This window comes from Oncorhynchus mykiss, chromosome 9 (assembly GCF_013265735.2).
Source record: "Oncorhynchus mykiss isolate Arlee chromosome 9, USDA_OmykA_1.1, whole genome shotgun sequence".
NCBI lineage: Eukaryota > Metazoa > Chordata > Actinopteri > Salmoniformes > Salmonidae > Oncorhynchus > Oncorhynchus mykiss.
Window position 1 is genome coordinate 16,439,165 of NC_048573.1, and position 72,089 is coordinate 16,511,253.

The 72,089-nt window shown below is 44.5% G+C and overlaps 3 protein-coding genes across 5 annotated transcripts in view; 2 read left to right on the forward strand and 1 right to left on the reverse strand.

The window, feature by feature from the left end:
* Positions 1–984, reverse strand: part of LOC110531619 (negative elongation factor A) — a 13,061-nt gene extending 12,077 nt beyond the window's left edge. Inside the window, exon 1 of one of the 3 annotated variants that reach the window (XM_036987447.1) lies at positions 742–951. In XM_036987447.1, coding sequence (XP_036843342.1) covers positions 742–951 — 210 coding nt within the window. Of the gene's footprint in view, positions 1–424; positions 691–741 lie in introns of those variants that run through there. The other 2 variants (XM_021614919.2, XM_036987446.1) reach the window with 2 other exon arrangements.
* Positions 985–1,487: 503 nt separating this feature from the next.
* On the forward strand, positions 1,488–4,850 carry LOC110533002 (neuropeptide-like protein C4orf48 homolog). Its single transcript, XM_021617139.2, has 3 exons — positions 1,488–2,734; positions 3,067–3,155; positions 4,629–4,850. The coding sequence occupies exons 1-3, from the start codon at positions 2,536–2,538 to the stop codon at positions 4,698–4,700; spliced, it is 360 nt and encodes a 119-aa protein (XP_021472814.1). The 5' UTR covers positions 1,488–2,535; the 3' UTR covers positions 4,701–4,850.
* A 10,890-nt stretch (positions 4,851–15,740) lies between these two features.
* On the forward strand, positions 15,741–34,236 carry LOC110531620 (N-acetyltransferase 8-like). The gene is made up of 3 exons (XM_021614920.2): positions 15,741–16,194; positions 17,507–17,671; positions 33,544–34,236. Exons 1-3 carry the CDS (start codon positions 15,879–15,881, stop codon positions 33,909–33,911), a joined length of 849 nt encoding a protein of 282 aa, XP_021470595.1. The 5' UTR covers positions 15,741–15,878; the 3' UTR covers positions 33,912–34,236.
* The last annotated feature ends 37,853 nt before the right edge of the window (positions 34,237–72,089 follow it).

Sequence of the window (72,089 nt, forward strand, 5' to 3'; positions counted from 1 at the left end):
TAATCTTACCTCATTTGCACACACTGTATATAGACGTTTCTATTGTGTTATTGACTGTAGGTGTATTTATTCCATGTGTATCTCTGTGTTTGTGTCGCACTGCTTTGCTTTATCATGGCCAGGTCGCAGTTGTTCTCACCTGGCCTACCTGGTTAAACAAAAGGTGAACTAAAATATATAAAAAAAAAAAAAGCGAAACTGACAAAACTCTGACAAGTTCAGCATTTCAATGATTATCAGACAAATCAGATTACAAATACGACTACACTACAAACAGGTCCAATGCTACATTTTAGGTTAGCTAACTAAAGTGGTGTTTATGAAAAGAAGGCATGTGCATTAGGTAAACAAAACAGAAAACATACGACTGGACAAAATTAGCCTATCCGCGATAGTTAGCTACCTCCGGTATGTAGACACTTACCTACACAGCTGACGTTAGCAGCTATCTAGCTAACCAAGGAAGCGATCGATGCGGACTGCTGGCTATCGGTGGTTTAACTTGAGTAGAGAACACTGTAATGAATGATGTTGACTGTCTGCATCGCCATATCTGCGGCTAACGAGCTAAGTATACATTTGAAACAGCTTGTAAGCATGGTGTCCATTGACGTTACAACTATACTTCCCGCTCAGGAAACATCAGCTAGAAACTCGGTCAAGGCTGCCTGTTGCATAATCCCATCTAAACTAGCTACCTAGTGCTCAATCAGTCATGTCAACTCGCGTAACGTTACCCACCTCGTCAACAGTCCGCCTGGGAAGATGCAGCATCCCTAGCAATAGTTTTAGCTTAACTGGAGGCGACAAACTCGAAAAACACAACCGTATATTGTCGATAACTGAAACGGTGAGGAGTGAAGCAATACTAGAAGGCGCCCAAAGCTCGTCTGTTGATCCTAGTTTATTATGGAGCCACAGACCGGTGTCGCTGTCCTTCATCGACGCCATCTTGGAAAAAGAAGTGTATTGAGTTCGGGCATTTTAACAGGCTACCTAAGAAAACAGAACTGTTAGGACCCACCCACATGTTCATATCGGGGAGAGCAAAATATACTCACCTCTCTCTTACCTGTCCTCAAAAAATATTATTTTACAGGGCCTTTTGAAATAATTACTTTACAGAACACTTGAGTTGTACAACAGCATTGCATTTATTTACCATTCATTTCGCGTGTTAGAGTTATGCAACTAAATAATTTCTTTAAATCGACAGGCCTGTAGGAATATTATTGTACAACAATTACTGTATCTCAAATCAAATGTTATTTGTCACATACACATGCTTAGCAGATGTTAATGCGAAGTGTAGCGAAATGCTTGTGCTTCTAGTTCCGACCATGCAGTAATAACCAACGAGTAATCTAACCTAACAATTTCACAACTACCTTATACACACAAGTGTAAAGGTATGAAAAATATGTACATAAAGATATATGAATGAGCGATGGCCGAACGACATATGCAAGATGCAGTAGATGGTATCGAGTACAGTATATGCATATGAGATGAGTAATGTAGGGTATGTAAACATTATATTAAGTGGCATTGTTTAAAGTGGCTAGTGATCCATTTTTTTTTACATCTTTAAGGTTATGCAACTAAAGATGCTAAAATTAGTGCTGTGATTAAATTAGCCTATAAGACATGTGACCAACATAGCGAACCAGAGAGGCCAACATTTCATTTGCAATGAATAAAACAATTTAGCATCATTTTACGTGTTTTTGGGAGGGACAATCCGTTCAGAGGGTTTTATACGCATGCGCTTTCTGTCCATCGAATTCATATTCAACACAATCGTCTCTTCATTATCACACACAGTGAGTAGGCCTAGATTTGAATGCTTCTGTAACCGATGTGAAATGGCTAGCTATTTAGCGGGGTGCGCGCTAATAGCGTTTCAATCGGTGACGTCACTCTCTCTGAGCCCTTGAGGTAGTTGTTCCCTTTGCTCTGCAAAGCCGCGGCTTTTGTGAAGCTATGGGTGACGATGCTTCGTGGGAGGCAGTTGTTGATGTGTGCAGAGGGTCCCTGGTTCGATATATAAACATATATATATAAATGTGTGTATGTAGGCCTATATAATGGTGTGAAATAAACAGTATATGTTATATAGGATGAAATAGACAATATGTACAGTAAGTTATATAGGATGAGTCTTGAATAAAATTAAGTATGTATATGCATATGAAGTGGGTAAAACAGTAGGCCTATGTAAACATGTATTTTTTTATTTATAAATTGAACTTTTATTTAACTAGGCAAGTCAGTTAAGAACAAATTATTATTAACAATGACAGTCTACACCGGCCAAACCCGGACGACGTTTGGCCAATTGTGCGCCGCCCTATGGGACTCCCAATCACCGCCGGTTGTGATACAGCCTGGATTCAAACCAGGGTGTTTGTCGTGATGCCCATAGTACTGAGATGCGGTGCCTTAGACCGCTGCGCCACTTGGGACCCCTAGTGAGTCTTTTGCTGAGCAAACATAGCCTACAGTCGTTTTCATCTAGCCTACCAATTTCGTAATATGATAGCTGCCTATCCTAAAGTTTCAAAGGCTGAAATTCGCTCTCTCCGTTTGCCAGGTCTTCCTCTGGACATGATGCACCGCAGTATGGCATCGAGCGGCTATTTGAAAGCGGTGATGCTGCTCTTAGCCGTGCAGCTGCTGTCTTTTAGGCCAGGTTTTGGCGAGCAGGAGACGGGGAAGGCAATACCCGCAGAAAGTAAGTGGTGTTTTATTTAATAGGTTTTATTGTATTTGTTCTTTTTGCAAATACACACAATGAGCGTTTGTTACTGTTGTGTGGATGACTATTGTGCATAGATAGAAAAAAATGTAAGATTTATTAGATCTACACAAAATCAAATCTGATTGCCTAATCGATAGTTTACCAATTGAGAACAGCCATTGATTGATGAAGTGTAGCAGCATATAAGGTATTACTTGTAAATCTAAAAGTCTTCAGATATTGATTTTGTTTTCACAAATGCAGTAGCCTATATATAATTAATCATACTGAACACTATTATTGTATTTTGTCTCATTGTCTTGCAGGACGTCCCTGTGTGGACTGCCATGCATTTGAATTCATGCAGAGGGCACTGCAAGACCTCAAGAAGACTGCTTTCAAGCTCGATGCCCAGGTAACAGTTCCTATCCCTCTCTGTTTCAGTTACACCTTATGTTACATTGTAATTATTCTTGTAAGTACAGTGTAAAGACTATTGCATATACTCAGTGCTTGAAGTGGGCTGGAGCTGTCCACCTCCAATTTGTCTATAGATTGAGAACTGGCACCTGATATAGAATAGGCTATTGGCTTTATTATGTTATGAGTACCACCATCTAAACGAAGACTTCCAGCTCCCAAAATGAGTACCAGTACCTATTTCATTCCACTTCAACCACTGATCAGTGGCGTGTCCAGTACATCTTCAATGGAGTGGCCAAGGTGGGGCACAGACCCAGTTTAGCGGGGCCATAACATATAAATTTGAGTCTTTTAGCAGATGCTCTTATCCAGAGTGAGTTACAGGAGGAACTAGGGTTAAGTGCCTTGCTCAATGGCACATCGGCAGATTTTTAACCTAGTCATTAAGAACCTTAATCGATGGAAGGTGGATTTTGATCTATAATTATGATGGTGCAATGCATTAAATGCTTCAGCTTAGGTTTGAGATATTTCCCTGTTCAAGTAAATCATAAATTAATTTCAAAATCTTGTTAGAGTGTTTGCATTCAAGCTCAGTATTTTTTTTTACCCATACAACAGTAAGTTCACTTAATGTGCCATCCAGAGTGTGAATTATACCGTGATATTCATGGGGTCTCTATTTTTTAACAGGATATTTTTTTTTAAATAGAAGGTTAAGTAGGTTACCTGCGTACGCTTGTCTACTCTGAAATAAGTCCAGCATCCGAAAGAGTGGATTGTGCACCTGCCATTTGAATGGAAAGGGATATCTTTGACAAACACCATAAGTGTAATGACATTCAGCCTACAAAGGGGCGTGGAAACATGGATGCCAACAGAACCCAGTCAACATAAAAATAAATTAAATGATTTCTCATTCTTGTCTAGCCGTGTTTCATAAGTTTCCTTCAATTTGCAAGAGGCCGAATCTTTCATCAGAGAAAGCGTCAAACAGCGCCCCTCTGTCTTAGTATCTGTAGTACACACATCTGATGGTGTCTGGCCAAAAATAATATGACATGTCATACTCTTTTTGGCCAGACACCATCAGATATGTACATGGGTTAAACATACTGTTTCACTTGCTCGGATGCTTTCTCCAGTGAGATTTCTAAGTCTTGCTGTCGTCGTCCGTCTTGGTCAAAAGTTCCTCTGTACAGTTTCTCTATAAGTTGCCTGCCGTTGTGCCCTTGAGCAAGGCACTTAACCCCTTACAATTGCTCCAGAGGCGCTGCACTGCGGCTGACCCATTGCTTCCAACCCCGCGGGTGTGTGTGTCTCGGGGGGGGGGAGTTGGATTGTGAGCGTAAAGACACATTTCCGTTCTCTATAAGTTAATGGACAAAGTAATGTGTTAGTCTTGTTTAGAAGGTTTACTCAGACTGGTGCTCACTAACATGGCATTGCCTCTATTTCTTCCTAGACTGAGACCCTGGCGTTGAGGGCAGTGAGGCGAGCCTTGTGTGGATGCACGCCCACTAATACCCTGCACTGAGTTAAGTAGTGATGTGCCCTCACCATGGCAACCGACTCCACACCCACTATTACTGGACACCTTCTTTAAACTGCCTGGACTAGACAGATGTCTCTGAGCCTTCTTCTATGGAATATTGTAAAAAAAAAAAATTAAATAATTTGTACAACATGCACTTTATTTTCTTTGCTAACATATCAGATATTATATTGCAGTGGTTTAATTGTAATTTGAATATAATATTTTATTTGATGAGTTCAGAAAACCAGCAATGCGTTACTATGTCATGTTTGGCAAAGCAAACTACACCTCATGTCCCTCTTGGTCATATGTGAGGTTTTGAAACACAAATCTAGATAATTTTAGGTAGTTCTGTAAGTACATTCAATGAACAGATATCTTTATAAAATGTGTGGCAAAATATCAGTGATCTTCAAGATAATTCACATATACACCTGGCAGCGGTCTTGAATTCAAAAGAGCTGGTAATTCATAATAACACCCGTATCATTTTAAGAAAGTGTCTTGGAAAGTGTTTTTATAGTCATGGGAACACCAGGCTTCAGAATAAGTGTTCTTTTTAGTTCTCTGTGGTACCATACATCCTTTGCTGCATGAATATAAGGTATATGAGACCTACACTCATCTCCATCAGTTATAACAAATGTCATTTGATCACACTTTTATTGCTGAGAATTTTCCTGCAGATGAGCTTTGTGATTTGCATCCATTCACTGAAAACCCACAGTTATATAGATTTTGTTTTATTTAACTAGGCAAGTCAGTTACGAACAAATTCTTATTTACAATGACGGCCTACCCCGGACGACACTGGGCTAATTGTGCGCCGCCCTATGGGCCTCCCAATCACAGCCAGATGTGATGCAGCCTGGATTCAAACCAGGGACTAAAGTGACACCACTTGCACTGAGATGCAGTGCCTTAGACCGCTGCGCCACTCGGGAGCCCGACAGTATTGCACTTTCCATGAAGCCTACTTTTGGACAGCTAATAGCCTAACCACCGATAATGCAACCTTATGGACTAAACATTCAAATCCTGTTTTGCGGAATTTTTTTGCTTTGACAGTACAGGTCAAATTAGGATCCTACCACCATTTGAACATGCAGCACAGCACATCTCCTTCGCATAGAGTTGATCAGGCTGTTGATTGCAACCTGTAGAATGTTGTCCCACTCCTCTTTAATAGTTGTGCGAAGTTGCTGGATATTGGCGAGAACTGGAACATACTGTTGTGCACGTCGATCCAGAGCATCCCAAACATACTCAACGGGTGACATGTCTGGTGAGAAAACAGGCCATTGAAGAACATTTTCAGCTTCCAGGAATTGTGTACAGATCCTTGCAACATGAGGCTGTGCATTATCATGCTGAAATATGAGATGTTGGCGGTGGATGAATGGCACTACAATGGGCCTCAGGATCTTGTCACAGTATATCTGTGCATTGAAATGACCATTGAAAATTGCAATTGTGTTTATTGTCCGCAGCTTATGCCTGCTCATACCATAACCCCACCATGGGACGTTCTGTTCACAATGTTGACATCAGCAAAGCACTCGCCCACACGACGTCATACACGTGGTCTGCGGTTGTGAGGCCGGTTGGACACACTGCCAAATTGCTAAAACGTTGTTCGAAACGGATTATGGTAGAGAAATGGACATTCAATTCTCTGGCAAAAAATTTGGTGGGCATTCCTGCAGTCAGCATGCCAATTGCGCGCTCCCTCAAAACTTGAGACATCTGTGGCATTGTGTTGTGTGACAAAACTGCACATTTTAGAGTGGCCTTTTATTGTCTTCAGCACAAGGTGCACCTGTGTAATGATCATGCTGTTTAATCAGCTTCTCAATATGCCACACCTGTCAGGTGGATGGATTATCTAGGCAAAATAGAAATACTCACTAACAGGGATGTAAACAAATTTGTGCACAAAATTGGAGAGAAATAAGCCTTTTGTGCGTATGGAACATTTCTGGGATCTTTTTTTTCAGCGCATGAAATATGGTATGAAGGCAATTTGTAATCCAATTCCAAACTTACCTTGAGGCCACAGGTATGTGATGACGTACTCAGACACATTTCCAAAGCAACCAAGGAACAGGGAATCCAAAGCTCCGATAGTGTAAAAACATACATTTATTTTCCAAACTAAAGGTCATTTCATTGGCAATATTCCATCAACGAACAAAGTCGAAGCGATCAGTTTTCAACTCCAAACAAAAGGTATAGACTAGTAGCAGCTTTCTTAGTATCGTAGTGCAAAAAAACTGTAAGGTAGCTCCATACCTGAGGCCTTGTAGACCCCTACTGCAAAAAAACCCAAATAGGTAAAGGGAAGGGGAACATGGGGAAAAAAGGGGTGTGCCCAGGAAATGCTCCATAATGCTTTTAAATACCCATGTTAATCATAATAGAAAACCAAAAACTCCAACTATACTCCATAATTCATAACGCTATATTTATAGTTGTATAAATGGACTAAAACAATATATTTAACACAAGTAAAGAAAATGGGGATTTGGCTCCAACACATGGGACCACGGCTGGTCCGCTCATTAGGTAGGCAAATTGACAAGGGCAGCATTTTCTGAGCTAAACTGATCAAGACACACCTCAAACAACAACACATAAAACCTCACATAATTCTGCCCAAAAACAATGTCTCTCAACCAGTGACATATGGGCTCTCTAGGTGAGGGCTGATGTCGTTAAGCATTGCCCACTTTGTCAAAGGCAGGGGGGGAAAATATTTAGCTTGTCCATTCCCAGCGCCTCTCCAGGGTGCTGTTGGAGAGATGCATCTCTCCAGTGCCACACCAACTTTCAGTAAAAAAATGTATCTAACATAAATCATGTAGCAGATAGAGAATATGCCAGAAAGAGTATGTGGCCCTTTCTGTAGCCTACAGGCTGGAGATCAAATGTATGAAGATGTAGGATAATTTTACATCATGTAATTTTCTCCGATCAAATAGGCTAATAACCTAAATGGCACTCAATCAATTAAAAATGAGCTGTCATGTTAACAACATATCCTAATAACAGGACAGGTCAAAGTCAAATGGACAATATGGAATGAACAATCACAACTGTTCTCCAGGAGTTTCACCCGATTGTCATCATCAGTGGTTTGAAGTTTATATCCATAAATTTGACCGGCTGATCATAGCGAAAAATAAAATACTTCTACATGTCCCACTGTGTAAACACATTACAAATAGGCTCGTGATAAATCCAGATAAAGTTAAGTAACTCTGATATTCAAAGATGAAATCGCCAAATTGATTAGTCACAGGAATCAGGACTAATAAAACCAACACAACGGCCTGTTTTATAAATGGTGGGCCTACCACATGGAGGGGCATTCATAAAATTCGATGGCGGGTGACATGGTAGGCCACACCCCAGTAAGCACGAGCCGACGTCTTTAAGACGTTTTTTTTGGTCCTGTCCGGACATCGTTTTTTGGTGTTTTACAAATGGTTTGCCACATAGATGGGCATTCATAAAATTCTATTTCGGTCATGACTGTAGGCTACACCCCTGTAAGCATGGACTGACTCCGAAGCCTTTTGGACGTCTTTTGGGAGCTTACACCTGCTTACACCTGTCAAATTCTCTCAGATCTCCACAAGTGCATAGGGCTTAGGGATCGATTTGGGATTGGGCCACAGTTCCCATTCATGCATTAGAGGCTCAGTATTTCATTGTCTGACAGACAACCCCAGCAGCAGAAGAACATTTGATAATCAACCCATTTGTGTGTGTATGTGTGTGTAATGTATACCAGTGTGGGTGTGTTAGGGAGTTTTGCTTGTTATAGATACTGCACAAGCCTGCCCATCAGCGCTAGTGGCAGAGACGCAATTATTATCCTGCGTCCTAAATGGCACCCTACTCCCTATGTGGTGCACTACGTTTGACCATAGGCTCTGTTCAAAAGTAGTGCACTATATAGGAAATAGGGGGTCGTTTGGGACATATCCTGTGTGTAATAGGACCGATTTCTCCCCTGCAGAGAATAGGTGCTGTTCGTCACACTTTATCAACTACTATCAGGCTAAACAAGGCCACACTCTCTTGGTGTGTGGTGTGTGTTTATGTGTGGTGTGTGTGGGACAGTGACTTGTAATTTCTGTCTGATGCAATGTCCTTGGTCTACTGATATTTTTATACATAACTAGATTCAGGGGCGCAACCTTGGTTTCAGAAGTTTAAAAATCCAGTCGGCTAAACACTCAAAACAGCCTACCCAGCCACTCTGTCCAAAAGCACACTGTTGCCTCGTTTTGTGTCACATTCCAATGATAAAACTGGGGGGGGGGGGGGGGGCAAAAATACAATTTCAGAATGTTGGGGGGGGGGGGGGGGGGGGGGGCATGTTCCCACCGGCCGCAGTGAAAGTTGCTCCCCTGACTAGATTCTAAAAAGAGAATCATGGTTATTAAGTGATCATGATCGACATTATTATTACATAGAATTAAGAGGCAGCATTTTATTTAAAACTCTGTAACCATGCCTCTCCTCATAGGGTGTCTGAATAGACTACTCAGCTTGGAATGAGACCCCAGGCAATCTATCTAATCTAATCTATCAAACGCCAATCAAAAACAATGACTGTCTCAGATCACACAGCAGCAGTTGAGGAGACACTGACTGCTTCAATTCTTCTTTTTATAAGAAACATGAATTTGTTGAAAATTCCAAATTGTTTGCGTAGCCAATTTACACACAGCTCTGACACGCACACTTATCCCACCAGTCCCCAAATCCAGAACAAATTCAAGAAAGCATACAGTGTTATATATAGCCAGTATTGCATGGAACTCCCTTCCATCTTATATTGCTTAAATGAACACAACGCCTCTCCCCTATTTGACCTAGATAGTTTGTGTGTATGTATTGATATGTAGGCTACATATGCCATTTTTAAATTGATGTAGTTCATTCCATGTGCTGTTCTTGTCTATTAATGTTCTGTATTATGTCATGTTATGTCATGAACCCCAGGAAGAGTAGCTGCTGCTTTCACAATTCTCTATTTGTGGACATATTGATTGTTCTGGTCTGGAGCTGCTTCTGTCAGTTATATTTCTAGAATGCAGCAGTAGCCAGCCTGGTCCCAGATCTGTTTGTCCTGTCTTGCCAACTAGGCAAGACTTGGCAAGACAGCACAAAGAGAATGAAGACCAGGCTAGAAGTAGCCTGAGTCTCGCCCCAATTACCGCATACTCTCACACGCTCCTTCATTTATTTATAATGTGGATTACAGCACAGACCCAGGTTCAATTCCAGGCTGTATCACAACTGGCCGTGATTGGGTGTCCCATAGGGCGTCACACAATTGGTCCAGCGTCGTCCGGGTTAGAGTTTGGCCGGGGTAGGCCGTCATTGTAAATAAAAAATGTGTTCTTAACTGACTTGCCTTGTTAAATAAAGGTTAAATAAAATAAATACAAATAAATGTAGACAGAGACTGCCTGCCATACCCCTTCCATCCACATGGAGGAGCCCAAACTCAGCGCAGGGCAGGACATTTGGTACTGCTATGTCGCATTGATGCAGCATCTTCCCTATAGGCTTAAAATCAAGAGTTATCTCTGCAGAGCAAGCATGTTTATGAATTAAATAGATCTAGCAACAGTTTGAACAAAGATCAAACTGTCTGTTATATACTCTGCTGGCATTTCGACCCTGGGCTACCTACGTCTCAAATGGTACCGTATCAAAAGTAGTGCACTATGTAGGGAATAGGGAACCATCACCTCCATCCACCCGGGTCTAAGACGCCATCCTCATGTCGCAACTCTGACTAAACTGAACACACCCAGTCAGGCCACATTCACCCCTCTGTTCTCTCTCTCTCTCTCTCTCTCTCTCTCTCTCTCTCTCCAAGCACATTGAACTTTGAACTCTTTCGTCACCTTAATAAGTGTTTGGTTTCCTGGAAGTGTTTTATAGAGGGTATTATATTATTTTTTAGCGGGGCTTATAGGAAATGACAGACAGACACCTTGGACTTGCAGAGAGGTATCACTGGCTCATGGTACTCGTGTTGCAGCAGTAATAGGATATTCAATACTTTTTAGGTCTTAGGACCTCTGGAGAGCCATAGAGGAAGCCAATCATTGGTGGTAAGAATTTAGTGGGGTTTGGCTTACATTATGGCACATGGCGTGTTTGTGTCAGAGAAGGCGAGAAAAGCAGACACTCAGTAATCTTATGATGACTTAATGGAGGAATCACATCCTCTCAGATGGGCTGAGAATCAAGCTGATTTTCTGCTGAATCACCCAAATAGATCCTGGCGGCGAAGGCAGCCTCTCAAGATTCTCTTGTCTTTCATCAAAATCCCCCTTTCATCTGTTCCTGTGAAACCCCACTAAATCCTTACTACCGTTTGAAGTGTTGTAGTTCCCTGGCATACAGTTGAGTTGAAGACCTCACACACAAACACACACACATAATCACACACACACACACACACGCACACGCACACGCGCACACCAAGTGTTTAACCTTGCAGAAGTCTGCCAACCTTACACTTACATGAGTGTCCACTTTAAAAACTTAGCCCCAATACTACCCACAATCCATCAATACCTAAAATAGTCCACACCACCCACAGTCCGCTACCACCCACAGTCCCAACCACCCACAGTCCATGGACGAGCAGGCCTCTCTCTGCAAAGAGGTTCAGGCCTTTATGGCACACCTTTTCCTCTTCAATCGCTACATTGTTTACAAATAACAGACTAAAACAAGCTTCTATTTTGGGTTATGATGATGTACGACAGTTGAACTAACCTCATGAAGCATTTTACAAGTTATATTTTTCTAGAATCAATGGGTATACAGTATATCATATTATATTAAATGTCACAAAATGGATGTACCAAGAGCAGATTGCCCCTTTCATCAGTACATTAACACTCCAGCCCCTGCTCTCTACTCTACAACACTGGAATGCACCATTTTAGCAGGAGAATGATCCTCCTCCCAACGGTTCTCCTCTGGAGCGGGAAACCCCCCAATGTCTAGGAACAGAAATGTCTTAAAATGACAGGCGATGGGAGGAATTCAGAACAGTCTTTACTCTCTCCACACACACACACACACACACAACGTCTGAAACGGTGCCACAGCTAGTGTTAAAACAAATTCCAACAGGACTTGGTTAGCGGTGACACCGGGAGGGACAATGACAGCCAGTCAACAACGCACTGTATTTCTGTCCTAGATCTCCCATGCAGGCTGAATATTCCTGAATAGGCCAGTCTGCCATCCGGGCACCTAAGACCCATAGAGACGGTGTGGCCGGATCTATTTTTACCCACCATGCCCTGCAAATGGAGCCAAAATGGCCGCCCAGTGGGCATACCTCCAGCAAGTAAGTAGGAGGCTGCAGTGCTGCTGCCTACCAGGGCTGCCACCATTAATAAATGATATGCATGATAATGCATTAAATATGCATATATATTTTTGCAGGGCTTCTATGAATTACTCATTAGAGGCAGATCTATGAATAAAGCCCTGGCCAACCCTGATGAAATATTCACTGGATGAAGATACACAAGGGTGGAGGGTGGAGGGTGAAGAGAGAGAGAGAGAGAGAAATAGAAGGTGTGAGAAAATCACATGCTTTGGATTCTGAAAGAAGAGGAGAATAAGTTATTCAGGGTAGTTAGGGGTTGTGGTGTCACAGCGCCTGGAGTGGTGGAGGCGGAGTCAAATGCAGAGAGCAGAGGATACTGGGGAAACTGGACTTTATTAGGTTTCCAAAACGAAGAAGTTACAGGTCTGTGAGAGCCAGAAATGTTGCTTGTTTGTAGGTGACCAAATACTTATTTTCCACCATAATTTGCAAATAAATTCATTAAAAATCCTACAATGTGATTTTCTGGATTTTTTTTCTCATTTTGTCTGTCATAGTTGAAGTGTACCTATGATGAAAATTACAGGCCTCTCTCATCTTTTTAGGTAGGAGAACTTGCACAATTGGTGGCTGACTAAATATTTTTTTTGCCCCACTGTATATATCCCTCCCTCATTATATCTCTCCCCCTCTATATACAGTATATCTCTATCTCTCTCCCTCACTCTCTCTATCTCTCTCTCTCTCTTTCTCTCTCTTCCCAGGGATCTGTGTGTTTGCATGCAGTCTGTGGGTAACTGCTGACACCTGGTAAACACAGGGATGAATCCCAAATCATACCATTTTCTTATATAGAAGTAGTGCACTATGTAGGGAATAGGGTGCAATTTGAAACACAGCCCCAGCCAGCCCCAGACAACCCTGAATCTCATTCTAAAGAGCTGGGTCTTCGCTTTTCAAGTATACCTCCACCCTCTCTCTCTTTCTCTTTCTCTCACTCTTTATCTCTCATCCTCTCTCATTTGCTTCTGTTTTTCTTGGGTCAAAGGACAGAGCAGTGTTTTCTCCTCCTCCCCTCTTGCACCATCTCTCCGTCTCTCCTTCACTCTGCCAGTCTTATCTTAACCTTATCTTTCCCATCACTAAGTCCCCCTCTCCCCCTTTCAGCCCTTCTGTCCCCATCTCCCCTGTACTTTATCAAGCTATATCTCACTCCCTCTCATCCCGTTTAGAGCCTGTAGCACACACACACACACACTGCCCTCAGAGCGGTGGGTGTCTCTGGCAGAATGGTTCACAGGGGGACAGGGGAAGTGGGCACTGATGGTGTGTGTGTGTGTGTGTGTGTGTGTGTGTGTGTGTGTGTGTGTGTGTGTGTGTGTGTGTGTGTGTGTGTGTGTGTGTGTGTGTGTGTGTATGCTACAGGTTCTGACTGGGTCAGACTGGGACGAGAGGGAGAGTGTGTGTTTCTGTGTGTGTCAGACGAGGAGGGTACACAGTGTGGTAACAGAACAGTGGAAACCAGGGAAACCGGGGACAAGGACCAGAACTATCCTGCAGCCAGCCTGGTTATAAATAGACCGTGTGTAGCCTAAAACTAGGAAACATTGGCACCGCACACACACACACCCACACACACACATACACACAAAGTCAGGTTGAAGATAATCAGAGCAAGTGGGCTACAGCCAGTCGTTCTGTCCCAGTAAAGACTTACATCTCTTTAACTAGTTATTAAGAGTCATGGTGCTCAGGAGCAAACGGCTCTTATTGGTTCCCTAACCCTTGCTTGTTTGCCTTACATAACTCCAATCCTTCATTCGATTTCTATGGTTTGCTGATGTGTAAAGTGTTGTCCACTGCAGCTTCTATAAAATCACACTGACTGTGACCGAGGTCCCCTTGAATCACCCTCTGCTATTGTATATCACCTTGAATATAACAACACATGTATGGTTCTATGTATAGGACCCTAATAAACAACTATAGACTATAGAGTCGATGCTGGTGTAAGATCAATCCGCACATGCTCAGGACACCTTCTGATCCGTCTCCCGGCAGAGGGAGCTTCGGTTCAGTCCACCCGCAGGTGCTGCTGCTGTCTTGCTGTGTGAATTGACTGCGTCTTGTGCGCGAGAAACCTGCGATGTCTAGGCTATTACAACCTATAGTCTACTGCAAGGGCTACTCTGCCCCGTGCGCATGTTTTGAGGTCTGCGGCTCTACGCGTCGACGACCACACACATTTGGGAATGTTTAGGTGTTTGGACAGACCTATAGACTGCATGGGATTTATGTGTTCTTGGGGAGTGGAGTGGGTGGGTGTGTTATCAACAGTAGGGCGGGGGAGGTGGTGATGATTGTAGTCTAAACCAATGATTTATATATATATATACACTAGCCTAGTTCTGTTCAATGCGATAGGCTAGTAACATCTTATACCGAACTAATTTAGAGCTATACAAATGCATTTTCTTCGCTAGGTTGATAATGCTAGCGTAAAAATTCATAAAAACGTCAGAAAATTAAGATAATGCTTTAAATTCGTGTTTACATTTAGGCTGCGCGCTATGGAACGAAGCCAATGCAAATGTATAATGATTTGGTAGAGCATTTGGCCTATGAAAGCATCCGCTTAGTGAAACTTTCTCCACTGATTATAATATTGCTTACAGGCGTAACAAACCATAGGCATAATCGAGGACAGATGAGACGTCACGGAATTGAATTGGGTGTAGTAGTAGCGGGACCATTGTAACGGCATTGGTTTATTATAGGCGGTGTCGACCCTTTAGTGTCAACAAAACATCACCCCATAAATGTATATTGTTGTGATTGATATAACCAGTATGGCCACATTTAAATAGAACACTGAATTAATGTAAACAGTCAATTGTAGCATGTGTGAATAAATTAATGACAGTGAATTTAAATTACCTCATACTGTGCCAAATAGTCTACACAGCCAGTCCTACGACTTAGGCTAAGGAATGTTCAATGATGACACACCGAAACGCCGTCGTAAGGAAAGTGTCGGGGGAAAGGACGAGTGAGGCGAGAATAAAACCGGGGTGGAATCACTGCAGTGCAGCAGAACTGTCAGTCATGAGACCGGAGATCGAAAGAGGCACAACGCCGGGAGGAGCGAAGCTCTGCGCCGCATCCACCCAACCAGCCATAGGCTACACAGTCAGTCAGTTCTCCAAACATTCCCTTACAAAGTCCCACCATCACCAAGTGTCCTTTATATTTTGAATATGTTCGCGTTCGTATGAACGCGTCTTATCCATTCTGGCAAGTGTAATTTCAGTCATCACTGCATAGAGGGTCTGGCGCAGCTCCCGCAGCAGGTACACCGGTGCAGGCCGGGTTGTTTGGGGTGAGCTTCAAAGGGCCCCATTAGCCTACCTGTTCCGAAATACCCTTACGCAAGTCCACCCTCCCTGTCCCCCTCAAACACACATGTGTGGAATTTCGCCGGCACACCAGGAGCAATGTTGAGGTTTAAAAAAATAATTAAACCGGGTGCCTCACTCTTGTCTCGATACGCCTATCAGAATCGAACGGAGAAGCGCCTGAGCCAATGTACGCTCTGTGCGGGCCAGCCCCTGAATCTGAATGCATCCGCTAGGGCGCATTATAAATAGGCTAAGTGCTGGCCGGCAACCCTTGGTCGTGCAGAAACGCTCAGGGTTGCAACAGAAACACCCGCCGCCTTTTTTCTTTGCATATTTATAAACGCATCGTATCCCATTTCTATTCTTACCAAGGTTCGAGTTATTTTTGAGGCCAGTTGCATGCATTGTTCGTCTCCAAAAATGGTTTGCGAGACAAAAATTGTTGCGGATGAGCACGATGCCATACAAGGGACAAAAAAAGATTCTATTATCCTTTCCTCCTCGCAAATGTGGACTTCTTCCACACCGGCACCGAATCCTCTCGAGGAAAATTATGTGAGGAAAGATACGGTTTTGATCCGGGAGTTTGAGCGCACGGACCATGTGGAAGTGCGCCGCATCTTTTATGAGGGGATAATGGAGAGAATACCCAACACCGCGTTCAGAGGCATATTACAGCAAAGTCAAACCCAATTCGTATATGCTCTTCTGACACGTAAGTGACACGATTCACCCTATACTAACGATTTACTGGAGTGAAATTCGTTTAAAGTTGCCATTACTCATTGAAAAACGCTTTTCATTTTACCCATGTATATTATGTATTTGAAAAATGATTATTGTAAAATACATTCTTAATGAATAACCCAACCATACTAACACATGAAAACCAATCATTGCAAAATGTTTTTAATTTTTTTTATTGTGAGTTGAAATGCAGTTGAAGGAAAGCTATAATCTGTTGGGAGCATCAATGTGTGTGTTAATGGATAACTCGATGCCCTCTTTTCCTCGATTCCGGCATGTAGCTCACGTACCTTACAGCACCGCATCAAACCGCACACAAAGGCATGGCTAAAACGCATGGTGCATGTAGTATGTAGTCGGTGCCCTGTTGGATGTGCGTGTAGGGCGCTACGATGCAGGTTGGGTTGGACGCATGAATGAATGAATAGAACTTGAGGATTGGCCCACAGTGTGCGCGTGCGTGCACCAATCGCACCCCCCCACCAGTTCCCATCATACACACATTTTACTGTACGTGCACACAACGCGCAGCACCACCAGCCGTGTGCGCATGCTGGCATTGTTTATAATTCGAGTGCAGATGTTAATTTCAAAATGTTCATCACGTACGTATGTACACCTCATTCCTTTATCTGTACCGTGGTAAGTACCATACAGATTAAACAGTAAAAACCAACAAAACATACCATACTTCACTGTCGAAATGTTGTATGAAAATTGGTGTGGGTTATCATGTGGATATGACGCTATTATTTGGAACCATGCCGCTACAAAGTAAGGGCACACTGTTGACAGTAAGCACGCCATATCGTGGCGCAATGGAGTAAAATAGTGTTGCATCATGCCAGGCTAGACGAAAACATAATAACATGCAATGGTGCTGCACAGCCTGTCTGTGTGGTGGGTTCCACTCTGGCGCCACCGTGCTGCCCAATCAGAGAAATAGGCTACTCCAAAAAGCACCGACTGCAGTAAATGGACCAGAGTGAGATTATTTTAAAAGGCTATTGGATGTGTAGGATATCTAGGCTATGTGTATACACTTAAATTTGCACCCAGTAAAATAAATACATGTTCAACATAGGATGCCATGTGATGTTTTTCAATGACGTACTCCTTATTACGTGTGTGATATTAGGGACTGATCTTATTTTGAAGCAGCAACATATACTTATTTTTGGAATGTCACTGTTTGGTTATGTGTGTGACTTCCGCCAAAATCCAACATTTGATTCTTTTTTCTGACAGGTATCGTTTATTTTTCTTCCTTATCTCCATAGTGATGTGCTTTGTTGTGACCAAATCCCTCGCGCTGACCTGCTGCGCGCCGTTCCTTCTCATGGGCGCGCGCTACTTCTACAGCCACAAAGTCATCCACAGCTATCTGGCCTGCGCGCTCCACACTGACATGGCAGACATCGAGGAGTATTACATGAAACCTACAGGTAAGAGGGGATAGGGGGCAATTGGACACAACACACAAACTATATCCTGAATATAATGTGAAAATGAAATAGGCCTAATCTGTTGTGTTTGTCAGTATATAAATGTTCATCCGCAGACCCATGGGCCCTGGCCAAAAGTAGTGCACTATGTAGGGAATAGGGTGCCATTTGGGACACAGTTATGCGTTCAAAGACCGAGGCAGTCTCCCTGCTTATTAAGTATGCAGGGCGACTCGCTCCACTGTGTTACTGTGGGAGGGTTCAGAGCAAGCCACACTACTGGGCCTATTGATTGCAAGGAGGAAACTGCTGATAGACTTTCTGCAGCAGTCGGCCAAGCCTCATTGGAGTCATTTCCTCAACTACATCAGTCCCTAATTAGGACAATCCATAAATCTCCTATGATGCAAAACACTTCGATTCTAAGAAGTGAGCTATGACACACTTCCTCCTTGTTCCGTTCCAAAACTTTAGGCTATAATCAAATCGCTTTCTCTCTCTGTCTCTGTCTCTCTCTCTCGGTCTCTCTCACATGCTGACACATACACACACAAACCGCACCCACACACTTTTATCCACCTCTACCCTACATCTTGGGGTCAATTGCCAGTTATTTGTGAATCTCCTAACAGGCAGGTGTTTGATAAGCATTTGATTTTCCGCCTCTTGCTGACATTGTCTGCTAGCCTCCGTTATCCGGTACACACACACACACACACACACACACACACACACACACACACACACACACACACACACACACACACACACACACACACACTTATCTCCTCTTCAGTAGGTGTATACAGTGCCTTCAGAAAGTATTCAGACCCCTTGACTTTTACATATTTTGTTATGTTACAGCCTTATTCTAAAATTTATTTTTAAAATCCTCAGCAATCTACACACAATACCCCATAATGACAAAGCGAAAACAGGTTTTTAGAAATAAAAAAACAGAAATACCTTACAGAAGTATTCAGACCCTTTGCTATGCAAATTGAGGGCAGGTGCATCCTGTTTCCATTACCTGTGGTAAATTCAATTGATTGGAGATGATTTGGAAAGACACACACCTGTCTATATAAGGTCCCATGGTTGACAGTGCATGTCAGAGCAAAAACCAAGCCATGAAGTTGAAGGAATTGTTCGTAGGGCTCAGAGACAGGATTGTGTCTAGGCACAGATCTGGGGAAGGGTACCAAAACATTTCTGCAGCATTGAAGGTCACCAAGAACACAGTGGCCTTCCCACATTCTTAAATGGAAGAAGTTTGGAACCACCAAGACTCTTCCTGGAGGAAACCTGGCACAATCCCTACTGTGAAGCATGGTGGTGGCAGCATCATGCTGTGGGGATGTTTTTCAGCGTCAGGATCGAGGAAAAGATGAACTGAGCAAAGTACAAAGAGATCCTTGATGAAAACCTGCTCCAGAACGCTCAGGACCTCAGAATGGGGGGGGGGGGGGTTCACCTTCCAACAGGACAACGATCCTAAACAAACAGCCAAGACAACGCAGGAGTGGCTTCGGGACAAGTCTCTGAATGTTCTTGAGTGGGCCAGCCAGAGCCCAGACCTGAACCCAATCGATACTTATGTAAATGTGATATTTCAGTTTTTCAGTGTTAATACATTTGTAAACATTTCTAAAAACCTGTTTTTGCTTTGTCATTAAGGGGTATTGTGTGTAGATTGATGAGGATGAAAAAATAAAAGGATGAAAAAATATATATACATTTTTAAAATAAGGCCGTTACCAAACAATGTGGAAAAAGTAAAGGGTTCTGAATATTTCCCGAAGGCACTGTATATGTGTTAGGGCTGGGAATTGCCAGGGTCCTCCCGATACGATATTATCGCAGTACTTCGGTGCCGATACGATATTATCGCAGTACTTCGGTGCCGATACGATATGTATTGTAATTGTCAGGATTCTCATGATTCTATATGTATTGTAATTGTCAGGATTCTCATGATTCTATATGTATTGTAATTGTCAGGATTCTCATGATTCTATATGTATTGTAATTGTCAGGATTCTCATGATTCTATATGTATTGTAATTGTCAGGATTCTCATGATTCTATATGTATTGTAATTGTCAGGATTCTCATGATTCTATATGTATTGTAATTGTCAGGATTCTCATGATTCTATATGTATTGTAATTGTCAGGATTCTCATGATTCTATATGTATTGTAATTGTCAGGATTCTCATGATTCTATATGTATTGTAATTGTCAGGATTCTCATGATTCTATATGTATTGTAATTGTCAGGATTCTCATGATTCTATATGTATTGTAATTGTCAGGATTCTCATGATTCTATATGTATTGCGATTCGATACTGAGATTTTATTGCGATTCAATGATCCAAACACATTGCTCACCATTTGTCTGCTGCAGAAGGACAAAGACAGAGCCACGAGAACCAGTTTTGATCAGTCATTTGGCTGCCTGTTTAAAAAGAAGATGGAGAACAAGGTATGAAGGAAGAATACTATCGGTACAGCCAACTATCCCAAAATTAATATTGCGATATTGTCAAAACGATACGATATATCGTCAGAAATAATATCCCGACATGTACCTGTATCTAAACCCCCCCCCCCCCCATTACTATAATGTGTGTTAAGCATTTACTCGTCCCACTGTCACAAAAAGCCATCTGTTATCTCAGCCCTCTGCTCAGCGTGTGTGTGCATGAGACATACCAGGAACAATAGGGGCATGGGGGTGGGTGTTTAACTAGGGATTCTTAACATCAAAGAGCAGGACATTAATTCTACCAGCTTGAGTTTTCCCTGACATCCCTGTGGTACGGTCAACCAATCAATAAAGGCTGTGTCATTAATCAACCAATCACTAAAGGCTGTGTCATTAATCAACCAATCGATAAAGGCTGTTTCACTAATCGACCAAATGATAAAGGCTGTTTCATTAATCAACCAATCGATAAACGCTGTTTCATTGATCAACAAATCAATCCCATCCACTTTCACTGCCCTGTACAAATACACCACTGTTCTGTAGTCTATACCAGGTAGGGTCTGGCTGTATCCAGATTTTCATACCTTCATAATGTTCCTGTACCATAGCAGGGTATATGGTATTAATGTCAGTGCAAACAGGGGCCGCTTTTTCTTTCCCAACATAAATGTTTGTTGGGTTCCCAACCAATGTTCCCTCACATTTTTGGGGGCACTGAGAAAATTGTAGGTATTTTGAGCGGAATCTTGAACATTTTGAGAACTTCCTGCGTGCGTTTACGGTGAACACTGAGGCTGTACCCTTATGGTTTTAGACAGTAGTCAATAGACTATTGTGGCTATCTGAGCATAATGTAGGCCCACCAACAAAACCAATGGAGCAAATCCTATAACATTTTCCCATGGAAATAGCTTTTGATTTCTATCATATAGCCTACAGTATCCTATATATGGTGTTCAATGCAGGCCTACATTGCTTGAGACATATAATAATAATAATTACCATACAGAGAATTAGACATTGTAGGCTACCCCTCTGTCTATTAGCATATCTGTATATTCAAGCCTGTCTCAAAATACAAAATACAACACTGCCCCTTTAATTAAGACAGGAGATTTTTTTTACCTGACTGTCTTTTTAAAGACAGCTTGAAATGTAGCCTCCACATTTTGTCATCTTGTAGGAAGCAGTAACTCCCCATTGCTGACCTATACTTATCTATAACTGGGCTAATAACTCGCTAACTGGAAAATAATATCAGCAAATGTGCACACGCACAAGCTCTGTTCTGAACTGATCTTATACAAGACATGGCGAGGGGCGTGATTCGGCACAAGGCAAAACCAAGCTCCTTTACCACGTTCCTCACTTCAACATTATGAAGCTTGGGCCCAATTCCTAATGGCACCCTATTCCCTATATAGTGCATTACTTTTGACCAGGGCTCATTGTGCTCTGGTCAAAAGTAGTACACGATGTAGGGAATAGGGTGCCATTTGGGACTCACTCAACTTTGCTCTCTATAGTGAAGGTATCTAGTCTGCTCCACACAGTACTTAGGTAGATGGGCCAAGGTGACTCAACAGTTACAGCCACCTGATTCCTGGGCCCCAGGGCAGTGATAAAAGTGGCCAGATGGGTTGTTGTCCTCATATCTCAGTCTGGGTCAGAGCCTGTCCCATACCGGGTCCTGCCTAGACAGCGCAGTCTACTTCCACATCCCAAATGACACACTAGTCCCTATATAGTGCACTACTTTTGACCAGAGCCCTATGGGCTACTATGTAGGGAATAGAGTGCCATTTGGGACGCTGTCTACTTGTCTGTTAGCCCCTATTCACTTCCCTGCTAATGACAGTGATCTCATTCTGTTCTGGGGAGTTAGTGGGTGCAGACACTTCACTACTGTCACTCATAGTACCTGCTGCTTATTATAGCGCTGCTGAGAGAGATACAGAGACAGTGACAGAGGCAGTCGGAGAGACGGAGGCAGACTGTGTCAGGCAGAGAGAGAGTGTGTGTCAGACAGAGGCAGAGTGTGTCAGACAGAGGCAGAGTGTGTCAGACAGAGAGGCAGAGTGTGTCAGACAGAGAGGCAGAGTGTGTCAGACAGAGAGGCAGAGTGTGTCAGACAGAGAGAGAGAGAGAGAGAGAGAAGGCAAGGTAGAAAATGGAAGCATTTGATTGGGATACGGGGGAAGGTTTGCTCCAAGTAGGGGTCTCCCTTGGGAACTCTCTCTAGCTCGTCAGCTGAGGGAGCTCGCTATACACACAGTAGATAAACGTTCCTTCCATCCTTCCGCTCCCTCTCTTTATTGTTGAGGATGTAACAGTAGGTGTGGAGAACTGGGTTAGGCATCACCTGGAGAGACAGAGTAAGAAAGACAGTGAGAGTGAGAGTGAGAGTGAGAGTGAGAGTGAGAGTGAGAGTGAGAGTGAGAGTGAGAGAGAGAGAGAGAGAGATTCATTCCAGCTCTAGTACATTCTTGATTGTCCATTCGAGAGGGGTATCAATTTAACTAGATGTCACTGAGTTTAATCTCTACTCACTTCATAGCACATTTCAGTAAGTGTCTTATTCATTGTACAATGACACAACCCAAAAATATGTGACTGCAAAAGCGCTACTCCAAAACATGTTTTTAATCGATACTGGTAAAGAACAATGGACCCAACAAGAGGCAAAATGAGATGTTAAAAACATTATTGTTTCTAAACACTTTACTCCCAGGTGACCAATAATATGATCCGATCTTGGGTAACCAATCATGTGGTCTGATCTTTATGAGTGGGTGAGACACAGAAAAAGCACATCTTCCTCTGCTTTACAACATCTTAGACGTTAACAGAGGGTTTTGGTTAGTGATTTAAAGAAGAGGGGGGGAAGGGATTTTTTACGAAACCTCCAACCCTTTCACACACACACACACACACACACACACACACACACACACACACACACACACACACACACACACACACACACACACACACACACACACACAGTGTGAGTGATGAGCCACCCAGGGCAGTAAAACTAATGTGAAAAGACCAGTGCTGCAGCCTCCTTAGTGATTAATGCTCCTACACCGTCTCAGGCGCTAATGGAGCTGTAATGGAGACAGAGGGCAGGGTGTGTGTGTGTGTGTAACATACCAGGGGTAGTGTGTGTAGTGAATGACAGGGCACAGGTTAGTGTGTATGACAGATATGCTTGAGCTTGTAGGCCTTCTTGAGATGGGTGGGGCATGTTAACTATTCATGTTTAAATAATGATTTGCCATATGTTGTGTGAGAAGTGTGCATATGAGTGTATGTGCATAGATGTGCGTGTGTAAGCATGTGTGTGTGCTCCTGGTCTTATCTGTTAGGGTGACATGGGGACAAAACAATGATGTGTATTGTATAGCTGTCCGGAAGACAGGGAGGAGGGGGGTCCCCATCCTATACCCAGAGACACCCTACTAAACTCATTCCCTGGTCTACTGCGGGACAAACCAACACCTTGACCGTTAGACCAAGAGGAAATTTGCTTCTACCTCATCACGTGACCATGAGCAACTATGACCGACCCATGTCTGCTACACACACACACAGGCACGCTTAACCCTAACAAAGGGATGATCTGTATCAAGTATGAACACACACTAAAGCAGACATAAGCTGTTAATGAGCTTTTGTTTAATCTTACACACACACACACACACAGCAAGGGTGTGCGCTGTCTAGACTAAATGCTTATCAACGAAATTACCCTTATAGGTTTCATCTGAATGGATAGACAATAATCTTGTTAAGCACAATAAAAAGGGTTAGGGACGGGGGGACGGGGGGACGGGGGGGTCATATCATCACACCATATTCTCCTACCAATGCACGCCCACGACAGGAAGCATAATATTTTCCTATACCAGTTAGAATAAAAAAATCTGTCACATTAAAATCCTGAGTTAAAAATCTTTCCAAATGAAATAGTGTTTAAAGCTCTTGTAATAGCTCTCTCCTCCTTCCATTCCTCCGTACTGTCCTGGTAGAGTCCTCTCCACTTCCTTCAACCACGGGCTAGGATACCCCCACACCCTACTGTCTACTCCCATCCCCATCTACCAGGGTCCTATGATCCCCCTCTCTAGTCAAGCTAGCTCTTAGTTCTCCATGTCTGACTCTTAACCAGCATATCCCTTCTTCTCAGAGCCAATGTTTCTCAAAGGAGGAGGAGGAGAATAAGGAGGGGGGAGAAGGAGGAGAATAGGGTGGGGAGGAGGAGAATAGGGAGGGTAAAGGAGGAGAATAAGGAGGGGTGAAGGAGGTGGAGGAGAATAGGGAGGGGAGAGAAGAGAAGGAGGAGAATAAGTAGGGGGGAGAAGGAGGAGAATAGGGAGGGAAGGTAGGAGAATAGGGAGGGAAGGAAGAGAATAGGGAGGGGGAGAAGGAGGGGAGAAGGAGGAGAATAAGGAGGGGAGAAGGAGGTGGAGGAGAATAGGGAGGGGAGAGAAGAGAAGGAGGAGAATAAGTAGGGGGGAGAAGGAGGAGAATAGGGAGAGAAGGTAGGAGAATAGGGAGGGAAGGAGGAGAATAGGGAGGGGGAGAAGGAGGAGAATAGGGAGGGGGAGAAGGAGGAGAATAGGGAGGGGGGAGAAGGAGGAGAATAGGGAGGGGAGGAGGAGGAGAATAGGGAGGGGAGGAGGAGGAGAATAGGGAGGGGAGGAGGAGGAGGAGAATAGGGAGGGTAAAGAAGGAGGAGGAGGAGAATAGGGAGGGTAAAGAAGGAGGAGAATGAGGGGAGAAGGAGGAAAATAGGGAGGGAAGGTAGGAGAATAGGGAGGGAAGGAGGAGAATAGGGAGGGGAGAAGGAGGGGAGAAAAGGGAGAATAAGGAGGGGAGAGGAGGGGAGAGGAGGAGAATAAGGAGGGGAGAGAAGGAGGAGATTAGAGAGGAGGAGGAGAATAGGGGAGGAGGAGAAGGAGAATAGGGAGGGGAGGAAGAGGAGAATAGGGAGGGGAGGAGAATAGGGAGGGGAGAAGGAGGAGAATATGGACGAGAAGGAGGAGGAGAATAGGGATGGGAGGAGGAGGAGAATAGAGAGGGGAGGAGGAGGAGAATAGGGGGGGAGGAGGAGGAGGAGAATAGGGGGGAGGAGGAGGAGAATAGGGGGGGAGGAGGAGGAGAATAGGGGGGGGGGAGGAGAATAGGGAGGGGGAGGATAATAGGGAGGAGGAGGAGAATAGGGAGAAGGAGGAGATTAGGGAGGAGGGAGAAGGAGGAGAATAGGGAGGGGAGGAGGAGGAGAATATGGAGGGGAGGAGGAGGAACCCCTGCCAGCTAGAATGCTAGACTCCACCACCTGTCTCACACAGGTGAGCCGATGGGTACTCTCTCTTCTCCTCCACCCCCCCCCCCCTCTCTGTCTTCTCTCCTTCTTTCTCTGATCCTATCCTATCAAATCAAATCAAATTGTATTCGTCACATGCTTTGTAAACAACATGTGTAGACTAATATGCTTACGGGCCCTTCCCAACAATGCAGAGAGAGGAAAAAAGATAGTAATAGTAACATGAGGAAAAATACACAATGTGTAACGAAAATGTGTCTATATGCACAGGAGACCAGTTCCGAGTCAATGTGCAGAGGTACAAGGTAGATACAGTGCCTTGCGAAAGTATTCGGCCCCCTTGAACTTTGCGACCTTTTGCCACATTTCAGGCTTCAAACATAAAGATATAAAACTGTATTTTTTTGTGAAGAATCAACAACAAGTGGGACACAATCATGAAGTGGAACGACATTTATTGGATATTTAAAACTTTTTTAACAAATCAAAAACTGAAAAATTGGGCGTGCAAAATTATTCAGCCCCTTTACTTTCAGTGCAGCAAACTCTCTCCAGAAGTTCAGTGAGGTTATCTGAATGATCCAATGTTGACCTAAATGACTAATGATGATAAATACAATCCACCTGTGTGTAATCAAGTCTCCGTATAAATGCACCTGCACTGTGATAGTCTCAGAGGTCCGTTAAAAGCGCAGAGAGCATCATGAAGAACAAGGAACACACCAGGCAGGTCCGAGATACTGTTGTGAAGAAGTTTAAAGCCGGATTTGGATACAAAAAGATTTCCCAAGCTTTAAACATCCCAAGGAGCACTGTGCAAGCGATAATATTGAAATGGAAGGCGTATCAGACCACTGCAAATCTACCAAGACCTGGCCGTCCCTCTAAACTTTCAGCTCATACAAGGGGAAGACTGATCAGAGATGCAGCCAAGATGCCCATGATCACTCTGGATGAACTGCAGAGATCTACAGCTGAGGTGGGAGACTCTGTCCATAGGACAACAATCAGTCGTATATTGCACAAATCTGGCCTTTATGGAAGAGTGGCAAGAAGAAAGCCATTTCTTAAAGATATCCATAAAAAGTGTCGTTTAAAGTTTGCCACAAGCCACCTGGGAGACACACCAAACATGTGGAAGAAGGTGCTCTGGTCAGATGAAACCAAAATTGAACTTTTTGGCAACAATGCAAAACGTTATGTTTGGCGTAAAAGCAACACAGCTGAACACACCATCCCCACTGTCAAACATGGTGGTGGCAGCATCATGGTTTGGGCCTGCTTTTCTTCAGCAGGGACAGGGAAGATGGTTAAAATTGATGGGAAGATGGATGGAGCCAAATACAGGACCGTTCTGGAAGAAAACCTGATGGAGTCTGCAAAAGACCTGAGACTGGGACGGAGATTTGTCTTCCAACAAGACAATGATCCAAAACATAAAGCAACATCTACAATGGAATGGTTCAAAAATAAACATATCCAGGTGTTATCAATGGCCAAGTCAAAGTCCAGACCTGAATCCAATCGAGAATCTGTGGAAAGAACTGAAAACTGCTGTTCACAAATGCTCTCCATCCAACCTCACTGAGCTCGAGCTGTTTTGCAAGGAGGAATGGGAAAAAATGTCAGTCTCTCGATGTGCAAAACTGATAGAGACATACCCCAAGCGACTTACAGCTGTAATCGCAGCAAAAGGTGGCGCTACAAAGTATTAACTTAAGGGGGCTGAATAATTTTGCACGCCCAATTTTTCAGTTTTTGATTTGTTAAAAAAGTTTGAAATATCCAATAAATGTCGTTCCACTTCATGATTGTTTCCCACTTGTTGTTGATTCTTCACAAAAAAATACAGTTTTATATCTTTATGTTTGAAGCCTGAAATGTTGCAAAAGATTGCAAAGTTCAAGGGGGCCGAATACTTTCGCAAGGCACTGTATGTACATATAGGTAGGGATAAAGTGACTAAACAACAGGATAGATAATAAACAGTAGCAGCAATGTACTGTATGTGATGAGTCAAAAGAGTTTGTGCAAAAAGGGTCAACGCAAATAGTTAAATAGTTAACCAATAGCTAACCTGACAAATTATTTTGCCATCTTATGGCTCGGGGGTAGAAGCTGTTCAGGGTCCTGTTGGTTCCAGACTTCCTGCATCAGTACCGCTTGCTGTGCGATAGCAGAGAGAACAGTCTATGACTTGGGTGGCTGAAGTCTTTGACCAATTTTAGGCCCTACATCTGACACTTCCTGGTTTGGAGTTCCTGGATGGCAAGGATGGTCTGTACGCACTACCCTCTGTAGCGCCTTGCGGTCAGATGCCAAGCAGTTGCCATACCAAGCGGTGATGCAGCCAGTCAAGATGCTCTCAATGGTGCAGCTGTAAATCTTTTTGAGGATCTGAGGGGCCCATGCCAAATCTTTTCAGCCTCCTGAGGGGGAAGAAGCGTTGTTGAGTCTTCTTCCTGACTGTGTTGGTGTGTGTGGACCACAATAGTTTCTTAGTGATGTGGACACTGAGGAACTCAACCCGCTCCACTACAGCCCCGTCGATGTGGAGGGGGGCATGCTCGGGCCCTTCCTTTCCTGTAGTCCACGATCAGCTCTTCTGTCTTGCTGACGTTGGGGGTTGATGTCCTGGTACCACACTACCAGGTCACGGACATCCTCCTTATAGGCTGTCTCATCGTCGTGTCGCCAGCAAACTTAAGGATGGTGTTGGAGTCGTGCACGGCCACACAGTCGTGGGTGAACAGGGAGTAGAGGAGGGGACTAAGCACGCACCCCCGAGGGGCCCCCGTGTTGTAGGTCAGTGTGGCAGATGCCTACCCTCGCCACCTGGAGGTGGTGCCTCAGGAAGTCCAGGATCCAGTTGCAGAGGGAGTTCGGTCCCAGAGTCCTGAGCTCTATGGTGTTGAACGCTGAGCTGCAGTCAATGAACAGCATTCTCACTTAGGTGTTCCTCTTGTCCAGGTGGGCGAGGGCAGTGTGGAGAGCAGTGTGGAGAGCAGTGTGGAGTGCAATAGAGATTGCGTCATCTGTGGATCTGTTGGGGCGCTATGCGAATTGGAGTGGGTTGATTGTGTTGATGTGAGCCATGACCAGCCTTTCAAAGCATTTCATGGCTACAGCTGTGCGTGCTACGGGGCGATAGTCATTTAGACAGGTTACCTTGGCATTCTTGGGCGCAGGGACTATGGTGGTCTGCTTGAAACATGTAGGTATTACACACGGGGTCAAGAAGAGTTTGAAAAGGTCAGTTGCCTTTTTCTTTCATCCTATCTGCAGTTAGCAACCCCCGTACAGAGATAATTACAGCTAAGTGGTATTGAGCTTCTCTAAATCTGTTCAATTGAATCGGAATGAAGTCAAATAAACGGGATGGTGCTTCTTGAACCTTGGAACCAGCAGCTTAGGAATGAATACTGTGGGATCCCTCTGAGCTTTTACCAGAGACCAAGACTGCGTCTCTAATGGAACCCTATGGGTCCTGGTCAAAAGTAGTGCACTATATAAGGAATAGGGTGTGATTTGGGATGCATGACATTAATCGCTAGTATATACATGGGACATCTTAAAGATGCACTCCAGGATCTTAAAGCACAACAAACTGTATTCGTAACATATCGTACAAGCTGGATGACGTAGAACACAATTTAATGGCTTCGTACACAAAAAACGGGGACCACTTTTGGCTCATGAGAACCACTTTCAAAACTACTGGCTGAAATTATACAATGGTTTGAGAGTGCATCTTTAATAGAATCATCTTGAATATGTATAATCTATTAATATGTAATATTCTATTCACATTTGAACTATTATTAATCTATTAATAAAATGTTTGATCTGTAGTTACAGCAACACTAAAGTGGCGTGTATCTCACACATCACAAACGGCCTGGACTGGCGTGCCTGGTTGTCCCGTCCTGTCTGTTGGCACACTCTCTGTTCTGACAGATGGTGGGGAGGGCTTCAGCTTCCTCCTACCTCTTCCTTCCTACCTGTACCTTCCTATCTCCCGCCTTTCTCTTAGTATCTCCCCTCCTACTTTCCCCCTTCCTCTTAGTACCCCCCTCCTCTCCGGCACCTCCTACCTCCCACTTCTTCTGAGTACCCCATTTAAATAATAATAATAATTAAAATTGGTTGTCCCATCCTGTCCTGAATAGGGTTGCACAATACCGAGAATAAGGGAATAAGCAGCAATCCTCAAAAAAGGATTTCTCGAAACCAGGAAAGTTCACGGAATGATGTAACCCTGACTGTTGGCACAGGCTCTGCTCTGACAGATGGTGGGGTGGCTACCTCTCCCCTCCCACCTCTACCTTTCCCCTGCTACCGCCCTTCTCCTACCTACCCCCTCATACCTCTCCCTCCTCCTGCCACCTTCCTCCTACCGCCCCTTCCTCTTAGTACCGCCCCCTTCCTCTTTGTATCCCTCCTACCGCCCCCATCCTCTTAGTATCCCCCCCTACCGCCCCTTCCTCTTTGTATCCCCCCTCATACCGCCCCTTTCCTCTTAGTATCCCCCCTCATACCGCCCCCTTCCTCTTAGTATCCCCCCTCCTACCACCCCTTCCTCTTAGTATCCCCCCTCCTACCGCCCCCATCCTCTTAGTATCCCCCCCTACCGCCCCTTCCTCTTTGTATCCCCCTCATACCGCCCCTTCCTCTTTGTATCCCCCCTCATACCGCCCCTTTCCTCTTAGTATCCCCCCTCCTACCGCCCCATCCTCTTAGTATCCCCCCTCCTACCGCCCCCATCCTCTTAGTATCCCCCCGTACCGCCCCTTCCTCTTTGTATCCCCCCTCATACCGCCCCTTCCTCTTTGTATCCCCCCTCATACCGCCCCCTTCCTCTTAGTATCCCCCCTCCTACCACCCCTTCCTCTTAGTATCCCCCCTCCTACCGCCCCCATCCTCTTAGTATCCCCCCCTACCGCCCCTTCCTCTTTGTATCCCCCCTCATACCGCCCCTTCCTCTTTGTATCCCCCCTCATACCGCCCCTTTCCTCTTAGTATCCCCCCTCCTACCGCCCCTTCCTCTTTGTATCCCCCCTACCGCCCCTTCCTCTTAGTATCCCCCCTCCTACCGCCCCCATCCTCTTAGTATCCCCCCCTACCGCTCCTTCCTCTTTGTATCCCCCCTCATACCGCCCCTTCCTCTTAGTATCCCCCCTCCTACCGCCCCCTTCCTCTTAGTATCCCCCCTCCTACCGCCCCTTCCTCTTTGTATCCCCCCTCATACCGCCCCTTCCTCTTAGTATCTCCCCTCCTACCGCCCCCTTCCTCATAGTATCCCCCCTCATACCGCCCCCTTCCTCTTTGTATCCCCCCTCATACCGCCCCCTTCCTCTTTGTATCCCCCCTCATACCGCCCCTTCCTCTTAGTATCTCCCCTCCTACCGCCCCCTTCCTCATAGTATCCCCCCTCCTACCGCCCCCTTCCTCTTAGTATCCCCCCCTACCGCCCCTTCCTCTTTGTATCCCCACTCCTACCGCCCCCTTCCTCTTAGTATCCCCCCTCCTACCGCCCCCTTCCTCTTAGTATCTCCCCTCCTACCGCCCCCTTCCTCTTAGTATCCCCCCTCCTACCGCCCCCTTCCTCTTAGTATCCCCCCTCCTACCGCCCCCTTCCTCATAGTATCCCCCCTCATACCGCCCCTTCCTCTTAGTATCCCCCCTCCTACCACCCCCTTCCTCTTAGTATCCTCCCTCATACCTTTCCCTCCCCCTGCCACCTTCCTCCTACCGCCCCTTCCTCTTAGTATCCCCCCTACCGCCCCCTTCCTCTTAGTATCCCCCCTATCGCCCCTTTCCTCTTAGTATCCCCCCTCCTACCTCCCCTTCCTCTTAGTATCTCCCCTCCTACTGCCCCCTTCCTCATAGTATCCCCCCTCCTACCGCCCCCTTCCTCTTAGTATCCCCCCTCCTACCGCCCCCTTCCTCTTAGTATCCCCCTTCCTACCGCCCCCTTCCTCTTAGTATCCCCCCTCCTACCGCCCCCTTCCTCTTAGTATCCCCCCCTACCGCCCCTTCCTCTTAGTATCCCCCCTCATACCGCCCCTTCCTCTTAGTATCCCCCCTCCTACCTCCCCTTCCTCTTAGTATCCCCCCTCCTACCGCCCCCTTCCTCTTAGTATCCCCCCCTACCGCCCCTTCCTCTTTGTATCCCCCCCTACCGCCCCTTCCTCTTAGTATCCCCCCTACCGCCCCCTTCCTCTTAGTATCCCCCCTCCTACTACCCCCTTCCTCTTAGTATCCCCCCTACCAGCCCCTTCCTCTTAGTATCCCCCCTCCTACTACCCCCTTCCTCTTAGTATCCCCCCTCCTACCAGCCCCTTCCTCTTAGTATCCCCCCTCCTACTACCCCCTTCCTCTTAGTATCCCCCCTCCTACCAGCCCCTTCCTCTTAGTATCCCCCCCTACCGCCCCTTCCTCTTAGTATCCCCCCTCCTACTACCCCCTTCCTCTTAGTATCCCCCCTCCTACCAGCCCCTTCCTCTTAGTATCCCCCCTCCTACCTCACTTCTCCTACCTACCCCCTCATACCTCTCCCTCCCCCTGCCACCTTCCTCCTACCGCCCCTTCCTCTTAGTATCCCCCCTCATACTGCCCCCTTCCTCTTAGTATCCCCCCTCCTACCGCCCCCTTCCTCTTATTATCCCCCCTCCTACCGCCCCCTTCCTCTTAGTACCCCCCCTTCTACCGCCCCCTTCCTCTTAGTATCCCCCCTCCTACCACCCCTTCCTCTTAGTATCCCCCCTCCTTCCACCCCCTTCCTCTTAGTTTCCCTCCTCCGACCACCCCTTCCTCTTAGTATCCCCCCTCCTACTGCCCCCTTCCTCTTAGTATCCCCCTCCTACTGCCCCTGCCTCTTAGTTTCCCCCCTCCTACCTCCCTTCTCCTAACTACCCCCTCATACCTCTCCCTCCCCCTTCCTCCTTACCGCCCCTTCCTCTTAGTATCCCCCCTCCTACCGCCCCCTTCCTCTTAGTATCCCCCCTCCTACAGCCCCCTTACTCTTAGTATCCCCAACTGAAGACCGGGGTTGGGGTCAATTCCACTGCATTTCCAGTCATTTCTGAAAGTAAACCAAAAACCAAAAGAGAATTGGAATTTCAGTATACTTCCTGAATTGACTTGAACTGAAATGGAATTGACCCTAACCCTAAAAACGCTGACACATTACACCGTAATTTGAATGAACCTGACCCTTCCAAAGTGGAGCAGCTATTCCGAAGCTAGCTAACATTGTCCCGCATTGTGACTAGAGACAGGGAGAGTCAACACTGGAGAGCCTCCAAGTTGGACCAAGTCCTAGAATCCAAAAAGTAATTGTCTGATTCACTCTGAACTCTGCACACACAATGATGACCAAGGTCAAAGGTCAAATGGGAAAATATCCCAGCCAACTATTCACTGCTTGCAGATCTAGCTGCCTTCTAATACCCTCCCCAGCTGTGGGAAGCTACCCTCTCCGTGATGCTACATGTCATGCCGTGTCTGGACAGGCACACTTGTTACCGTGGCGACCGGCTGTAATACATCTGACAGTTGTTTTATTCAATCATTAATCCACTGAATCCCACAGGGGCCTTAAATCCCTCATAACATTGTCCAATCAGTGTATTAGCATAAATTCAGCACTTGCTCTGTGACGTGTGTGTGACGTGTGTGTGTGTGTGTGTGTTGTATCTAATATAAATAGGCTATCACACATTTTGGAGGGGTTTGCAAATCAGATAAACTAAGGATGAGAATATAGTAAGCCAGTCATCCACACTACACACACAACCTCAACCACAGAAAACCTGTCCAGCATTCTCTGTACATCTCCAACGTGGTACTGTATTGATCCCTAGATACTGTAGATACTGTATAGCTACAACACAGACACAGTACAGAGTACTGTACTACTCTCACATTACCAGACAGACAGACAGACAGACAGACAGACAGACAGACAGACAGAGTACAGTACAGTACTGACTGTACTGTACTTGGCTATCTGGTTCTCTCTAACTTGGCTCTCTGGTTCTCCAGGCTCATGTTTCTGGGTGGCAGTGCTGGAAGGTCAGGTGGTCGGCATCGTGGCGGCGCAGGGCCGGGAGGATGACAACACGGTGGAACTACGCCGCATGTCGGTGGACTCGCGCTTCCGCGGCAAGGGCATTGCCAAGTTGCTGGGGCGTCGTGTGCTAGAGTTCGCCATGCATAACAACTACGCCGCCGTCGTCCTGGGAACCACCGCCGTCAAGATGGCTGCCCACAAGCTGTATGAGTCGCTGGGCTTCCGGCGGACCGGCGGTAGCGAGGATTACATGCTGCCCGGAATGAGCCGCTCGCCGCAAGAGAGGCTCTTCTTCCAGATCCGTTACCAACGCTACCGTCTGCAGCTCCGTGAGGAGTGAGGGATGAGAGAGAGGGAGAGAGGGATGGAGAGAGAAAGGGGGAGAGAGCAACGACACCACCTCCTCGAGGCAGAGCCCCTCGCCCAACGAGCCTCGACCAAGTCCTTCTCCTCTGACAACTTTATTTATTTTATATTATTAGAGTTTCTTCTTCTTACTACTACTGTTTCTATTCATTCATCTAAAGTCACTAACTTTTTATTGGTTTTAGTTTATTTTTTATTTATTTTTTAAATTTTGAATTTAGTGCCCCCCCCCCGAGTACATTTATTGATTTTTTTTTTACCCTGTCCTGTTGTAAAAAATAAAAAAAATCCCTAACATATATCACCATCCCATGCCTTTTCAAATGACATCATCAACTGAGTGTTCCCTTTGCTTTTGATACCATGTGATTGTTCCTTACCGTATTCATTACCTCTACCAGCCCCTCCAACATCTACCCCCTCCTGCTCAATACGTGGCATTTCTATCTCAAACGCACCCTGTCTCTCATTAGCCCACTGAAGCCCTCTCCATTGTCACAACAACGTGTGTACCCAAAAAGACCTAGACAAAAAGACTAAGTAGGTTGGCATTTGTCCAGCCACTTCAGCACAGCCCATAAACCAGCATCCCTGTGGAGAGACAAGATGAACAAATCAAATCAAATGTTATTGGTTGCTTACACATATTTGATGGATGTTAACACAGGTGCAGAGAAATGCTTGTGTTTCTAGTTGCAACAGTGCAGTAATATCTAACAATACAAAACAATACACACAAATCCCCCCAAATGAAAATAAAGGAATTAAGAAATATCAGGATGAGTAATGTCTGGAATATAAATATATATATATATATATATATATATATATATATGTATATGTATATATATATATATATATATATATATATATATATATATATATATATATATATGTATATGTATATATATATATATATATATATATATATATGTATATGTGTATAGCAGTAGTTATATAGGATGACGAGAATATAGGAGATACATATGAAGGGGGTATGTATATAGGGCAGCAGTCTATAAGGTGCAGGGTAGAGTACCAGCTGGTAGCCGGCTAGTAATAATGACTAAAGTTCAGGGCAGGGTACTGGGCAGAAGCCGGCTACTGGTGACTATTTAACAGTCTGATGGCCTGGAGATAGAAGCTGTTCCTCAGTCTCTCCTTATCCCAGTTTCGATGCACCTGTACTGTCTCCGCCTTCTAGATGGTAGCAGGGTGAACAGGTCGTGGCTCTGGTGGCAGGACATGTACTGTGCAGTCGGGTGGCAGGACATGTACTGAGCAGTCGGGTGGCAGGACATGTACTGTGCAGTCGGGTGGCAGGACATGTACTGAGCAGTCGGGTGGCAGGACATGTACTGTGGAATCGGGTGGCAGGACATGTACTGTGCAGTCGGGTGGCAGGACATGTACTGAGCAGTCGGGTGGCAGGACATGTACTGTGCAGTCGGGTGGCAGGACATGTACTGTGGAATCGGGTGGCAGGACATGTACTGTGCAGTCGGGTGGCAGGACATGTACTGTGGAATTGGGTGGCAGGACATGTACTGTGCAGTCGGGTGGCAGGACATGTACTGTGCAGTCGGGTGGCAGGACATGTACTGTGCAGTCAGGTGGCAGGACATGTACTGTGGAATCGGGTGGCAGGACATGTACTGTGGAATCGGGTGGCAGGACATGTACTGTGGAATCGGGTGGCAGGACATGTACTGTGCAGGCAGGTGGCAGGACATGTACTGTGGAATCGGGTGGCAGGACATGTACTGTGGAATCGGGTGGCAGGAAACAAGCACACACAGGCTGCATCTCCTATTCCCTATATATTGTACTACTTTTGACCACACAGTGCAGTTTCCTATCACTCCTCCCCCAGCTTTCTGATATCCTCCCTTCCACTATCTCTTCCTCCCTCTATCTCTTCCTCCATCTTTGGTCATGTTCTTATCCCCTCATTCAACACAGTATCAGAATGGATTCTATAGAATGACAATGGTTCCTAATTCTATGATTCCATTCTACCTACATGGGAACTATGGAGATGGTCTCTAATTGGTTGGGAAAACAAGAGGGTAGTTCAGGCTAGGGATACCCATGCAGGGTGAATATTTAAGTGTCAATATTGAACATATTACTCATTTAATCATGGGATTTTCTAATGAGTAAATTATTTAATCTAATTCAACTTTGAGCGTTATTGATTCATATCTGTACTTATCAATTGTTTACTAATTGAATCAATATAAATTCTAACATTTTTAATAAGTTTGGAATTTGATTAGGGATAAATTCAAGATTTTTATAATCACACACATTTGATGGAAGCATTGCTACATGGTAGTATACACATTTTATGGATACAGCTACAATTACAAAGTAATCGCAATCTAGTATATATTCAAACCAGGTCATTGGAGAAAACTACTTGGGTAGGCCTAATACATTATTTGCAATATTTGCGGACTTAAAGTATATGCAGTCGACCTAACAAAATGCATCTGAGCACAAATTTATCCATTTGAATTTAAATACAATACTATATCCAATTTACAGGTATGTTTATATCCTTCTGTGTATGTGTTAATGTGTACACAGTTGGAATACTATACAGTATGTAGCTGACAAACCCAAAAGGCAACCCCCTCTCTCCCCGTCATAACGATAACCACTCTCATCTCCATCCTCCTATCACAGACAGAACCAGCAGAGGGAGAGATACAACTTCTATGAGCCCAAGAACTTGTGTCATACTTGTACAAAGATAAAGAATTTAAATGTGAAGAAAAAAAAAGAAAAAAAAAACATATAGACCAAAAAGATATTGCGCTGATACCCATAGCCTTGACTTCTGACCCTCCCCCACTCCCCATAGCCTTGACTTCTGACCCTCCCCCACTCCCCCTATCCTTGACTTCTGACCCCCCACTTCCCCTAGCCTTGACCTCTACCCCCCACTCACCTTAGCCTTGACTTCTACCCCCCCCACTCCCCCTAGTCTTGACTTCCACCTTCCCCCACTCCCCCTAGTCTTGACTTCTACCCCCCCACTCCCCCTAGTCTTGACTTCTACCCCCCCACTCCCCCTAGTCTTGACTTCTACCCCCCCACTCCCCCTAGTCTTGACTTCTACCCCCCCACTCCCCCTAGTCTTGACTTCGACCCCCCACTCCCCCTAGTCTTGACTTCCACCCCCCCCACTCCCCCTAGCCTTGACTTCTATCCCCCACTCCCCCTTTCCAACTTCTGACCCCCCCACTCCCCCTAGCTTTGACTTCTATCCCCCACTCCCCCTTTTTGACTTCTGACCCCCCATACATAAATCTGACTGCAACCCTGGGCCAGACCCCCTCCTAAATTTTAACCCACACCCCACCATCTTTGCATGAGCCACAGTCTTGCTGCACTGCTTCTATTCTATTTAAACTTGTAACCCCCCCCCCAAACTCCCCTATTGTGGAGTCATCAAAGCAGTGCGGTGCAGCTATGGAGTAGGATGCATGGGTGTGTGTGTTGCGTGTCTGTGGAGGTAGGGTGGGGTTGGGCGAAGAGGTGCATTATATCCTCTCACCACAGCACTGCCTCGATGACATCAAGCCTGCCAACCGTAGAATGCAAAAGCAATGCCAGTGTGGCATGCCTCTGTTCCTGGTGTGTGCGTATATACGTACAGTGCCTGTCCTGGAAAAATAATAGAAAAACAGAATTAACAAAAAAAAAATACAGAAAATAAGCTTCTTTTTTTAGCTGAACATTTAAACAAAATTGTGTTTCTTTGCTTGAGATTTTTTTATTTTATTTTGCATGCAATGTGTCTTGAAAATGACTTCGATACATTCTGCCACATGGCAAGCAGTGGAAATAATAATTGTTTCTATGTTTCATTACGTTGATATTATCAGTTGATTCTCTGTGTTTTTATCAAGGGAGTGGGGATATAATGTAGCGAGAAGTCTATGGAGACGTGATGTGGAAAGTGGAATAGTTTTGTCCTCATTTGGACAAATGTCAAAATATTTGTGAGTGTGTAAGATCATGGGATGCATTCCAAAAAGCACCCTATTCCCTTTACAGTGCACCACTTTTTTTGACCAAGCCCCCATAGCTCTTGGGAAGTACCTCATGTTGATATATCAGATGTCGGGTCAAACGACTGGCTGTCTACTGTGTTTTCAGAGAACGTCTCGCTGTTCTGACACCCCCTCTCCCTTGTTCAACCATCTGAATTGAGATGTGGAGGGCACTTAAAGTGAACAAGTCAGTATTGAAGTTCAAAATGTCTTTCTCTTTCTCCAAATTGCCACAGTTTGAGTGCTTCCCAAATGATACAATTCCTTACATACTGCACTTTTGTGGACTAGGGCCTATGGGGGCAATAGAGAGAAAAGGGTGCCATTTGGGATGCACATTATGATCAACATTTTTATCGATCCTCCCCTCCTCCGTCTGAAAAATTCCAAACAGACCTGGGTGAAGAAGTTTGACATGGATCCACGAGAATGTAGAAGCCAGAGGCAGATGTTAAATGGTGAGGCTATAAGAGTGCACCTAGTGAGTGAACACTACTAAATGTACACTACAAAGTGTACAGGGTAATAAGTGGACGAATGTGAAGTCTTGTCAAAGTGAACCATGACCGCTGCTGTCGCCGTCTCAATAACAATATCCCTCTCGCTAGGCATTGTGGGAGATGCATAGCCTAGGCTGCTATTTGTGTTCTGGATAAATAACGGAATATTATACCCAGCCTACGCAAAGGCCTTATATACTGTAATAATTACATGCTGACGTTCAAAAACCACCACAGAAAACTATATGGCTTGTTTGAGAGGAACAGACAAACTACACTGACGTCACCATAATGCATTTTACTGTACTCCGTTATTTTCAACTCTGTTTATATGGCGAATGCTATGGTATGCCCTGTTTGGTCTGGTCTTAGTACCCTGTGATACCGGCAACGTATACACAGTATTAGAATGTAGAAGAAAAACTGTATGCAACCACCACTAGAGTGTGATTATGTAACTTAATACTATTCCATTCCACTGAAGCTCTGCTGATGTACAATCCCCCCCAAAAAATCATGTTCGTTTTTTCCCCTTTTGGTTCTGAGAAAAGGGGGAAATATTGTTTGTGTTGACTTGGGACAACAGGAGAATGTTAATGTATTTTTAAAAAAATCTGCAATAGATGGTTTAATTCATGCATGCTGCATCAGAACTAAAAGCCTATTTTATTGGAGAGCACCTCTTATCAAGGGCTTTCCAATCCAGAAACGATGGTCCCCTTACTGAACTTAGACGTCAAGATATTTACAGAAGGTAGCCGGTAGATTGTCTCATAAAAGTCTTCATTCGTAGCATATCTGACCTGGAAAAAAATGGTATGTGACAAAAATCCCTCATCCTGTCCCCCAGATGTCAAGTTGAACACGCACAATTGCAGAAGTAAAGATATCAAAACCGCACAAGTAGTATTCCTGTGAGTATAGGTGTTCCTCCATTGGTGAGTGCAGATTTCAAAGGCCTTGGGAGTTAATAGCAGGAATGAATGTATATGGGTACCGTTACAAAGGGTCTTTGGTGGGAAAAAATGTTTTTATTTTTTGTCTTTTTTGTTTTCTTGAAGAGAGAAGAAATTGAGACAAAAATGCGATAAATCTGCAAATGGTTCTCCCTTGACGCTAAGAACTACATTTTACGTTTTAGAGTGACTGTGTACATAGCTATATCTATTACTGTTGTTTTGATTTACAGTATATATCTATCATTTTTGTTGATTTCATCGATGCTAAAATAATGGACTTTGGAACTGTCTGTCTGAGAAGATGGCCGTCTTTGGGATGTTCCACCAAACGAGGAGGGGGAAGGGTGAGGGAGAAACACGCCACTGTGGCAGTTTACCCGGAAAGGGGGGGGGGTCTACAGAACTCCACAAAATGGACTCTCCCTCTCTCTACTCCTCTGGTGAACCTATCACTCTGCTGTGGCTAACAGGACGACGAATTCTCCACTGTGGCCACAGGTGCCAAGAACGCAGAAGCACTTGTAGCACAATTGTGTCTTCTTTCTTTCTTTCTTTTTGATGACCAGTATGGATTTTTTTCTCCTCCTACCCAATATATATCGCTTTTGCTCATACACCGTATGTGTCATAAGCATATATACAAGACAGCATCGCATAAAGAAATGTATAGCTATGACCTGCGGCAACTTTTTGGAAAGTTGAAATTTGCCAAAGGTGAAAGTCTTGCTGCATTCTTTCGTCAAACTGCTATTTTGTGTTCAACAAGTGTCAACAAAAGCGTGTATTTATCAGTATCATTTTGGAAATCCTGCCCACGTGCCATCTAATTAAGCAATAAAAAAACTAACAATGAGATAACGAGACACAATCGTATAAAGGATTTTATTAACTCAGAATGCTTCATTGGTGTTATATCCCATACTGGTGAGTCGGGCGCTGTAACGCTATCACTGTTGGCATGGCAACACATCACCACTGAAATGTAGAGGCCTGAATATGAGGTGTGATTGTACAATGATTATTTTAGTATTTTTCTTTATAAGAGGTGTCCCATAAAACATTTTGTGTTTTTTTTACTTGAAGATTCTACTGGTGTACCACTTGCATAGTTTGTACAGACAGTTTGTACAGACAGTTTGTACAGGAGAAAAGGACAGTCCCTCCCAGCAGACAAGAGAAAGATTGCAGGGTTTCTGAAAGTGGTCTCTGTTCTCTATTGTTCGTCTGAGCCCGTCTGAGATCTTGTTTCTGATTTTCTAGTTGTCAGGAGTATCATGGAAACTCAATTTACTGCATTGCAACTACAGTGATTCGTCAATGCTACTGAAAATGAAACAATCCACTGGCCTACATCACGGTTTTAACCGCAGGCAAAAACCATACAGGTTCACAACTTGAAAAAAAGCTTGTATGATTTCCTTGAAAGAGATTAATTTTATTATCAATGATTTAATAAAGTTGTAAGGTGTATTTTACTGTAAATAGTATCCACAGAGGATATGATATGAACCTTTTGTAACAGAAAAACTATGGAAATACCTTAATATAACATATTTGACAAAGTTTGCAGAATCACACAAAATCTGACTAAAGCTGAGATGGATTTATATAGATGATCTCTCCAACTCTATTCTCTCACTAATCTCAGAAAACCAGAGACCGTTGGTTCATTTTGAACTGCTTTCAGAGACCACTGCCATCTTTCCCAGGACCGTTGGTGCAGTGTGGTTCTAAGTCAGTAGTCACAGAGAAAGTCTACTGTTGTCCTGCTCTGCTGGAGAGGGTAGCCTGTTAGTGGCTGGAGAGAACCCAACACTACAGCACAGTCAGTGGTTTACCCAATTTTTTTTCTCCACTTTATTCCCTATGTAGAGCACTACTTTTGCCAAGGGCTCGTAAGGCCTCTGGTCAAAAGTAGTGCACTAAATAGGGAATAGGGTGCCATTTCAGATGCAGCGAGTGTGTTAGCTACCGCTAGCAGTGTTGCAGCAGCAATGGATTCTCTCCGCTTTCGGATCCCTAGATGTCATGGCCGTCTGTTGCTAGGATACCAACCCACACAAAGCACTGCAGGGGAATGATATGCAGCCACACTGAGGGAGTGAGGAGGCAGGCAGGTCAGGTCAGCTGGCTGGGCTGTCCCAAAGGGAGAGGGGTAGGGAGAGGAGGGTGGGGGTGAGTGAGTGTATGGCAAGGCTGAGGCTATGGGGTTGAGGGGACCTTGTATAATGATGTCTTGGTGCATATATGAGGCCACTGGGGAGAAGGGGGGCTTGGGAAAATAAGGTGAAGAGTGAGGGGGGAAAGAGAGGGTTATTACAGAGGAGATGGGTCAGGGGGAGTTTGCACAGACAGTTGAGGGTCTGAGAATGAAGAGCAAACGAGAAGGGGCTAGCGGAACCCATGGGTAAAGTGGAGAGATGGGATCAATGAGTTCAAGGCCTTAGCGAGAGGTCAGCCAAACAGAAACGAAGTGAAAAGGATTTTCTCCGGTTTTGAATGTAGTTAAGGCGTGGCCAGCTGAGTCTCGACCGGGCACCGACCTCACCTGAATACAGTCTGACTGCAGTGACCACCTGCTTCTACTTTTCTAGGCTCGTATTCAAAAAGCGTCTGGGGAGTAGGCGTGCTGATATAGGATTAGTTGGACCTTTTAGATCATAATGAATAACATTATATGGACCCGGGGGGGGAGGACATTATCTTAGATCAAGACTCCTACTCTGAGACGCTTAGTGAATACGGACGATGGGGTCTGTCGATTATCCTTTCTGTTCCACCTCCTGACGGTGTTCCTTTCTTTGGACTGCTGTATTATCACTACTGATTTACACATTCTTTGTTTTTACTGATCCATGTAAAGCTGTAAAGATAAGGATTTCCTGCATTGTGAAAGAGAAATGGATGTACATATTGTATGGATTAAAACAGCGATGCATAAAGCTTTTAGATGTTCCTCCGGTCAGTTGATTGATTGAAATGATCGTGTTTTATCTCATCATATCATTTGTCATATCATGGAATGTGGACACAATCAGATTCAACGAGAACTATAGGCGATGAAGCCTGAAATCGAGACCTGTTTCGTGCTTAATCCTGTTTGGGCGTATGACATGGAGTACAAGGAGAGGAATGTTAGCACAAGGACTGGTAGACAGGCGAGAGGCAATCGAGAACTATTATATTAGATTCACCTTGATGTGGAGCAGGGCTGCCCAATTCCGGTCCTGGAAAACACTTCTGATTTTCATCCTCTCCCAATCAGGGACTAATTCAGACCTGGGTTCACCTGTTGGGTGCAATTAACTGCTAGGTAGAAACAAAAAAATGGAAGTGTTTCGGCCCCCCAGGACCAGAATTGGGCAGCCCTGATGTAGAGGCTTTAAAAATCGAATGATTTATCTTAAACTGCCATCAGCATGGTTCCAGCCTTAGGTCTCTTACTTGACAACCATCTACTCTGTCACCATGGGGATGCTGTTAGGCTATCTGGAGAACTCTGCAGGCTTTTGAATAACCCTTTGGCCTTGGTCTCTTGTTAAAATACCATTGTGTTTATTAATGGGACTTGAGAAGCAAATGTCCCATTCTAAATCTTCGTAATACTTTTAATTTTTCTTTGTAATGCTATTCCTCTCTCCTCTACACTGTTTAAGCTAGAAATGCAATTCAAACCTTAAAACGTGTAGATCAGTCTGGAATAGTGTGCTTGTATACAACTTTTTGATATTTTTGATATTTTTTAAACTATTACGCTTTTTGTCCTCCTTCCCCCTCAGCATTCTAAAGGGCCATTGTGACATCATGACTCCCAACATTCTGATCTATTAACTGTAAACCATGTCACTTTTGACACAAATCATCTACTTTGACCGCTTTGCCACTTAGACAATGTATGAAATATTCCTCTACTTCTCTGCTTTTCAAATCTGAAATCAGAACAAGAATAGATTCTACCAATCAAGAGGTAGTGTGAGTATCAACACTGGAGACAAGAAGCAGGTACAGGGAGATAATTTAATAAACAATAGACATGAAACAGAACAGGAACAGCGTCTGGACAGGGGAAAAATAACGACATCAATGCTGACACAGGGAACAAACGGCAGAGCAGACAGATATAGAGGGGGTAATCAACAAAGTAATGGAGTCCAAGTGAGTCCAATATTGCGCAGCTGCGCGTAATGATGGTGACGGGTGTGCGTAATGAAGGGCAGCCTGGCACCCTCGAGTGCCAGAGAGGGGGAGCGGGAGCAGGTGTGATAGGTAGAGCTGTTTTAGTAACCAATCAACTACTTTCATTAAAGATGCAGAAAGTAATGTCTGAAGCTAGCAGATTCAACAGCTGCAATTTCAAATTAAACTACATCACATTTTTAAGTTCACTTATAGTACCTTGCTTTGTCTAATAACATGAATCTTGCAAAACAGTTTGGTGGGTCAGAGTGCAGTATTTATTTTGTTTCATAGCACAAATGTTTGTTAGCCCGTTTCTCACACTGTCTTTAGCCACGGAGGGAGCAGGATTAGATTAGACCGATCAGATTGGTTTATTAGCCACATGCACAGGGTCGCAGATGTAATTGCAGGGTACAGTGACATTCTTAAGCTCTGAGCTCCAACAGTGCATGTCAAAGAGAGAAGTGAATGAAACAATAATAAAAAAAAAGGACTGCCCAAACAACTGCAGGGGGGTTGCCTAGCAACACTTGCCTCAGAGGGAGACGTCTTCATAGTGCCAAATTCCCATGATTTGTGAATCTGTTCGGACTGCTAAAATGACTTTGAAAAAATATGATGTTGGCTAATAGGGAGAAGTATCTAACAAAATAACTACATCATGGCATTCACTAACCAACTATTTACATATAGTAGACAGTTGTGTACATTTGTGGACACACATTTTACTTACTCAAGCTTTAAGCTAACTTCCCACTGTCATGTAACTTTGTTTGGTGATACTTCCCTGGTTACCATAGCAACATGTGGTCTCACTGTGCATTAATAGCCCTGCTAACTAGCCCTGCTAACTCTGTTTGATGTGTCACAACAATTTTTTTCTACAGGTAAGAAGTCACAAACACATTGAAACCAGTACACACACACACACACACACACGCACACACGCACGCACACACACACACACACACACTCCTTCCATTGTCATAGTGTAAAGGCACTGAACCAATCATTGTCTGTGGCAACTTCAACTAGGATCTGTCCAGCCAACGTTTCTTTTTTTTTTTTCCCAGATCTTAAAAGTGGTCTCCTGATTTGGTTTAAGCATTGTTGTGGACTTATCCAATTTGGTTGTTTTTCTATTTAAATGTTTTTATTTTGAGTGCAAAAAAACAGAAGAAAAAAATGAGGAAAGAAAGAAACCTGGAAAACAAAATGGAGAAACTGTCACGACTCCCACTGAAGGTGGCTCCCCTGCCTGTTCGGGTGGGGCTCCGCGGTCGTCTTCACCGGTCTACTAGCCGCCACCGATCCCTTTTTCCTTTTCGTTTCGTTTTGTCTTATTGGTTTGTTTTCTCCGGACTGTTTGGCCTGTGTTTGGGCTGGTCTGCGCCCTGTATTTTGGCGTGACCGTTTTGTGCACGTTTTACCGAACCCTTTGCTCTCTGCGCCTGACTCCAACCCACCACTCCTAGTAAACTCTGACAGAAACTGAATTTGGGAGAAAATAAATAAATAAAAGAATCAGGCAAAAAATCTAAACATTTTTATTTTAGGGCCGTATGTTATGCTGAGTTAACTTGCGTGTCCCCTGGGGGCAGAGGTTCTCAGAGGGAAGGGGTTCACCCTTTCCGGCCAGTGGGTGGGTCCCTCTATCCACTGATCCCCTCCAGCCTAGAGAAGACTTCATGAACATCCCCCTGTACTCCAAACACGTTGTAAAAAATGAAGTGTGTTATTTACTTAAAACTTCAACAGTGCCTCACTGTCTTCTGTACTGCATTATTACAGTTGCCATATGGTGTGGGATTCTAGTAGCAGAGTGTGTAAAAGTGTAGTAGTCAGAGTGTAGTTATTTTTGCTGAAATGTGTGATCTAACTGCCCCACAATCCAAAGTAATACGGTTGATATAGTAGTATATCAAAATAATCAGACCAATTATTTTAATACATTTAACTTTTATTGTATTTTACTGCTTTGTATAATTAAAAGTAAAACTTTTACACCACACACGTTGACCTAACGGAAAGTATATGACACATATACAGGAGAACAGTGTATTTCCATACACACAAAGCGGAACGGGCCATTATCAACCTGTGTAGAGGTAGTAGAATGAGTCACTCACAAACTCAGGCTCTCCTCCACTGTCCTCCATCCCTACCCCTGAAATGAGTACTGAAAAGAGCCTTCCAAAAAAATTGCAGCCATGTTCCCTCCTCTCCTCTCCTCCCCCCTCCCTCCTCTCTCCCCTGAAAAGGGGGAGTCTGTGCTCTCTTGAGCTGTGGAACAATGAAAGGGAAAGGGAGGAGGGGAAAACTTAGTTGCTATAATAGTGACCAGACCACTCGCCAGAGTCAAATCCACTCAGTTGAAATCGCTGTAACCTCACTGATCCCGTCCATTGTCATAAAGACACCATACCTACATAAACTTTAGGAAATAAATATGCTATCTAGAACCTAAAAGGGTTTTTCGGCTGATTCCATAGAACACTTTGAGGAACCTTTTTTGCTTCCAGGTAGAAAGAACCCTTTTGGTTCAGGTACAACCTTTTTGGTACCATAGATGTGGTAAAGTAGTCAATGGAACGCAGACGTTCCATTAGCCAGGTTTGAACACATTCAACAAATCTGATCAAACAAATCCGTCATGATTTATGTACAGGCCCACAATTTGGTATTTAAGTCAGATTTCAATATATTTGGCTGTTTTTGCTGCATAACATGTAGAAGTTATCCCTTTTCAGGTTAAGAAGAGGGAAAGGGGATACCTAGTCAGTTGTACAACTGAAGGCATTCAACTGTCTTCCGCATTTAACCCAGCCCCTCTGAATCAGAGAGGTGCAGAGGGCTGCCTTAGTTGACATCTACGTCTTCAGCGCCCGGGGGTCAGTGGGTTAACTGCCTTGCTCAGGGGCCGAACAACAGATTTTTACCTTGTCAGCTTGGGGATTCGATCCAGCCCGCCAGGCTACCAGCCGCCCCTCAGAAGTGACTGCTAAATGCTAACTCCCATGTGTATACGCTGGTTAGCATAATATAGAAATCGGTGGTGGTAGTCAAAGTCCTTTTTAACTGTAATGCAGTTGATTGGCATGCCATGACATGATCATGTGTTGGGGTTTTCATCCATACAAGCATTTTACTCCTCAACATAGTGTGAAATACACATATAGAAACAATAGCCTAAATGTAGGCTAATTTTGCTGTGGGGCAGTGAGGACATGGGATCTTTCCCTCAAAGCCTTATCCTCCAAACGTTTCCATGGCAATTGCATTGTTTTGGTCACCTTTGATTGACCACTTTACCCTTTCCACAGAGGGTTCTACATGGAACCAAAAATGGTTCTCCCTGGAACACAAAAGTGTTCTCCTTGGAACCCAAAATATTTATCCTATGGGGACATCCGGGGAACCCTTTTGGAGTGTACCATAGGCCTAACTGCGCAATACTGGACATTTATTCTTATTCTATTTAGTCTTGCACTAAAATGGACATGCATTCTGAATGGCTGGTGGAAGACATTGCTGGACAAGTTTGAGAACAAGTTTGTTGTTCTAAACAGCATCTAGCACTTAAAATTAGCATTCAGGGATATTGTGATATTGTGTGAGTGTGTGTTTGTTTGCGTGCGTGCGTGCATGTGTGTGTGTGTGTGTGGTAGGGGTGTGAAAGTAGAGCTGGGCGAAATGGCCAAAATCCATATTGCAATAAATTGCCTGAATTGATGCGATAATGATGAATGGAATGATAGGTTTAGAACACCACAGGTTTTAAATGATCCTTTAAACTACTACTACTAGTTTGATGGTTGTAGCCATCATCTGTCCCATTAACAATCACCCATATTATCAAACTTTTTTCATTTCAATCTTCACATTTCTCTGTTATAGGCTACTTATCGTAATAGAACAATATCAGCAAAATGCCTGCGATGAGTGATTGGTGTTGATCATTTTCAGTTTGTCGTCCCAGCTCTGCCAGTGACCAGGAAACTGAGCCACCGTGTGAGTGTGACAGAGAGACATCAAAGTGACCCACTGGCAACACACATACTTCCGGCGCCGACAGAGATGGCCGCCTCGCTTCGCGTTCCTAGGAAACTATGCAGTTTTTTGTTTTTTTACGTGTTATTTCTTACATTAGTACCCCAGGTCATCTTAGGTTTCATTACATACAGTCGAGAAGAACTACTGAATATAAGATCAGCATCAACTCACCATCAGTACGACCAAGAATATGTTTTTCGCGACGCGGATCCTGTGTTCTGCCTTACAAACAGGACAACGGAGTGGATCCTATGCAGCGACCCAAAAAAACGACTCCGAAAGAGAGGGAAACGAGGCGGTCTTCTGGTCAGACTCCGGAGACGGGCACAGCGCGCACCACTCCCTAGCATTCTTCTTGCCAATGTCCAGTCTCTTGACAACAAGGTTGATGAAATCCGAGCAAGGGTAGCATTCCAGAGGGACATCAGAGACTGTAACGTCCTTTGCTTCACTGAAACATGGCTCACTGGAGAGACGCTATCCGAAGCGGTGCAGCCAACGGGTTTCTCCACACATCGCGCAGACAGAAACAAACATCTTTCTGGTAAGAAGAGGGGCGGGGGCGTATGCCTCATGGCCAACGTGACATGGTGTGATGAAAGAAACATACAGGAACTCAAATCCTTCTGTTCACCTGATTTAGAATTCCTCACAATCAAATGTAGACCGCATTATCTACCAAGAGAATTCTCTTCGATTATAATCACAGCCGTATATATCCCCCCCCAAGCAGACACATCAATGGCTCTGAACGAACTTTATTTAACTTTCTGCAAACTGGAAACAATTTATCCGGAGGCTGCATTCATTGTAGCTGGGGATTTTAACAAGGCTAATCTGAAAACAAGACTCCCCAAATTTTATCAGCATATCGATTGCGCAACCAGGGGAGGAAAGACCTTGGACCATTGTTACTCTAACTTCCGCGACGCATATAAGGCCCTGCCCCGCCCCCCTTTCGGAAAAGCTGACCACGACTCCATTTTGTTGATCCCTGCCTACAGACAGAAACTAAAACAAGAGGCTCCCACGCTGAGGTCTGTCCAACGCTGGTCCGACCAAGCTGACTCCACACTCCAAGACTGCTTCCATCACGTGGACTGGGAGATGTTTCGTATTGCGTCAGATAACAACATTGACGAATACGCTGATTCGGTGTGCGAGTTCATTAGAACGTGCGTTGAAGATGTCGTTCCCATAGCAACGATTAAAACATTCCCTAACCAGAAACCGTGGATTGATGGCAGCATTCGTGTGAAACTGAAAGCGCGAACCACTGCTTTTAATCAGGGCAAGGTGTCTGGTAACATGACCGAATACAAACAGTGCAGCTATTCCCTCCGCAAGGCTATCAAACAAGCTAAGCGCCAGTACAGAGACAAAGTAGAATCTCAATTCAACGGCTCAGACACAAGAGGCATGTGGCAGGGTCTACAGTCAATCACGGACTACAGGAAGAAATCCAGCCCAGTCACGGACCAGGATGTCTTGCTCCCAGGCAGACTAAATAACTTTTTTGCCCGCTTTGAGGACAATACAGTGCCACTGACACGGCCTGCAACGAAAACATGCGGTCTCTCCTTCACTGCAGCCGAGGTGAGTAAGACATTTAAACGTGTTAACCCTCGCAAGGCTGCAGGCCCAGACGGCATCCCCAGCCGCGCCCTCAGAGCATGCGCAGACCAGCTGGCCGGTGTGTTTACGGACATATTCAATCAATCCCTATACCAGTCTGCTGTTCCCACATGCTTCAAGAGGGCCACCATTGTTCCTGTTCCCAAGAAAGCTAAGGTAACTGAGCTAAATGACTACCGCCCCGTAGCACTCACATCCGTCATCATGAAGTGCTTTGAGAGACTAGTCAAGGACCATATCACCTCCACCCTACCTGACACCCTAGACCCACTCCAATTTGCTTACCGCCCAAATAGGTCCACAGACGATGCAATCTCAACCACACTGCACACTGCCCTAACCCATCTGGACAAGAGGAATACCTATGTGAGAATGCTGTTCATCGACTACAGCTCGGCATTCAACACCATAGTACCCTCCAAGCTCGTCATCAAGCTCGAGACCCTGGGTCTCGACCCCGCCCTGTGCAACTGGGTACTGGACTTCCTGACGGGCCGCCCCCAGGTGGTGAGGGTAGGCAACAACATCTCCTCCCCGCTGATCCTCAACACTGGGGCCCCACAAGGGTGCGTTCTGAGCCCTCTGCTGTACTCCCTGTTCACCCACGACTGCGTGGCCACGCACGCCTCCAACTCAATCATCAAGTTTGCGGACGACACAACAGTGGTAGGCTTGATTACCAACAACGATGAGACGGCCTACAGGGAGGAGGTGAGGGCCCTCGGAGTGTGGTGTCAGGAAAATAACCTCACACTCAACGTCAACAAAACTAAGGAGATGATTGTGGACTTCAGGAAACAGCAGAGGGAACACCCCCCTATCCACATCGATGGAACAGTAGTGGAGAGGGTAGCAAGTTTTAAGTTCCTCGGCATACACATCACAGACAAACTGAATTGGTCCACTCACACAGACAGCATCGTGAAGAAGGCGCAGCAGCGCCTCTTCAACCTCAGGAGGCTGAAGAAATTCGGCTTGTCACCAAAAGCACTCACAAACTTCTACAGATGCACAATCGAGAGCATCCTGGCGGGCTGTATCACCGCCTGGTATGGCAACTGCACCGCCCTCAACCATAAGGCTCTCCAGAGGGTAGTGAGGTCTGCACAACGCATCACCGGGGGCAAACTACCTGCCCTCCAGGACACCTACACCACCCGATGTCACAGGAAGGCCATAAAGATCATCAAGGACATCAACCACCCGAGCCACTGCCTGTTCACCCCGCTATCATCCAGAAGGCGAGGTCAGTACAGGTGCATCAAAGCTGGGACCGAGAGACTGAAAAACAGCTTCTATCTCAAGGCCATCAGACTGTTAAACAGCCACCACTAACACTGAGTGGCTGCTGCCAACACACTGACACTGACTCAACTCCAGCCACTTTAATAATGGGAATTGATGGGAAATTATGTAAATATATCACTAGCCACTTTAAACAATGCTACCTTATATAAATGTTACTTACCCTACATTATTCATCTCATATGCATACGTATATACTGTACTCTATATCATCGACGGTATCCTTATGTAATACATGTATCACTAGCCACTTTATACTATACTATGCCACTTTGTTTACATACTCATCTCATTTGTACATACTGTACCCAATACCATCTACTGTATCTTGCCTATGCTGCTCTGTACCATCACTCATTCATATATCCTTATGTACATATTCTTTATCCCCTTACACTGTGTACAAGACAGTAGTTTTGGAATTGTTAGTTAGATTACTTGTTATTACTGCATTGTCGGAACTAGAAGCACAAGCATTTCGCTACACTCGCATTAACATCTGCTAACCATGTGTATGTGACAAATAAAATTTGATTTGATTTGATTTGATTTGATTTGAATCAATGTTGTTTCCACGTCATTTCAATGAAATGATGTTGAGCCAACGTGGAATAGACGTTGAATTGGAACTGACTGACGCTCAGGGGAGTGGAATTAGAACTGCTGTTTGAATTGAGAGTCAATCCAATGGGAAGGAAGTCAATAGAAGTGTATTAAAACCAGTTATATGGAACTAAATGTCATCGAAAATGTCATCTACATAATCCCCAAAAGTAATTATGTATCATGAGAGAGTCATAAACAATGACTAGTAATGTTGCATACCCAAAGAAAGATTTTTAAAAATCTCCCCTTTCCGGTATTTTTTTAAAGTAAATTGCTGAAGTCTAGTCACTTTTGAGGACACAAGCTCAAGTACACAATACAAATATGATACAAATGTGAAATATTTGATGTGATATATAAAACTGTATGAATAAGGCTTGAAATGACTTTTATGCTTTCTAAATATAGTGTAATCAAATAATAAAATGACTAACTATGAGATTTCCCCTTCCTTATAACTGTAAAATACATATTTGTATGTTTAGTGTGAGACAAAATGTGCATATTTTCTAAAAGTCTCTCTTGATCAAAACGTCGGCCCCCATCACTGTGAACCTCTCACAGAACTCTAGTTTGGCTTCCTGAATTCGTTAGGAACTTGCCTTTCCTCTCATATGAATCTTGTCCGTCTATAACAGACAGAAAGTGTTTTTTTTGTTTCAAACCTATTAATAATTTTCGATGAATGGCTATAAATTGATCTCTGAATGTCTCTGAACCGTGATGAAACCACTCTCTCCTGGTCCTGGTTCTAATAGGCTTATAATGATGTTTTGATTGTTGCTTGAACAGTCGCTCAGATAATATTTGTTTGTGGCAGTTGTGAGCTAGATCGCTAACGCTCATTAACATAGGCTGTAGCAAAAGCTAACCAAAGAGCCATTTGAAGTGTTTTTAAGTATAATGCAGTTGATTTGAGATAATGACACAAACATTATATTAAGCAGGTTATTCATACCAGGTTATTCATAAAGTAGTGTAAAATGCACTCGTAAGCAATGTAAATAGAGGCTTTTTTTTGCTGGCGTTCTATAAGAACTCCCCCTTGTTCTGCCACCAACTTGTGCGCATCGCCCTCGTGTGGCAATGTTTGTAAACAAAGAAAGGGGTCTATGTAGGGTTCAGCCAGGAGCTGATGGAGTCGGAATTGCGAATTAAATTGTAGGAAGGACATCCCAGCTACAAGTGGTTTCAGATTTCACACCCTACATTTTTTTATTTTACCTTGATTTAACTAGAGAAGTCAGTTAAGAACAAATGCTTATTTAGGCCAAAAAGATAATAAAGGACAACAACCACCCGAGCCACTGCCTATTCACACCACTACCATCCAGAATGTGACGTCAGTACAGGTGCATCACAGCTTGGACCGAGACACTGAAAAATAGCTTCTATTCTCAAGGCCATCAGACTGTTAAACAGCCATCACTAACTCAGAGAGGCTGCTGCCTACACTGAGATCCAATCACTGCCCACTTTAATAAAGGGATCACTAGTCACTTTAAATAATGCCACTTTAATGATGTTTACATATCTTACATATAATATGTATATACTGTATATTATACCATCTATTGCACCTTGCCTATCCCACTCATCCATATATTTATATGTACATATTCTCATTCACCCCCTTAGATTTGTGTGTATTAGGTAGTTGTTGGGGAATTGTTAGAACACTTGTTAGATATTACTGCACTGTCGGAACTAGAAGCACAAGCATTTTTTGACCTATAAAAGCTAATTTGATTTTGCTTTACAATGACGGCCTGACCTAGACAACGCTGGGCCAATTGTGCGCTGCCCTATTGGACTCTCAATCATGGCCAGATGTAATACAGCCTGGATTTGAACCAGGGACTGTAGTGACACCTCTTGAGTGACACCTCTTGAGATGTAGTGCCTTAGACCACTGCGCCACTCAGGAGCGTTTAAATACAGGCTCAGAAAAATACTACTGTGACCGTGGGAACCAGGGCTATCGCTCAATTCAAGCCATTTCGATCTATGGTGTCTACAGATCGATTTATAAGCGAACATGTCGGTCGGAACCGGTACCAGAACCACACAGGTAGAGGACACATCTAAGAGGTTTAAATAAATAGAAGTTGATGAAAGAAATATACGTAGAGAAGAATAGCTGTACTTAATTGCAGAAATATATTGACAAGATCAGTTTCAATCTGTTAGAGCAGTGGTTCCCAAACTTTTTATAGTCCCACACCCCTTCAAACATTCAACCTCCAGCTGCGTACCCCCTCTAGCACCAGGGTCAGCGCACTCTCAAATGTAGTTTTTTGCCATCATTGTAAGCCTGCCACACACACTATGTGATACATTTATTAAACATAAGACTGAGTGTGAGTTTTTGTCACTATCTGGCTCGTGGGACGTGACAAAGAGCTCTTATAGGACCAGAGCAAAAATAAGATAATCAAATAATTTAGCTCTTTATTTAACCATATTATATATAAAACCTTATTTGTTCATCAAAAAATATAAATAACTCACCACAGGTTAATGAGAAGGGTGTGTTTGAAAGGATGCACATAACTCTGCAATATTGGGTTGTATGGGAGAGAGTCTCAGTCTTAAATAATTTTCCACACACAGTATGTGCCTGTATTTAGTTTTCATGCTAGTGAGGGCCGGGAATCCACTCTCACATAGGTACGTGGTTGCAAAGGGCATCAGGGTAACGATCGTCGTTGGTGGAATTAGACCAAGATGCAGCGTGGGGTAGGTTAATCATATTCTTTAATGATAACCAGAAAAAACCCTCGCTGCAGGTCCCGGACTGGGGACCCTCTCTGCAGGCTGGGGACCGTCGCTGGAGGCCCCGGTCTGGAGACCGTCGCTGGAGGCCCCGGTCTGGAGACCGTCGCTGGAGGCCCCGGTCTGGAGACCGTCGCTGGAGGCCCCGGTCTGGAGACCGTCGCTGGAGGCCCCGGTCTGGGGATCGTCGCTGGAGGCCCCGGTCTGGAGACCGTCACTGAAGGCTTCGTGCCATGGATCATCACTGGACCGTGGAGACGCACTGGAGGTCTGTAGCGCAGAGCTGGCACAACCCGTCCTGGCTGGATGCTCACCCTAGCCCGGCAACTGCGGGGCGCTGGGCTGTGGAGACGCACCGGAGACACACTACGCAGAGCCGGTACAGGATATCCTGGACCGAAGAGACCCACCGGAGGCCAGGAATGCTGAGCCGGCACAATCCATCCTGGCTGAATGCCCACTCTAGCTTGACAAATGCGAGGAGCTGGCACAGAGCGCACCGGGCTGTGCATGCGCACCGGAAACACACTGCGCAGAGCCACATAACATGGTGCCTGACTAGTCACACTCTCCCCACGGTAAGCACGGGAAGTTGGCTCAGGTCTATAACCTGACTCCGCCAATCTCCCTGTGTGCCACCCTCCCAAATTCTTTTGTGGCTGCCTCTCGTGCATGCTTCGTCGTGACAACTCCTCGTATCTTCGCCGTTCCGCTTTTGCTGCTTCCATTTCAACGATAGACAGCTGCCTCGGCCAAATACTCGGCCAAATGCAAAGAAATACAAAACATAGAATGCCCACCCAAATCACACCCCGACCAAACCAAATAGAGACATAAAAAGGCTCTCTAAGGTCAGGGCGTGACAATCAGTGTCTTAGCAGCGTGAATTGCCAAGGCAGGATACTCTGAGTGCAGCCCAGTTCAGAAATCTGACAGTGGCTTTTGATTAAATTACATTTTCACACAACCACTTGCTCTGTGAAACGGAATGAGCAGCAGCTACGTTTGGCTACAAACGGACCGTTAGTGGAATTCCCGTGATAGAGTAAAGGTTTATAGGATTGGATGTTAATTATTTGACTAGGCTACCTGTATTTGACATTGTGTTGATATTTTATTTTTGGCTGAGAAACAAGGCTACTCAGGTGAGAAAAAAACCTCACCCAAATGTATATAGATAGCCCTGTTGGAAAATATAAATGTAATGTTTGAAAATGTGGGGAAAAAAGTGAATCACACTTGTATTTGGCGTACGTACCCCTGATGGCATTGCGCGTACCCCTGGGGTTACGCTTTACCCCAGTTTGGGAATACCTGTATTAGAGAAATATATTCAGCTTTACTTTACAAATGCAGAAATATGAAATTCTGACAGGATATTGGTTTATGAATGAATGAAATTCAATCAAACATAGTGTAGAACTATATAAAAAAATCAGTTAACTACATTAGACCGCTACTCACTGTCAACTAGCTAATGAGGTATGTTTAGGTGAAAAGCACTTCTTTATAAATAGCTATATAAATGTCTCATGGTGGGGCATTGCCATGGCAACAAACAGATAAACCAAGGCAAGGTTCTAAACTAAAGGGTCGAAAACAGAAGAATGTGAAGAGAGGAGGACTACAATTCCACAAAATGGAGAGAGGGTGAAAAAAAAGGATAAACTAATATGTTCTAGTCAGAGGCTCCTGCAGTTGCCCCCGGATACGGGTGGTAAAGAGAGAGGGAAGACTGAGAGAGAATTGGGAACTTGGAGGAGCTGCAGCTGCCTGGTTTCCATAGCGATGAGGATGCAGTACAAAGATGCAGAGAAGAGAGATTGAGAGAAAGTAAGGTAGAGAAGAGAGTGATTAGGAAGAGGGGGAGAGATGTTTGGGGGAGGTGTAGTTTGGACATGGAGCCCCGGATCTTGCCGCTTGAGACCCCCGCTATCTTCATGGGGACCTGAGTAAAACCCACACGGTGGGGGTAAGTGTGTGTGAAACATCAGCATTGGCAGGGGTGTGGGAGAAAAAGTGTGTGTGTGTGTGTGTGTGTGTGTGTGTGTGTGTGTGTGTGTGTGTGTGTGTGTGTGTGTGTGGGTATGTGTGTGTGGCTTCCTGCTTTCACAGCTGGACAGGAATCAGCTAGCAACTGGAGCTACTACCATATTAATAAAACTAAGCTAACCAGTCTTCCTGCTAGCGATTGGAGCTCCTATATTATGAATAAAACACATAGGCAATGCTGAGCTAAGCCAACCAGTCTTCCTGCTAGTGACTGGAGCTACTATCTTATGAATAAAACACATAGGCTATGCTAAACTAAGCTAACCAGTCTTCCTGCTAGTGACTGGAGCTCCTATATTATGAATAAAACACATAGGCTATGCTGAGCTAAGCCAACCAGTCTTCCTGCTAGTGACTGGAGCTACTATCTTATGAATAAAACACATAGGCTATGCTAAACTAAGCTAACCAGTCTTCCTGCTAGCGACTGGAGCTACTACCTTATCAATAAAACACTTAGCCTATGCTGAGCTAAGCTAGAACAAACATGAGGCTGAACTAACCAGCCTCCAAACGAGCTACTTTCACATGAATAAGGCACATAATGCTGTACTAAGCTAGGCAAAGCTAACCAGTCTTCAGCTAAATAAATAAGCACAACTGTTACAAATACAAATGACAAAAAGGACACACAAAAATACAAATAAAAAACACCTTTTTACCTTTTAGTATTTAGTTCTCTATTCACTTACTTTGAGATGAACTCCCAGACAATTGATATGTTACAGGCGTCTCCATATTGTTCTTGACCAACACTGTGTAACAAAGAGACAGTCAGAAAAACACACTCAAAACATAACATATAACATAAAATATGAATATCTCTGATGAGTTGGAGTAGGATAAAGCCTGATGATTATATAGCTAATGTGTATGATCTGGAGGGGAGAGGGGAATTGTGGGATGGGGAGAGGGATATTGTGGGATGAAGAGAGGGATTGTGGGATAAGGAGGGGGATTTTGGGATGTGGAGAGACTGACCTTCATGTCTTAAAGTAATGATGAACTGTAATCTCTCTTGCTTATTTGAGCAGTTCTTGTCATAATATGGACTTGGTCTTTTACCAAATAGGGCTATCTTCTGTTTACCACCCCTACCTTGTCACAACACAACTGACTGGCTCAAACACATTAAGAAGGAAATAAATTCCACAAATTCCACACATGAACTTTTAACAAGGTACACCTGTTAATTGAAATGCATTCCAGGTGACTACCTCATGAAGCTGGTTGAGAGAATGCCAAGAGTGTGCAAAGCTGTCATCAAAGCAAAGGGTGGCTTTGTAAGACGCAGAGTAGGTGAACAGATGACCTCCGCATGTGTGGTTCCCACTGTGAGCAGGGAGGAGGTGTGATGGTGTGGGGTGTGCTTTGCTGGTGACAGCCTCTGGGATTTATTTAGAAATCAATGCACACTTAACCAGCATGGCTGCCACAGCATTCTGTAGCGATACGCCATCCCATCTGGTTTGCACTTTGTGGGGCTGTCATTTGTTTTTCAACCGGACAATGACACAAAATATGCCTCCAGCCTGTGTAGGGGCTATTTGACCAAGAAGGAGAGTGACGGAGTGCTCCTTCAAGACTGTTGGAAAAACATTCCTCATGAAGATGGTTGAGAGAATTCCAAGAGTGTGCAAAGCTGTCATCAAGGCAAAGGGTGGCTACTTTGAAGAATCAAAAATATATTTTGATTTGTTTAACACTTTTTTGGTTACTACATGATTCCGTATGTGTTATTTTATAGTTTTGTTGTCTTTACTAATATTCTACAATGTAGAAAATAGTAAAATAAAATAAAAACCTGCAATGAGTAGATGTGTCCAAACTTTTGACTGGTACTGTGTGTATAGGCATTCATTGTAAATAAGAATTTGTTCTTCTTGCCTTGTTAAATAAAGGTTAAAATGTACATATACTGGGCGGACAAAACATTAAGAATACCTTCCTAATATTGATTTGTATCCCCCCTCAGAACAGCTTCAATTCGTCAGGGGCTTGAACTCTACAAGGTGTCGAAAGCGTTCCACATGGATGCTTGCCCATGTTGATTCCAATGCATCCTACAGTTGTGTCAAGTTGACTGGATGTCCTTCATACACATGGGAAACTGTTGAGGGTGAAAACCTCACCAGCATTGCAGTTCTTGACACACTCATACCAGTGCGCCTGGCACCAACGACCATACCCTGTTCACCTAAATATTTTTTTGTGCCCATTCACCCCCTGAATGGCACAAATACACAATCCATGTCTCAGCTGTCTCAAGGCTTAAGAATCCTTCTTTAACCTGTCTCCTCCCCTTCATCTACACCAGCGGTTCCCAAACTTTTTATAGTCCCGTAAAACTTCAAACATTCAACCTCCAGCTGTGTACCCCCTCTAGCACCAGGGTCAGCGCACTCTCAAATGTTGTTTTTTGCCATCATTGTAAGCCTGCCACATGCACCATACGATACATTTATTAAACATAAGAATGAGTGTGAGTTTTTGTCACAACCCGGCTCATATGAAGCGACAAAGAGCTCTTATAGGGCCAGGGCACAAATAATAACATAATAATTATCTATACTTTTGCTCTTTATTTAACCATCTTCCATATAAAACCTTATTTGTCATCGAAAATTATAAATAACTCACCACAGGTTAATGAGAAGGGTGTGCTTGAAAGGATGCATATAACTTTGCAATGTTGGGTTGTATTGGAGAGAGTCTCAGTCTTAAATCATTTTCCAGACACAGTCTGTGCCTGTATTTAGTTTTCATGCTAGTGAGGGCCGAGAATCCACTCTCACAAAGGTACGTGGTTGCAAAGGGCATCAGTGTCTTAACAGTGCGATTTGTCAAGGCAGGATACTCTGAGCGCAGCCCAATCCAGAAATCTGGCAGTGGCTTCTGATTAAATTCAATTTTCACAGAACCGCTTGTTGCAATTTCGATGAGGCTCTCTTGTTCAGATATTGGTAAGTGGACTGGAGGCAGGGCATGAAAGGGATAACGAATCCAGTTCTTTGTGTCATCCGTTTCAGGAAAGTACCTGCATAACTGTGCACCCAACTCACTCAGGTGCTTCGCTACAGTGCCTTGCGAAAGTATTCGGCCCCCTTGAACTTTGCGACCTTTTGCCACATTTCAGGCTTCAAACATAAAGATATAAAACTGTATTTTTTGTGAAGAATCAACAACAAGTGGGACACAATCATGAAGTGGAACGACATTTATTGGATATTTCAAACTTTTTTAACAAATCAAAAACTGAAAAATTGGTGCTTGCAAAATTATTCAGCCCCTTTACTTTCAGTGCAGCAAACTCTCTCCAGAAGTTCAGTGAGGATCTCTGAATGATCCAATGTTGACCTAAATGACTAATGATGATAAATACAATCCACCTGTGTGTAATCAAGTCTCCGTATAAATGCACCTGCACTGTGATAGTCTCAGAGGTCCGTTAAAAGCGCAGAGAGCATCATGAAGAACAAGGAACACACCAGGCAGGTCCGAGATACTGTTGTGAAAGTTTAAAAGTTTAAAGCCGGATTAAAGCCGGATTTGGATACAAAAATATTTCCCAAGCTTTAAACATCCCAATGAGCACTGAGCAAGCGATAATATTGAAATGGAAGGAGTATCAGACCACTGCAAATCTACCAAGACCTGGCCGTCCCTCTAAACGTTCAGCTCATACAAGGAGAAGACTGATCAGAGATGCAGCCAAGAGGCCCATGATCACTCTGGATGAACTGCAGAGATCTACAGCTGAGGTGGGAGACTCTGTCCATAGGACAACAATCAGTCGTATATTGCACAAATCTGGCCTTTATGGAAGAGTGGCAAGAAGAAAGCCATTTCTTAAAGATATCCATAAAAAGTGTCGTTTAAAGTTTGCCACAAGCCACCTGGGAGACACACCAAACATGTGGAAGAAGGTGCTCTGGTCAGATGAAACCAAAATGTAACTTTTTGGCAACAATGCAAAACGTTATGTTTGGCGTAAAAGCAACACAGCTGAACACACCATCCCCACTGTCAAACATGGTGGTGGCAGCATCATGGTTTGCGCCTGATTTTCTTCAGCAGGGACAGGGAAGATGGTTCAAATTGATGGGAAGATGGATGGAGCCAAATACAGGACCATTCTGGAAGAAAACCTGATGGAGTCTGCAAAAGACCTGAGACTGGGACGGAGATTTGTCTTCCAGCAAGACAATGATCCAAAACATAAAGCAAAATCTACAATGGAATGGTTCAAAAATAAACATATCCAGGTGTTAGAATGGCCAAGTCAAAGTCCAGACCTGAATCCAATCGAGAATCTGTGGAAAGAACTGAAAACTGCTGTCCATGCTCTCCATCCAACCTCACTGAGCTCGAGCTGTTTTGCAAGGAGGAATGGGAAAAAATTCAGTCTCTCGATGTGCAAAACTGATAGAGACATACCCCAAGCGACTTACAGCTGTAATCGCAGCAAAAGGTGGCACTACAAAGTATTAACTTAAGGGGGCTGAATAATTTTGCACGCCCAATTTTTCAGTTTTTGATTTGTTAAAAAAGTTTGAACTTTTTTAAAAAATGTGAATCACATTTTTAATTGGCGTACCCCTGACGGCATTGCTCACCAGTTTGGGAAGACCTGATCTACACTGATTGAAGTGGATGTAACAGGTGACATCAATAAGGGATCATCGCTTTCACCTGGATTCACCTGGTCAGTCTATGTCATGGAGAGAGCAGGTGTTCCTAATGTTTTGCCCTCTCCGTGGAAGGAGACAGTAACACAGTAACAGTGCACCCGCTATAACATCTGCTACACTGTGCACGCAACCAATACATTTTCATTTGATTTGGCGAGAGAGAGGTGACAAGAAAAAGTGTTTGTAAGAGAAAGAGAGAGAGACAGATAATGGAAGAGAAGAAGACTAACAATTGAGAAAATTAAAGACAGAGAGATGTAAAGTGGGGAGGGAGAAGGAGAGAGAGAGATAGAAAGAGGTTAGGGAAGACATAGTTGATTGTGTCAGAGAAAGCACTAAGGTAAAGAGAGAGATTAGTGGTTTAGGTTGTGATAACTCTACGGAGAGGAGGTACGTGAATGATGTGGATGATGCAGGAGTGGCTGGATGACCTTGAGCTATGATTAGGAGGGAGGGAGGGAGGGAGAGGGATTGATGGAGGAAGAGTGTTTTGAGGGAGGGAAAGAGATGGAGAGAGGGAGGTTAAGGAAGAGAGGGAGAAAGGGAGGGAGAGCGAGCGAGCGAGAGGGAAGGAGAGAGAATCTTGGCAGCAGGGTTGGTAGATTCAATTTGAGCTCAGAAGATACATTGAAAGTCAATTCTGAAATGAAAACTGACCATTATTTTAGGTTGAATAGGAGGAGGAAGAGACGGCTGAGTGAGGAGGAAAAGGAGAGGGGAAGTTGTTCTGCGCCCCAAATGACACACTATTCCCCACATAGTGCACTACTTTTGATGAGAACCCTATGGGTTCTGGTCAAAAGTAGTGCACTATATAGTGAATACGGTGCCATATGGGATGCATTCTTGGTCTATCCTGGCAGAGAGAGAGCTGGAGGATGAGACTTGCGAGAAGACACGGATCATGGCAGCAAGAGAAAGGAGATAGACAGGAGAGAGGTTAAACACACACCTCTCCTCTCCACCTTACCTTGGACCGCAAAGTTGATGGCCTGTCTCTCAGCTTGCAATAGGACTCCCCAGTCTATAGTGTGGATGTGAGGAAGAGGCCACCGGCGGCCCATAATAGACAACATGTAACCTAGGCAATAACAAGACCAAGTGCAGTAGCTGCGGTATGTTATTTATTTGCAGTTGAAGGATATGAGGAAGGGTGATGTGTTTGGTATTGTAAGAATAAAACAGATGACATTTATGTAACTCCAGTCCCCTGTCCTCACATCATTGTAAACTAGTAAGTTGCACACACACACCGACACACCCACACTCAAACTTCCCATCCCTGACATTTACACTTACCAAACACTAACCCACCCAGCTACTCACTCACCCACACACCCACCCACACACACGTGCCCAGGTCAGGCATCTCCGTCCCAGTGCATTCCAGTGTTAGACAAAGAGATCAGGCTTTACAGGCAAATCCCTCTGGACCAAAGTGAGGTAATCCACAGACATACTGTACATTGCACGCAGAATCACCTGGTTCCTAGAACTGTTCCTGTAACGTGTGTGTATGTGTGTGTTCACAGTGTGTGTGTGTTGTATTCTTGCACCCCACACAGCGGGGGCTAACACTCGTGTGACCTGGTCTACAGGAATGTGATGTGTGGCTCTAAGGTACAATGAAACGCATGTAAAAGGTTAACTAGCTGTCAGCATTCAGTGCTACAGTAATGGATGGACACACATACACACACAACAACACACACACACGTAAAGGGTTAACTGGCTGTCAGCATTCAGTGCTACAGTAATGGATGGACACACATACACACACAACAACACACACACACGTAAAGGGTTAACTGGCTGTCAGCATTCAGTGCTACAGTAATGGATGGACACACATACACACACAACAACATACACACACGTAAAAGATTAACTGGCTGTCAGCATTCAGTGCTACAGTAATGGATGGATACACATACACACACAACAACACACACACGTAAAAGGTTAACTGGTTGTCAGCATTCATTGATAGAGTTACGGATGGCTAGTGTGATGGTCATACATAGGGATGTGCACGGGTGTGAATGTTTATGTTTGACTGTGTTGGTGGTTGGAGCCATGTATGTCAGGCAGGCATGCGTGTAAGGTATGTCAGGGGCACAGCAGGGGAGGAAGGCTCATTATAATGCCTGGAATAGGGCAAATGGAATGGCAGCAACCACATGAAAACCATTTGTTTGATGTATTTGATGCCCTTCCACTAATTCCGCTCTAGCCGTTGCCACGAGCCGTCCTCCCCAATTACGGTGCCACCAACCCCCTGTGGTCAGGAGATGTCACATTTCGTTAATTCATCATCATTGACGGTTGAAGGTTTAATGAAACAGTTTAAAAAAATAATAATCTTAATATCAAATAATTTTGGAGTAACAGTTAAGTAACTTACTGGGATTGTTTCAATTCAAATGGTAAAAAAGAAGATAAAATAGCTTCTTAGCAAACAAGAATATTGTTAGGACTGTGTCTGTGAGTGGTCTGAGTGGTCTGAGTGGGGAAGGTAAAACTGAAAACTATTTCTTATTGGCAGAGAGGTTTTGAACTCTCTAATTGGTCTTTGAACTACTTTACTGCCTGGTGATGTCTCCAGGCAGGCCAAATCTCCATCCCACCCAAACAGGGAGAAATTCAGGCGGTCTTCTCGAACAGTTCTTACACTAAATGGGCATTATAATATTTTTTTTTACAATTTCACAGCACTATTCCAACCTCATAGTTTTTAACTGCACTGGGCCTTTAAATATTGTATTCTTTAAACAATGTGTTCTTTAAAAAATGTATTCTTTAAAGGATGTGTAAAGGCACAAATACGATTGTGTGTGTTTCTGCATGTATATTGGTGTATATTAGTTTGACTATCAGTGTTTGTAGTTAGTTATTTATTTATCTAATTACTGTCTGCAAGATTATTTAGAGCCCATTTCATATCATTGTGTGTATGGGTTTACTGTTCAGTACACCTCAGTGTTTGTCAAATGACGGTGCAGCTGTAAATCCCCCTTTTCACTGTGTCCTCTCTCCCCACCGCCTCTCCTCTCTGTTTCTCTCTTTTCATTTCCCCTGTTGTTGTGTGTGTGAAGCTCCCTTCCACCTCCTCCTCCTCCCCCATCATGTCTTTAGAAGAGTAGGTATGGCATACGTGATGTTGTTTGTGTGTGTGTGGGTGTGTATGGTTAAAGTAGTACATGGAGAATAGAGCAGATCTTCCAGTCAGAAATGGGGCCCGCAACTCATTTAAATATCAAAGTATGAATCTTCACATTCTGTTCTGATGAGAGAGGCATGCACAGCCATCTACCCAGTCAAAACAAATGGCTACACAAACACACACACACACCATGTGGTCTCTTGGCCCTAGCTATATCAGATTGAAAGTTAATTGATGTTAATTGATCAACTTAAATCTCTGTTGGGCTGTGAGAGAGGTAAAGAGGGGGGGAGAAAGAGAGAGAAGGAGAAAGACAGAGCGTTAAAGAGAGAAATAGAGGGATAGAGGGAGATAGAGAAGGAGGGAGAGAGGGAGAGAAATAGGGAAAGAGAGAGGAAGGAGGAAGACAGAGAGAGAGATAGAGGGAAAGAGAGAGGAGAGAGAGACAGAGACGAGAGAGAGAGATACTCTAGCCTGACAACTCCTGGGTGTGTCGCCATGGCGATGAGTGAAATTAAACCTGTCCGTTCCTGATGACATCACTCCGGTCCTTCCCAGTGAGCATGCTCAATTCCAACGTTTCTGTGGCAACCTGTGTGGCATCTCACAAGCATTCCATTTGGTTTCTACTAGATAGAGACAATTTTGACTCGTAAAAATGTAGGAAAACAAAAATGTGTTTTTTGGTAGGTTAGAGTTAGGCATAAGGTTAGCAGTGTGGTTGAGGTTAGGGTTTAAAATACAATTTTTAGAAGATAAATTGTAGAAATAGGCAGGGTTTATGACTGGGGCAACGAAAGACGATCCCGGTGCTCTTGGCTCATTTAGAGAGACATGGAGAGGGTGTAAAAACTGATTGGTTGCCATGGGTGACAGAGTGCTTGTCAATGTATGTCAGGTCAATAGAGTACCACATTATGAGTCATAATACCCACAAAACCTAATGGTCAAACAAAGAAATGGTTCCAATCATTTTCCACCATACATTTTTCCCTTACAGGATTTTAGAAACACTTAAAATAAGGGCTGTGTTTCGTGTAGGCTTACCATGGTGTGACGCTTTATTAACTGTGTAAATCTCTCTAGGACAAGGTGATTTATCAACGTAGTCACCTGTATTTACCCCCCAAAATTAAATGCTAATTTGCAGGCAAAGGTAAGAATCTCTGGATTAACTATCTACTGTTAGCTAAATGTAGTAATGAATAAATTGTCTACATTTCTTAAAAAATGGACAATTCTGTGAACTGTCTTGTGCAAGTTTTAAATTGACACAATGCCTGTTAGCAAAGGTGTCAGCTAGAGATTTGTAGTTTTGCTGTACCGCTCATCTGAAGAAGAGGGAGTGGACCAAAGCACAGCATTGTAAGTGTTCATGATTTATTTAAAATGCACTTGAACAAAATAACAAAGAGCAAAACGACAACAAACAGTTCTGTCAGGTGCAGAAACACAAAACAGAAAATAACTACCCACAAACCCAGGTGGGGAAAAGGCTACCTAAGTAGAGGCGTGCCAGTACCCCCCCCCCCCCCCCCCCCCCCCAAGGTGCGGAAAACCTGTCTCTAAAGGGAGGGTGGAGACACCGTGCATGATGTCAACTTTGATGTCAATTAGCATTTCAGAATCTGAGAGTAAATAGAGCCAAATATGTTGATAAAAGTCACATTGTCTGAGAGAGATTTACATGGCTATCAAAACGTCATGCCAGGGTAAGCTTACACGTGTGTTTATAAAATCCTCTACGGGAAAAATGAATGGTGGAAAAACGATTCGAACCATTTCCCTGTTTGACCGCTAGGTTTTATGGGTATTATGACACATCCTCTGTGGGGCTCTATGGCTGTTATGCCACTATGACAGAGATCCTATCTGCTATACTCTTTCTAGAAGTTTAAACTTCCAACGCACATTTTAACTGAATATTATCCCATTTTTTTACAGAATATTCCAATGTCCCTACTGTAAAAAGCATCATTACATAAAACAGAGATGTGTTCAGGATAACATTGAAAATGTGTTTAGGGACAATCTCAATGACGCAGAAACACAAGATACAAGTATTCCTGAATCATTCTTGAAAGAAATGGGTCATACTCAACCAACCATATCAGTGTTTAGACCTGCAACAGGTGCTTTTAGTGTTGAAAGACTTTGACCAGCCTAGTGACTGGAGGAAATGTATTCAGCGTGATTGAAAGTGGACTTAAAGTGCAGAGGCCAGGGTGTGTGTGTGTGTGTGTGTGTGTGTGTGTGTGTGTGTGTGTGTGTGTGTGTGTGTGTGTGTGTGTGTGTGTGTGTGTGTGTGTGTATATGGACCTGTTCAATTATACTTAATAGTAAACAAACTAAAATGTTGACTGACTGGGGATATTTTTGTTAGTCCCCACAAGGTTAAATTCTATTTCTAGAGGGTTAAGGTTAGACTTAGTGTTAGGGTTAGGTTTGCAGGTTATGGTTAGGGTTAGGGAATAGGATTTTGAATGGGTCTGACTTTTGTGCCCCCACAAGGTTAGTTATGCAAGGCTGTGTGTGTGTGTGTGTGTGTGTGTTTGAGTTGGCTCTAGGCTGCAGTGCTATAGTCTGAGGACATATCGAGTGTCCTGTTTGAACCACCACCCACCCCGCCTTCTTCCTCCATCCCCAGCTCTCCTCCAAGTATCGACCATGGCAGTTTCTTAGTCCTGCCAATGCAAGTACATCTTTTTCCTCAACCACACACACACACACACACACACACACACACACACACACACACACACACACACACACACACACACACACACACACACACACACACACACACACACACACACACACACACACACACACACACACACACACACACACACACACACACACACACACACAGACGCATCATTATTTAATGGAGGTACATAAATAACATTCGGGGAACATGTTTCAATAAGACTCTTAATAACACTGTTAGTTTGGACACAGATGAGATACTGTATATGTGTTTAAATAACATTCTTAGAGCGTTCTTTGAATGTTATTGATGTTTTCTTGTGGTTTTTATGGAAAAGTAATAACCCTGACTGCTACCCTGACTGCTAGCCATGTCCATGGTTAGTGCAGAGGTCACTACCGGCCATTCCACCCTAACTCTGGTCCAATGGAGATTCCAGGCAAAGGGCCTGTGGCTCTATGTGTTCACTGTGTGTGTGTGTGTGTGTGTGTGTGTGTGTGTGTGTGTGTGTGTGTGTGTGTGGAGGGCACAGGGGGCATGACACGTCCACCCAGGGGCCCCAGACTGGCACAGATTTGGGGCTTAGCGCCTGACACTGCTGGGCCCGCTGCCCGCTCCTGCTGCACCCCCTCGCTGGTGCTCTCTCTGTCTGGCACAGCATTACTCATCACCAGCAGCGTGTTAACACACCCTACATCACCAGCAGCGTGTTAACACACCCTACATCACCAGCAGCGTGTTAACACACCCTACATCACCAGCAGCGTGTTAACACACCCTACATCACCAGCAGCGTGTTAACACACCATACATCACCAGCAGCGTATTAACACACCCTACATCACCAGCAGCGTGTTAACACACCCTACATCACCAGCAGCGTATTAACACACCATACATCACCAGCAGCGTGTTAACACACCCTACATCACCAGCAGCGTGTTAACACACCCTACATCACCAGCAGCGTATTAACACACCCTACATCACCAGCAGCGTGTTAACACACCCTACATCACCAGCAGTGTGTTAACACACCATACATCACCAGCAGCGTATTAACACACCATACATCACCAGCAGTGTGTTAACACACCCTACATCACCAGCAGCGTGTTAACACACCCTACATCACCAGCAGCGTGTTAACACACCCTACATCACCAGCAGCGTGTTAACACACCCTACATCACCAGCAGTGCGTTAACACACCCTACATCACCAGCAGTGTGTTAACACACCCTACATCACCAGCAGCATGTTAACACACCCTACATCACCAGCAGCGTGTTAACACACCCTACATCACCAGCAGCGTGTTAACACACCCTACATCACCAGCAGTGTGTTAACACACCCTACATCACCAGCAGCGTATTAACACACCATACATCACCAGCAGCATGTTAACACACCCTACATCACCAGCAGCGTGTTAACACACCCTACATAACCAGCAGCATGTTAACACACCCTACATCACCAGCAGCGTGTTAACACACCATACATCACCAGCAGCGTATTAACACACCATACATCACCAGCAGCGTGTTAACACACCCTACATCACCAGCAGCGTATTAACACACCCTACATCACCAGCAGCGTATTAACACACCCTACATCACCAGCAGCGTATTAACACACCCTACATCACCAGCAGTGCGTTAACACACCCTACATCACCAGCAGCGTGTTAACACACCCTACATCACCAGCAGCGTGTTAACACACCCTACATCACCAGCAGCGTGTTAACACACCCTACATCACCAGCAGTGCGTTAACACACCCTATAGAATGCACACACAGCGCCACAGTACAGAAAAGCTGAGAAACACACGCATACACACACACAGTCTATGAACACAAATATGCAAAAACAATTCTGACCCTGTGAACACACACACGGGGAGATGCAGGGAGAGTGTGTGTGTGTGTGTGTCCTTGTGTCCTCTACACACACCAACCCGTCCGGGGGACGGAGATTCAACATGCAGGGATAGAGAGTGAACACGCAGGGATAGAGAGTGAACACGCAGGGATAGAGAGTGAACACGCAGGGATAGAGAGTGAACACAGGGATAGAGAGTGAACACGCAGGGATAGAGAGTGAACACAGGGATAGAGAGTGAACACGCAGGGATAGAGAGTGAACACGCAGGGATAGAGAGTGAACACGCAGGGATAGAGAGTGAACACACAGGGATAGAGAGTGAACATGCAGGGATAGAGAGTGAACACAGGGATAGAGAGTGAACACGCAGGGATAGAGAGTGAACACGCAGGGATAGAGAGTGAACACGCAGGGATAGAGAGTGAACACGCAGGGATAGAGAGTGAACACGCAGGGATAGAGAGTGAACACGCAGGGATAGAGAGTGAACACGCAGGGATAGAGAGTGAACACGCAGGGATAGAGAGTGAACACGCAGGGATAGAGAGTCAACACGCAGGGATAGAGAGTGAACACGCAGGGATGGAGAGTAAACACGCAGGGATAGAGAGTGAACACGCAAGGATAGAGAGTGAACACGCAGGGATAGAGAGTGAACACGCAGGGATAGAGAGTGAACACGCAGGGATAGAGAGTGAACACGCAGGGATAGAGAGTGAACACACAGGAATAGAGAGTCATCACGCAGGGATAGAGAGTGAACATGCAGGGATAGAGAGTGAACAAGCAGGGATAGAGAGTGAACACGCAGGGATAGAGAGTGAACATGCAGGGATAGAGAGTGAACACGCAAGGATAGAGAGTGAACACGCAGGGATAGAGAGTGAACACGCAGGGATAGAGAGTGAACACGCAGGATAGAGAGTGAACACGCAGGGATAGAGAGTGAACACGCAGGGATAGAGAGTGAACACGCAGGGATAGAGAGTGAACATGCAGGGATAGAGAGTCAACACACAGGGATAGAGAGTAAACACGCAGGGATAGAGAGTGAACAAGCAGGGATAGAGAGTGAACACGCAGGGATAGAGAGTGAACACGCAGGGATAGAGAGTGAACACGCAGGGATAGAGAGTCAACACGCAGGGATAGAGAGTGAACATGCAGGGATAGAGAGTGAACGCGCAGGGATAGAGAGTGAACACGCAGGGATAGAGAGTGAACACGCAGGGATATAGAGTGAACACAGTGATAGAGAGTCAACACGCAGGGATAGAGAGTGAACACGCAGGGATAGAGAGTGAACACGCAGGGATAGAGAGTGAACACGCAGGGATAGAGAGTGAACACGCAGGGATAGAGTGTCAACATGCAGGGATAGAGAGTGAACACGCAGGGATAGAGAGTCAACACGCAGGGATAGAGAGTGAACATGCAGGGATAGAGAGTGAACACGCAGGGATAGAGAGTGAACATGCACGGATAGGGAGTCAACACGCAGGGATAGAGAGTGAACACGCAGGGATAGAGAGTGAACACGCAGGGATAGAGAGTGTGAATGTTTGTTATCTCTGCGTGTGTGTTTTGGGGAGACAGAGTTGGTATGTGTGTGAGAGTCTCTGTGTAAATGTGTGTGTGTGTGTGTGTGTGTGTGTGCAAGCTCAAGAGTGTGCATAGGCAAGGGCTAGATGGAGGTCATTGACAGTGACAGGGACACAGAAGAAGGCCCTCATGGTAATCCAATGCAAAAAAAAGTGAAATAGCTGTTTTCACATGTTGAGCTGGAGTTTCCTAACTCTCAATTTTGGAAATGCATTTTCTGCTGTCTCTCTTCTCTCTGCCACATCCCTCTGTTCTCTCTCTTATCTCCTCCACATCCCTCCTCTTCTCTCTCTTCTCTCCTCCCCATCCCTCTCTTCTCTCCCCTCTTCGCTCTCCTCCACATCCCTCTCTTCTCGCTCTCCCTCTCCACACCTCTCTTCCAAATCACACAAATCACAAACATTTAACACTTGGCCTACTTCTCTTCTGACCCATGTGTGTGTCCATGGCCTGCTCCACCCCTCCCCATCTCTTCCCTCCATCCCCCTCGTTCTCTCTCTCTGCCTGATTATTGTCTCCAGGAGAAAGCTTTCTTTTAGTATTATATTACCATGGTGACGAGTCGCTTGGAAGACCTGGCCTGTCTACGCTGATCATGAATTTTGCTTCTCTTCTCCCCTCTCATTCTTTCACCCTCCCTTGTTTCTGGTCCCTTGCTCCCCTACATTTCTTCTACCTCCTTCACCTTTCCCCGCTCTGTCCATCTCCTCCTTTCTCAGATACTACTTTCTCTCCCGTCTCCACTACTCACATTTATTTTAATTCTATGACAGATACACAAAGAAACATATCAAAATCATCTATGAGGCATCCTTCCCTCTCTACTACACGCACACCAACACAGGGAAAGTCCTACACATCGTTTTAAAGGTTCCTCACAGACTGTGTTACTGGCACAAGCAGTGATTACAGAGGGTGGGGGTTTGCTGACGATAGAGAGTATATCTGTCTCTCTGTGTGCCTCTCTGTGTGTGTCTCTCTTTCTCTCTCTGTGTGTGTGTGTGTGTGTGTGTGTGTGTGTGTGTGTGTGTGTGTGTGTGTGTGTGTGTGTGTGTGTGTGTGTGTGTGTGTGTGTGTGTGTGTGTGTGTGTGTGCGTGCGTGGGTTATGGGAAGCTTTAGTCACTCCACTGAGACATAATGCCACACGTCAAAAAGACCAAAGAATACTCCCTCATCAAGTCCCTTTGTCAATGAACGCACTCATCTGCGAAAAGACACACACGCACCCACGCACACACGCACGCACACACACACATTGCCAGAGCACTGCCAGCCATCACAACCTCTCAATGTCTCCCTATCCTATACTACTGCCTGGAGGCTCTGCATGACATGGGCTAACCACTCAATTCCCTATATAGTGCATTCCTTTGGACCCCGGTGGGCCCATAGACGTACAGTATAGAAATACCTACTGTTCATCAGTTCAAATATACTTTCTGCTCTTCTAATATGTGTATCTGTCTGTCTGTCTGTGGCACTCTTGACCTGCCTTATCCAGCACATAACGTTCTGAGAAACATATGTTTCTTAGGTGGGGATTTCGGTACTTCAACATAATGTTTCCTACAGGTTTCTATTTAAAGTAATCTTCTCAACTTTTTCAGAGAACGCTAAGAGACAATGTTCTGTGGGAATATCAGTACTTCCCCATAACGTTTTCTACAGGTTTCCTGATGGTTCTATATAAAGTCATGTTCCCAGAACGTTCAGAGAATGTTAAGAAACAACATTCTTCTGTGGGAATTTCCAAAAACTGCAGAGAATGTTCTTAAAATTTTCTTTAAAAACATATTAATTCCGTTCCCCAGAACGTTAAGAGAAATCTCCATAAAAAAAAACAAAAGAAAACATCAGTAACGTGCAAAGAACATTCGAAGAATGTTATTCAAAGACATACATTCCGTTCACAAAACTCTCGCTATCCTCTATCTTAAGAAGGGTGTTCAGGTGTGTTGGC

Coding starts and splice junctions, on each gene's coding strand:
- LOC110531620 (XM_021614920.2), top strand. CDS start 15,879: ATGCATTGTTCGTCTCCAAAAATGGTTTGCGAGACAAAAATTGTTGCG. Junction 16,195..17,506: donor CGTATATGCTCTTCTGACAC/GTAAGTGACACG, acceptor TTATCTCCATAG/TGATGTGCTTTGTTGTGACC. Junction 17,672..33,543: donor GTATTACATGAAACCTACAG/GTAAGAGGGGAT, acceptor CTGGTTCTCCAG/GCTCATGTTTCTGGGTGGCA.
- LOC110533002 (XM_021617139.2), top strand. CDS start 2,536: ATGATAGCTGCCTATCCTAAAGTTTCAAAGGCTGAAATTCGCTCTCTC. Junction 2,735..3,066: donor GAAGGCAATACCCGCAGAAA/GTAAGTGGTGTT, acceptor ATTGTCTTGCAG/GACGTCCCTGTGTGGACTGC. Junction 3,156..4,628: donor CTTTCAAGCTCGATGCCCAG/GTAACAGTTCCT, acceptor ATTTCTTCCTAG/ACTGAGACCCTGGCGTTGAG.